Genomic DNA, 64,200 nt, shown 5'->3' on the forward strand with positions numbered 1-64,200 from the left:
GATGGATCTGCAGGAAGAGAGGGGGCATGTGCCCTCAGACCTGTCTCTCCGATTCAGGATTTGGGGTGAAATTTAAGAGGTTAGGGAGAGCAGGCTGGCATGTGGAAACACTGGCAGGGCAGGTTTTGATTGGGGGGTTTCAAGCATTTATGGTAAGGTTCTAAACATTTATGATAAGGTTCTAAATGTTTATGGTAAGGTTCTAAACATTTATGATGAGATTCTAAACATTTACGATGAGGTTCTGAACATTTATGGTAAGGTGGGGAAGGAATTTTAACACTGGATCGTCCTGAATAATGGACCCCTCACTTCTGGTAAGAGTCTGACTTTTAAGTTCTGGCCATGTCCCAGTCTTTTGGTTCCATGGGGAGGAGAATCTTTGGTTCTGTGGTTATTTCAGGTCAAGATTTCTTCTTTTGAACATGATCTGGCTATACGACTTTGTGAATTTTCTGAAAGACAATTTCTTAATTACTTTGCTGATAAGAGATGGGGTCTGTTGGAACTGGCTCCAAATGGATCTGTGGTTACATTATCTGCTGGTTCAGGCATCCAGTGGGAGGTTTCAGAATGCATCCCACAAGCAGATAAGGGGGTGAAACCCAGCACGAAGAGGTTAAAAAATCTTCCCTGGGCTAGAAGAAGAGAGCAAAACCTTTGAGATAAGCTTTACTGACTGCACCTGTGCATATTCACCATAATCAACTCTTTAAAACCAACCAGGTCTTTCTGCCCCTCCTTAGTATATGAGTGAGCTGTCTTTCCCAGGAAATCAAGATTCAGCCTCACAAGGCCAAACACAGACTGAAGAGGAAAACTAACCAGAAAAGTCCAGACAGCCAAGGGAAATAAATTCAGTCTTCAACGCCAAACACAGGCTAGTGGAAAGGTGCCAACCAGCATGGCCACATGCTCCCCCTCCCTTACCTAAAACCCCAGCACACGCTCTCCCTTGTAACCTTGAAAACCCCTTGCCTCCCATCTTTCGGGGAGACGGGACAAATTTGAGAGCTCTCATCTCCCGGCTGACGTCACCTGAAATAAAAACTCTTTCCTTGCTATAAGCTTGGCATTCCAGTTTTTATTTGGCCCCTCTTGTGTGGCAGGTAGAGAACCTGAGTATGTGTCCGGGGGACCACTGCAGAGGTGGTGGTGGGGCACCAGGCAGAGCAGATGGTTTCTGTTTGATGACTATTCTTGGGCAGGAGCATCTGGTGAGAGAATTTGGAGGGTACTTGCTGCACTAAGGGAGAAAGGTAAGGGTAAGCAGAATGATCGAGCTCTAAAAAGAGTCGGGAATGCAGGGGAGGAAAAATGATTTTCCCTCTACTGTCTAGGTTTTTGGCTGAGACACACCCCCAACTCCCCCCCGGGGGGTAATAAAAGATAGATTAACAGGAGAAAAACAAATGGAAGTTTAATAACACATATACCTCCTGTATACATGATACCTAGGCTGAGCAACTCCCAGATATGGCCCAAGCCACCCACCACTTTAGACACCATCTCCAGCTAAAGACAAAAGATGTTGAGGAGGGTAGGGATGGGAGGTTTTCAGGCAAAGCACACTAAACAAGCGTAAGGTTGTAAAGCAGATTTAAGTTGCTGCCTTCTCCATCGATCAGAATTTCTAGAGATTTAGTCATCCTTCTCTTCCTGGTGCCTAGAGGGAGACACCCTTACAAGTGGAGATTTCCCTTATAAATGTAAATATCTCTTACATAAGGGTAGCTTAGTTTTCAGAGCTTGTCCTGTGTCTACTATTTCTCAAAAATAATCAGTCTAAAACAATCCTTACGCTAAAGAGGCATATTTTGGGACGGCAAAATTCTGCTCCCCCTTCAGGGAGGACAGGCTGCAGGAAACAGGCCCAGGGCTGCCAGGGTGCAGTGGGATCTTGTGAATTCCTTCATTTGGCCACCTGGGTGGAAGGAGGGGCAGCAGTGAATTTTCAGAGGGGTCCACCAGGCGCCGGCCCTCAAGTCCTTGTCATTCATTTGCTCATTCACTCAAGCAGGCTTGAAGTGTCTGGAAGCGCGGGGAAGGCAGAAGCGCAGAACCACAGATCCCTGCCTTCAGGAAGCTCACAGCCTAGCGGAGGAGACATAAGTTAATCAACTTTTTGTAAAACTACAATAGTGTACATTTTGAGAAGAAGCTTCTGGGACTATGAGATGTAGAACCGGGGAAGCGATGGGGGCTTGGCGTTGGGATAGGGTTTTTAATTCTCCAGGTACCCGGGCGAGGAGGTGGTGGTCCTCCACCTGGTGGAACGGCGCCTCGGAAAAGCCAGCACCGGGGTGGGGTGGGACCCGCGCCCACACCGGCTCGGGGGCCGGAGGCGGGGCCGGGCGGGCGGCAGCGCGGCCCGAGGCTGAGTGGCTGCGGGCGCTCCAGCCTCGCGCCGGCCCGGCCGTGGGGGGGCGCTGCCTCCTCCCCGGCGGCTGGGGGCGCTGCGGCCGAGCGGCGGGGGGCGCTGCCTCCTCCGGGACGGCGGGGGGCGCTGCGGGCCGGGCGGCGGGGGCGGCCCGGGCCGGCGCGGCGAGCGGCGCGGCGGATGGAGAGTCTGGCCGCGGCCAGCGGCGCCGCCTCCTCGTCGGGCCGGGCACGGCGGGCCGGGGCCTTTGTGTGAGGCGGCGGCGGCGATGGTGCTCGGGCCCCGCGGAGCCGGGTAAGCGCCGCCCGGCCGACGGCTGCCCTGGCCGAGGCCCGACCCCCGGCCCGGCCTTTCTCTCGCTCACGCCGGGCTCCCTCCTGCCGGCTCCCCTCGGCCTGCGCATCCTCCGCGGCCGCGCGCCCACCCCGGCCGGCCGCGCCGCCCATCCCTTTGCCCCCGTCCGGCCCCGCCGCGTCCCCGGTCCCGCCCGGAGTCGCCCCGGGGCACCCCCCGCTGTTTGGGGAGGGACCGAGGTCTCGGGGCCCTGATGGACTGTCCCAGCCCGACTCAACGCCCTTCCCCCGATTCGACCCTCCAGAGGGGAGACTGCGGCGCCACGGGATTGTTGGGGGGCCTCCTCGGAAGTCCCGAATCTGCCCCCCTCCCGTCCCCTCTCAGGCTTCCCAGTGCCCCGACCTGCTGACCGTTGATGGGTGGCCACCAGGGCCCGGGAGATGCTCGGCTGGTACCCAGCAATGCTCACAAGCTTCCTGGGCCCCAGAAAAAGTTGGGAGTTAGTAGAATGTGCTGAGGCGGAGCAGGGGACTGTGTCGCGCAGGGCGAGTCGTGAGACTGAAGGAGAATGCAACTAGCTAGGCTTCCTTAGGCGTGCAGGACTGGAAAGGGGAAAAGTGGTAGAAAGCAAGCCTTTGAGGAGGCTTACCTATGTAATTAGATGCCTTCTTATGGCATCGAGTAAAACTCAGTTCTGGTCACCTTAAGCAGAAAACCCAGAAACGGTGGTAATAAGAAATAAAGCATATTTAAGTAATATTAAATACCACAGTTGTGTTCTACTTTGCTTCTTTGGATTATGAGTGTTTTAACTTGGTCCACAGCATCCAGAGAATGTGGTGGAGCAGTAGCTGAATGGCTCTGGCTTATGAGGAGACAGAGAGAGTAGGCAGGGAGCATAGATAGGGAGAGAGGGGAAGTCAAGAATGAGCAAGAGGTGTATTTAGGGAGTGAAAAGACACTGCAGGGAGAGAAAACTAAAAGATGGAGCATCCTTATCTTTTTCTCAGCAGCTAATGGAGCTGTGATAAATGTGTTCAAGTGTGTAGTATACGACCTTTGGCACTGTAAGGAAGAGAATATACTCCATGAGATAGGGAAACTTGTATTCAAGAGGAGATCAGGAATTAACATGAGAAACGTTGGAGCCAGTTGCTCTGGTAATGAAGTGTAGGGTAGTGTCTGCAAGGATACCTCTAGCTTGGCTCTAAGGCACTTGCTTCTGTTCCAACCAGGCCTACAGCCTCTCTTACTGACTTTTTTTTTTGGTGAAGAAGATTGTCTCCTGAGCTAACATCCGTTGCTGATTTTCCTTTTTTTTTTTTTTAAATGAGTATTTATTTATTTATTTATTTATTTAATTTTTTCTTTTTGTGAGGAAGATCAGCCCTGAGCTAACATCTGATGCCAATCCTCCTCTTTTTGCTGAGGAAGACTGGCCCTGGGCTAACATCCGTGCCCATCTTCCTCCACTTTATATGGGACGCCGCCACAGCATGGCTTGACAAGCAGTGTGTCAGTGTGCCCCCGGGATCCGAACCCGGCCGCCAGCAGCGGAGCGCGTGCACTTAACTGCTATGCCACGGGGCAGCCCCAGTCTTCCTCTTTTTGCTGAGGAAGATGAGCCCTGAGCTAACAGCTGTGTCCATCTTCCTCTATTTTGTATGTGGGATGCTGCCACAGCATGGCTTGATGAGTGGTGTGTAGGTACACGTCCGGTATCCGAACCTGTGAACCCCAGGCCACGGAAGCAGAGCATGTGAACTTAACCACTATGCCACCAGGCTGGCCCCTCTTACTGACTCTTAAAGACCAAGCTATCAGATTTTTTTCAGTATTTTCATATTTTGTTATGACAACTCTGGCTCTAGGAATATGCAGGGAGAGAGGTCATGTCCCCGGCAGAATGGAGCAACTCTCACTCCCGCTCCCCACCTGAGATTGGAAGCACTCACACTGGTGGTGTCTTCTCCTGCAGAGCTCCTCATTTGCAGGAATGTGTTTAGCTATCCATCTTTTCCTTTGCTGTCCACAGGTTAACTGTGCTGGTAAGGAGGCAACTTCACAGGAGCTGCTAAGATGGGCATGAGGATCAAACTGCAAAGCACCAACCACCCCAACAACCTGCTGAAGGAACTCAACAAGTGCCGGCTCTCTGAGACCATGTGCGATGTCACCATCGTGGTGGGCAGCCGCTCCTTCCCGGCCCACAAAGCCGTGCTGGCCTGCGCGGCTGGCTACTTCCAGAACCTATTCTTGAATACTGGGCTTGATGCTGCCAGGACCTATGTGGTGGACTTCATTACCCCCGCCAACTTTGAGAAGATTCTGAGCTTTGTGTACACATCAGAGCTCTTCACGGACCTGATCAACGTTGGGGTCATCTACGAGGTAGCTGAGCGTCTGGGTATGGAGGACCTCCTCCGGGCCTGTCACTCCACCTTTCCTGACCTGGAGAGCACTGCCGTGGCCAAGCCCCTGACTGGCACCAGTGAGAGCCACTCGGGTAGCCTGAGTTGTAGCGCAGCAGAACCCACCCAGCCCCTTGGAGAACTCCGCGGTGGTGGGGAGCACTTTGGTCCTGATAGAAATTATGTGTTACCTAGTGATGCTGGAGGGAGCTATAAAGAGGAAGAGAGAAATCTTACCAGTGACACTAACCATAGCCTGCCTCTGCCACAGCAGCCACTGCCACCAAAGACAGAAGACCACGATGCCCCTGCTTCTTTCTCGTGTGTTCCTAGTATGGTGACGCAGCCAGTCCTAGGTGCTATCAGCATGGGCATCCAGACCAGCACGAGCTCCTGCCAGCCATACAAAGTTCAGAGCAACGGAGACTTCAGTAAAAACAGCTTCTTCACCTCTGACAATGCAATAGACATTACCACTGGGACCAACTCCTGTCTGAGCAATAGTGACCACTCCAAAGACCCAGGCTTTGGGCAGATGGATGAGCTCCAGCTGGAGGACCTGGGGGATGATGACTTGCAGTTTGAAGACCCCACCGAGGACATCGGCACAGCTGAAGAGGTGATTGAGTTGAGTGATGACAGCGAGGAAGAGCTGACTTTTGGAGAGAATGACAACCGAGAGAACAAGGCTATGCCCTGCCAGGTGTGCAAGAAAGTTCTAGAGCCCAACATTCAGCTGATCCGACAGCATGCTCGTGACCACGTTGACCTGCTGACAGGCAACTGCAAGGTCTGTGAGACCCACTTCCAGGACCGAAATTCCCGGGTGACCCACGTTCTGTCCCACATTGGTATTTTCCTCTTCTCCTGCGACATGTGTGAAACTAAGTTCTTTACCCAGTGGCAGCTGACCCTCCACCGGCGGGATGGAATATTTGAGAACAACATCATTGTCCACCCCAATGATCCCCTGCCTGGGAAGTTGGGTCTCTTTTCAGGGACAGCCTCTGCAGAGTTGAAGTGTGCTGCCTGTGGAAAGGCATTGGCCAAAGATTTCCACATAGTCCGGGGCCACATCCTTGACCATCTAAACTTGAAGGGCCAGGCCTGCAGTGTCTGCGACCAGCGCCACCTCAACCTCTGCAGCCTCATGTGGCACACGCTCTCCCATCTTGGCATTTCAGTCTTCTCCTGCTCTGTCTGTGCGAATAGCTTTGTGGACTGGCACCTCCTGGAGAAGCACATGGCTGTGCACCAAAGCTTGGAAGAGGCCCTCTTCCGCTGCCACTTGTGCAGCCAGAGCTTCAAGTCGGAGGCTGCCTATCGCTACCACGTCAGCCAGCACAAATGCAACAGTGGGCTTGACGCACGGCCTGGTTTTGGGCTCCAGTACCCAGCTCTCCAGAAACGGAAGCTCCCGGCAGAGGAGTACCTGGGTGAGGAGCTGGCTCTGCAGGGCCAGTCTGGGAACAGCAAGTACAGCTGCAAGGTCTGTGGCAAAAGGTTTGCCCACACAAGCGAGTTCAACTACCACCGGCGGATCCACACGGGCGAGAAGCCATACCAGTGTAAGGTGTGCCACAAGTTCTTCCGAGGCCGCTCGACCATCAAGTGCCACCTGAAGACACACTCGGGGGCCCTTATGTACCGCTGCACGGTCTGCGGCCACTACAGCTCCACCCTGAACCTCATGAGCAAGCACGTTGGCGTGCACAAGGGCAGCCTCCCGCCCGACTTCACCATCGAGCAGACCTTCATGTACATTATCCATTCCAAAGAGGCCGAGAAGAACCCAGACAGCTGACTGGGTCCCAGCAGAGCCGGGGGAGCTCCCGGGCGGCAGCCGGGACCTTGGTTTTCTAATGGCTGTTGGTCCCACCCCAGCTGAAGTTACAATTTTGCCTTGCTAGGAATTCTGTTCTGTTTTGTGTTTAAAGAAGAAAAAAGAAGAAATAGCACATGAGCTGTTACTGTTTTTGAGAAGCAACGGCCCTATCATGTTTACCTCCTTACCTGTTCTTGCCCATGCAGGGCTGTGTTTTTGATTCTTTTGAGGCTGGTTTGGGGAATCTCGTCAGGCAGGGGGTGTCCACTAGATCCCCTTCTCCAGCCTCTCAAGTTTTAGTTTACTGATAGGTTTTATGCTGCTAAGAACCCAACCAATAGCCTCACTGAATAGAGGAGGTGGAGAGAGGTTTTTACTGTGGGTGTTATACTGCCAGACCTCCAACTGGGACACCTGCGGTGAGAGGGATTTGGGGAATGTGGTCATTCAGAGAAGACTAGTCGGCAGGGCAGCTCACCTCAGGTACCAGTCCCTGCCCCCAGCAGGGAAAAGGCGTCGGGGATGGAGGTGCCTGCTGGTTCCGTGACTCTAATCGGCTGAGTGGACAGTAGAATCTTTTGGCAGCTAGATCCAAACTGGGGACAAAGCTTTCTATTTAGGTCAGGAAGCTTTGGGATGAATCCTCACCAGCCAGAAGAGGTGTCTTGCAGTGCTGCCAGAAGTGGCAGCCTGGACGGACAGGAAGGGAGGTTTCTCTTTTCTCCTTAATTCCAAAGAAACGCAATTTTATGGAGTGATAGCCCAGGACGTCAGGCCTTCCCTGTGGGGCAGAGAGGACGGGGAGCCACTTTGATATAGTCATCTGTCCTCTGGCCACCTCATGGACCTTGAGTTCCCTGGTGGAGAGGTGGGGGTGTTGCTGACAGTAGCAGCCTTGCCTTAATTTATATCCAGTCTCCCACCTAGAAGTCTAGTCTAGGTGAGAAGAGCCCATGAGATGGTGCAGTGGTGGACTGTGAGCCCTTCAGGATTAAAGGGACCCCCTGAGTAGCTGGTGGTGTGTAGCGGGATGTGCGTTCTGTCTGTCCCAGTCAGATAATCTGCTGTTGACTTTGTGTTAACTGGGCAGGAGCTTTGGCAGCTCACCTTTGACCTGCTGGAATTTTTCCTGATCTGTCATTGCATCGCCACCAGGGAGCGCGATTGGATGGCAGCTGGTTCAGGCCTTCCCTAGGTGGCCGGGGAATGAGTCTGCCCAGTCCAGGGGGCTGGTCGGCTCCGTTCTTAGTTGGCTTTTTAGAAGGTCTTGCCCAAAGAAGGCTTGAGGGAGAGGGCCCTGGGCTCTCGCATACTCACAAGGTGGCACCTCAGTCACTCATACTACCTCACCCTGCTCAGGCGAGCTCTGGGAGCCACAGCCTCTGCCCTGACACTGCCCCTGGTGGGACTCAGCAGCCCCCTGGGCTGTTTCACAAACAAGTGGTTTTGATTAACTCGCAAAGCCTTTTTGGACATTAATATTTATTTATTTTTGTTGTTGTATACATATTACTCAGCATCTTGTTTGGATAAGAGACTTTAGGAAAGTGAGTTTCTCCCCAGCAAGTAGCCATATTCCAGGGGGCAGTCCTGGCCAGAGACTTGGGAAACGGGTTAGAACTAGGGGAGACCGTGTCAAGCCTTGAAACAAGCAAATTCTCTTCTTTCTCTCCAGATTTGCTCTTGCAGAATAAACCCAGGGAACTCTTTAGGTAACGGATGTAAGTTCTAGAAAGTTGAGGCTTGTTAAATTCCTAGGCCTTTCATCCCCCTTCCTTCCTGTGATTGAGTAGACTGGGGACCGGGTTGAGGGGATCAGGTCACATGAAGGACCTTTTTGCATGTTTTCTCATCCTTCCTAACCTTGGAAAGCTGTGTTATGACCTACAGGCAGAACAGAGCTCCGCCCCAGTGGGCCTGCTGCCTCTCCCAGCTCAAAATTGGTAAAGCCTCCGAGGGAATGCACGGCTCTCTGGTCGGGTGACCATTACATGAAGGGACTTGTACAAGTGGCTCCCTTTCACCATCTAAACCCAACTTGTGGAATGTTCCCTCGGGACATTCCTGTCAGGAAAGCAGTGCTGAGACTTTCCTGCCCTGACTGGCCCACACTGACCCTTAGAAATTTAAGAAGGAAAATGTGTGGAAGACTATGGTCTGCTAAGCTGTTGAAGCCTGAGTGACCCCTCGCAGACTTGGTGAGGGCTGCCTTTTGAGTGGCTGGGTTTGAGAGAGAACCCAGCCAGGTAGCTGAGAATGGATCAGGATGCTGGAGAAACCCTTTTCCTTAACAGAGGGCCTCAAGGATGCTGGGTAGTCTGTATACTTAACCTGAAACTGTGAAGTTTTCCCTTTTTGCCAGTAAACCAAAAAGCAAATCCTTGAAACTGCCCCTGAAACACTAAACAAGAAACTGCACCCCCTGATCCTCCTGAGGCCAAGGGGTTGGTCAGGGTGGCTGGTTGCAGTCAGACTGTGGCAGGGTCAGTAGCTCATGAGGCTCACTGACTGAACCCTGTTCCTCCGTGTTTCCCTCATGTTCACATGTGGCCCTCCCTCTGTGTGGGGTCAGGTTTGCTGCCTCTGCCTCCAGCTCACCCTTTTCCCAACTTTTACTTGAAACACTGCTGGGGCAAAGGGCCCTCTAGGAGACCTGGTGGAGGGCATTCATTTCGTTTGGAGTTGTTTATTTTCCAGCCTTCTGTTCATTTGATTTTGTTGCCCCTGCGGCCCTGGAGCCCAGTTGAGCAGTCTCCTGCTGTATTGTTCCCAGGTTCTGTTTGACCTTTGATGTCTTTTCTTCTCCTTTTTCTTATTCTGTACTCAGGACTGGCTACACAATATGCAGAGCCCTTTCTTTAAAAATAATTAAGAATTTCAAGATGGCGACTGTAGAGCATTAAACCAAGCACGAGGCCATTCCCTGAGGGAATTGGCCATAACACAGGCCATTCCCTGTGTTTCCTGAGGGAAAAGGGTAATACTTTCTGGCACGCTGGTTTAAACAGCAGAGGCTGCTTGTGGCCAGAGGAGGGAGGCTGTCCCGATGCTCCTGTGACCCATTGATGGCTCACTGATGCCACAGCACTCGCTGCGAAGCTCTGCTCTACGCTAGTATTTGGTCCTAAATTTTAAGACTCGGTTGAGTCTATAGTTCATGGCTAGTTGGGAAGAAAGGAGGTAGGGGTCTAGCCCAGGTGACCCCCAGGAACCAGGTAATGGGTAAAAGTTCTTTTTGACTTTCTTCTCTTCTGATCTATCAGCACCCTTTTGTCTCCACAGCAAGCCTTTGGGCTTAAATACCTTCTCCCCAGTCAGGTTTTGCTACTGATGAATTTTTTTCCTTCTCTGGCCTCCTGCTGTGCCCTATTCCCAAGACTACTCAACTTTGGAAATGAATTTCAATCCCTTTATAGATGGTCACTGACTTTGTTGGCATGGAGTGGGCTGTGTGGAGAAGTCTGCCCCTCTGTGAGGCCCCACACATCCTTTGTCCTAAATCCTGCACTCAATGAGTCAGGAAGCAGGGTACAGCATTCTTTTCAATGTGATACTCATCATAAACTTAACATCAGAATGAAAATGAACCTTTTGATTTCGCTGTTTCTTTAACACCCTTCCCCTGTCCAGTCCACCCTCCCCTCCCACCTCTACTAGCTAAAGTCTCTTATGAAACCAAGAAGAGTTGTTGACGTCTTACTCCTTCCATTAAATTAATGAGTACTGACCTCCTAATATTTAAGTGTTTACTATCTATTGCTGTAAAGTTTTGTATATTTTGTAAACTTTTTTTCCCAAATAGTAGATGTCTAAAATCGTTGTACATCTGATTCTTTTATATTCCATTGTTCGGCACAAAGTGTGGTTTTTATTTAGAATAAAAAAAGGACATTTGAAATGGGAGTATTTTGTTTTTACTGTGATTGTGCTCATCCCTCGAGTTCAGAGTGTCTGGGCCATCCCCTTTCGAGGGGCAGTGTTCTCCCAGCAGATGCCAGAATTCTTTCAGGTAACACATTTTCCTTTCCTGGAGCTGGAATTCCCCGGGGTTAACTTGTTTTTAGTGGGAAATAAGTCAGTGACCCAACCTTTTCAGGGGAGACATCCCTGAGGCAGTCTGTAGGCCCAGAGAGAGCAGTGGGACTCTGCTAGTGTCTAGTGGGACTAGACATCTGGCCACAAATTGTCTTACCAATGCCGTTTAATTGTGACATGGTGTGTTGGACTGGAGAGAAGCAGATTCAAACAGAGAGGAGGTGGATGTTTGACATAATTTCATGAGGTTAATGACAAATGTACCCCCACAGAGAAGGAGACAGACCTCTAGAAATCAGGGTGTGATTTGATCTCTGAGCACATTGCCTGGGCCCAGCCCCCACAGTGCTCAGTCAGTGCTGAGCGAGGCAGTCGTGCTGCAGTCAGCACAGCCAGTTCCCTCTCCTCCCAAGGCCCTAAGGAAGTATCTGTGCCGCCAGAGCGATAACAGGTCGCCAGCGTGAAATCTGTGAGGCGAGCAGGCTCTTGAGGAAGTGGCCTCTGAGGAAACCTGGGATGAGCCAGAGATGTAAAACTGGGTTTCCTTTAGGAAACTTCTGGAGCCCGAGTCAGAGGAGGCAGTGGTAATGGGCTTCAGATCTTGGCTTGGTTTTTAGTTGGGCACAAGGAAGGAAAGTCTTTTTTTTGTGTGTGAGGAAGATCAGCCCTGAGCTAACATCCGTGCTAATCCTCCTCTTTTTGCTGAGGAAGACCGGCTCTGAGCTAACATCTATTGCCAATCCTCCTCCTTTTTTTCCCCAAAGCCCCAGTAGATAGTTGTATGTCGTAGTTGCACATCTTTCTAGTTGCTGTATGTGGGACGTGGCCTCAGCATGGCCGGAGAAGCGGTGCGTTGGTGCGCACCCGGGATCCGAACCCCGGCTGCCAGTAGCAGAGCGCGCGCACTTAACCCCTAAGCCACGGGGCCGGCCCCTGGAAGGAAAGTCTTTTTAATGCATTGTCTGCATTGTTGGTTAAGCCCTTACTGCAACCCCAAGTTAGACCTGGTCTCTCCTGGTTGAAAAGCCCTCATCTCTGTGCCACTGAGCAGCTGTTTGTAGCTTAAGCTCTTTTCAGGTTTGGGCCCAGTGAGCAGGGGGCCTGTAGATACAGATTTCCTCCTTGCTCCTGACAAACAGGTACAGACACAGTTGGAGCACATGTTTAATGCATCTGTGGAATGAATACAGTTCTAGATTCTAAGAGCAGAGGAGACAGCGCCCAGGTCGGTGCGTGGTTACTCCCAAGTTAAACATTCCAGACATACTGAGCCCTTGAGCAGGACAGAGGCCCTCAGTAGCTATGTCCACAAGCCCTTCCCTCTCCACGGGCAGGATTAATTGGCCAAGGACTTGGAACTGCTGGACTGGGACCTGTTCTTGGGCTTTTACTTCAGTCAGGGGTCTTCATGGACATGGTCCTAGTTTCCCAAACATAAATGAGCCTTTTTCAGAAGACCTACTTGTTAACAAGAGGACTTCTTTTCCTATCTATAGGACAAGTGTTAATAGAAGTAAGTTGCTGGACAGGAAAATTATGGAAAGATTTGGCAGGGGAGAAAGAAGTGTAAGGATGAGAGCTGACTTAGTTCTCGCAGGGGTCAGAGCATCTGTCAGTGCCTGCTGCTGGCTGTCCCCAGGTCTCCCAGAATGGATGTCCCTTGATATTTTCCTATGATCTGGGGAGAAAGGGAGGGACAGGGGGTGGATTTCTGATAGCATCTCTTCCTAGAAGTCTGGAAATGTCCTAGATCCAAAGCTGGGAGGAGATGGGCTCTGGGACAGCGCCTCTGCTCTGGGGGGAGGGGAGCAGGGTGGACGAAAGGGAGAATGTCAGGGAGGAAATGGAGCCGTTTCCTGGATGGGGGGTGGGGAACCATCCTACCGACCCAGCTGCAGGGTGCCTGTCTCAGACCTTGGCCTGCTGTCCCCACCCCGTCCATTTATCATATCTCTCGCCAATGCTGGGAAACGTCCAGCTGAGGCCTCCTGGTTCCTTGGCCTCTGGCCTCTTTCCCCACAGCCTGCGTGATGTGTAGGGAGATCAACAAGCACACAGACGTCAAAGGAAAGTTTTGTGAGGTCCCGTGGAGCTTGCTCTTTCTGGCCAGGGCGATTTCTGAAATGAGAGCGTCTAGTTTCTGCTGGGCATCTCTTTAGCCTTAGCTCCCTTCCCGATCCCAGCTGGAAGGGCAGGTTTTTCAGAGATCCAGAGTCATGGCTGTCTCTTTTATTTATTTCACCTTTTTTCCTCTGTGTCTCCCTTAGAGACAATGACTGAGACAAATAGTGCACCCCCAAAGACCTGTTCTCTGTCCCTCCCTGCCCCTGCTCTCCCTCCCCCCCCCCCGATATTTTAAGACATATTCAAAATGGACCACGAGTGCTCTGACCCTCACCCTCCAGATCTCTCACCTACCCCTCCTGCTTTCTAGTTCACTGATGGAGGAGACTGGACTCTGCCTCAGCTGGCTCTAAGAGATGGAGGAGCAGAGATGGGTGAGGTATTCGGTGCCTGGGCATTCAGGCTTGGGTGGCCTGCTGCAGCGGGCTGGATGTCCTCCTTGGTGATGACGATGGAGTGCTGAGTGGAGGAGGAGGAAGAGGAAGCATGTCTGCCCTCCCTGGCCTGGACCTTGGGAAGGTAATGGACCACAGCGTTCAGCAGCCGGCCCCGGAAGCTCGGGCTGAGAAAGTTGTAAAGGATGGGGTTGACGACGCAGTGGAGCATGGAGAAGCAGTCAATGATGTCGTAGAAGAAGTAGAGCAGGTGGGTCAGGTAGCAGTGGAGGGAGACGTGGGTCCCATGCAGGGTGAGCAGCAGCAGGCTCACATGGTAGGGCAGCCAGCAGATGACAAAGACTGCTATGTAGGCAGACACCAGCAGGCAGTGGCGCCGGCCCTCCGGCCATCCTGCCTGCTGAAGCCGGCAGGCCGTCAGCACGTTGAAGACTGCGATGACAGGGAAGGGCAGCAGGAAGCCCAGGATGGTGGTGGACAGGGCCACTGCCAGGGCCCACGTGCTGTATGTTTCAAAGGGCGCCAGGAAGAGGCACATGGGCTCAGAGCTCTCCACCAGCTGGATGTGGACCACCTCGGGCAGTGGGATGATAGCCGAGAGGATCCAGACGCCTGCACACACGGCCCGCCGCACTTTGTGCTGGTGGCGCTGCCAGGAGGGAGAGGCGTTGGTGAGGGTGACGTAGCGGTCGACGCTGAGGCACACCAGGAAGAAGATGCTGCTGTACATGTTGGTAAAGTAGAAGTAGTGAGTGAAGCGGCAGGAGAAGCTGCCCCAGAGCCATGTGTAGTCCAGCATGACCTCCAGCATCCACACGGGCAGAGACAGGACGACGCCCAGGTCCGCTATGGCCATGTTGAGGATGTAGAGGCTCAGCAGCCCCGCCCGGTCCGAGCAGCGCCAGTTGACACATATCACCAGGATGTTCTCCACCAGCCCGACCACGAAGATGGCCAGGTAGAGGACGAAGAGGACCACTTGCTTGGTGTTCTCGTTGAGCTCCATCCGGCACTCCGGCAGAGTGTGGTTGAAGAAGTAGAGCAGGTCGTTCCAGTTGTGGATCTCTTCAGGGTCACTGGTGGGCGCTGCGGTGAAGCCCTCGGAGGGGCCCGGCCCCACGCTGGTCGTGACTGACATCAGGACCAGCAAACTCCTAAAAGGGAGAAGTGAGGGTTGGAAGAGAAAGGAGACCTCGAAAGCAGCCTTATGTCCCCAAGGCAGTGGGCCATGGGGGCCAGGAGGCTTGGGGGAAAGATTCTGGGTCTGAAGAGGCAAGAAAGGGAAGCTTAGCACTCAAACTGTGAATAAATAGTAAACAACTCACTTGTCAACTTTGAACCAAGAGCAGAGTTGCTGTGTTAAGCAGCCTCAGTGATGGGAGAGACCAGAACTATTGGTTCCCACCCAGATTTCTTCCCAGCCTGGCCAGTCCCACTCTATCTCCAGCCCCAGGTGGGCGCCAACCTTCACTCCTCTCCTGCCACTTCACCCCTTGGCCCTTTCACACGGGCGTCCTCAGGGGCTCTTGCTCTGTCTTGCTGTTTGGGCAGTGGATGTGAACACACACACCCCTCTCTATTTCACCCCTGGGGACATCTGTGGAACATGCAGGAAAGGCAGTTGTCTCCAAGCCCCGAGTCCCTTCTTCCCTGAGAGGGAACAACACTCACCTGAGTTTCTGTTGGGAGCACCTCCGGTCCTGGAGGGCCAGTGGGTCCGGACTGTTGGGGAGCTGCGAGGAGGCTGGAGGGACTGGGGCTGTGGGCCCGGCCTGGCTGTGGGCTTCGGGGCCGCCCTTCTCATCCGGGAAGCAGTATCACTGGCTGAGGCTCTGCGGGAGAGGGTCGGGGTTTTTCCTGCCTTCCCCCAATCCAGTTAGAAGGGAAGTCACGGCAAAGGCCCGCTGAGCCGGTCAGGAGTCAGGCTGTGAGCATTGAAACCCAGACTCCTCCCTCTCTAGCTGTGCGAATCTACGTCTTTGAGCCTCAGTTCTCTCCTGTGCAAAATGCAAAATGGGACAGCAATGGTGTTTACTAAAGGGTGTTGTGAGAATGAAATGAGCCATCAAGGTGAAGTCTTAGCACAGGGCCAGCCTCTGGTAAACGCTTCACAGAAGTCTGTGTTTTCCGCCCTCTAAATCTGCCTGGAACCCCACTCTCCCCTGTCCACCTTGATTCCTGCTGAAGCAGAACTGGATGGGGGTGGGAGGGCTAAAATAAATCTGAAAATCAGTCAGACTTGTAACTACTCTGGCCCTTCCCCTGCTGGCTCTGCCATTCTGCCCAGTCTTCATTTTGCGATCTGAGGGGAGGATCTGGGGGGAGAGGAAAGACTCGATGGGGGGTGAAAGGGCACGAAGGGGGCTGTGTCGAGATTCAGGGAGACACCTGGATGGGGAGAGGAGAACTGCATCCCCCCCCCCCCCACCGCTCTGTACTTCTCCTCGTGAAGTGTGGTTGTGAAGTGTGGCCGAGTGGGGCAGAGAGAGAGAGAGAGAGAGAGAGAGAGAGAGTCACCCTGCTGTTCTCTCCCTCCCAGCCATAGGGTGAGGCTCGGAGCCCATGGATTTGTGTTGTTGGTGAATATCCTGTGTCAGCAGACCTTCTTGCTTCTCAGAGCACTTTCACTCAGTTAATCATTTGATCCCCGAGGTCCTCTTGTGAGGAGGAAGGATGGGCTTCCTTATCCTCTGTGAGGCCCAGAGAGGTTGCCTGTCTCACACAAACCACACTGCACAGATGGCAGAGCTCCCTGGAGCTGGGCCCATGTCTTGTGGGCTGTAGGGCTGAAGTTGTGTTGGCTGGAGAGGATAAGGTATATATATTTAATTGAGGTGAACTTCCCGAAACAATATTAACCAGTTTAAAGGGTACAATTCAGTGGCATTTAGTGCATTCACATTGTTGTGCAAGCACTCCCTTTATCTAGCTCTAAAACATTTTCATCACCCCAAAAGGAAACCCCACACCCATTAAGCACTTGCTCCCTATTCCCTTCTTCCTCCAGCCCCTGACAACCATCATTCTGCTTTCTGTCTCTGTGGATTTACTTATTATGGATATTTAATGTAAATGGAATCATACAACGTGTGACCTTTGTGTCTGTTTTTTTTTCACTTGTAATATTTTTGAGGTTCATCTGCAGTGTAGCATGTATCTGTACTTTATTCCTTTTTATGGCTGAGTAATATTCCATTGCATGGATCTACCACATTTTGTTTATCCATTCAAGGAGGAGATTTTTTTTTAAAGTTAGCTAATTAATTTTTTTATTGTGGTAAAATGAACAACAAATTTACCATTTTAGTTATTTTTAAGTATACAGCTCGGTAGCATTAAATACATTCACATTGTTGTGCAACCATCACCACCAACCACCACCATGGGAAGGAATATTTTTAATTTTGCAGTTTTCTTAAAGTCTCCTGTAGAAAAACTGTTTCTCTACTCACAGCATTTCTGAACCCTACATCAAATGTGTAGGGTTTTTTGCCCCCCATACCAACCAATTTTCCAACTCTCTGGACACCAACTGGCTACACTATAATTTAATTCAATTCTGACACCAACCACCTGGAGTTATTAGTGTCAGACTCCACAGGTTTAAGGTCTCAGTTCCTCATTTTATTTTATTTTTTTGGTGTGGAAGATTGGCCCTGAGCTAACATCTGTTGCCAATCTTCCTCCTTTCGCTGAGGAAGATTAGCCCTGAGTTAACATCTGTTCCAATTTCCTTCATTTTGTATGTGGGACGCTGCCACAGCGTGGCTTGATGAACGGTGTGTAGGTCCGTGCCTAGGATCCAAACCTGCAAACCCTGGACTGCCGAAGCGGAGCGTGTGAACTTAACCACTACGCCACCGGGCCAGCCCCTATATTGTCCTCATTTTAGATGCCAGTCACAAGCAGTGGGTCCCCAGGATGCCCGCACTTCTGTCCAACATGGCTACAAATTTGGGGGTTCCCACGACTCCCCCTCAGTTTTGATAATTTGCTGGAATGGCTCACAAAACTCAGGGAAATATTTACTTACCTTTACTGTTTTATTATAAAGGATACAAATGAATAGCCAGATGAAGAAGTACCTACGATGAGATCAGGAAGGGTCCTGAGCTTCTGCCCCAGTTGAGGTGCACCACCCTCCTGGCATGTGGATGCGTTCACCAACCCGGAAGCACTCTGAACCTCATAGTTTAGGGATTTTTATGGAGGCTTCATCATGTAGGCATGCTTGATTATTAATCTCCAGTCCCTCTCCTCTTCCCAGAGGATGTGGGGTGAGGCTGAAAGTTCCAAGCTTCTAATCAAGACTTGGTCTTTCTGGTGATGAGCCTGCATCCCGAAGCTATCCAGGAGCCCACCGAGAGTCACCCCATTAGAACACAAGATGCTTCTTTCACCCAGGAGATTCCAAGGGATTTAGGAGCTCAGCGTAAGATGCTCCTATCACCCCATTACTCAGGAAATTACAAGGGTTTTAGGAACTCTGTGTCAGGAACCTGAGGCAGAGACCAAATATATATTTCCCATTATGTCACAGGTCCACTCACACGTCAGACCACTCCTAGATCAAGAAATCTGTCATGATGAGTTATGACAAGGTAAAATGTAGTTAACTTTGATTTTTCAGACACTTCTATTCTCTCTATCTTTAGGATCTCAGTTGCTATGTCATGGATGTCTTTTTTCAGTAAGCAGCCTTCTGGGAATTTTCGCTTCCTTCTCTATGCCTTTGACTCATGCAGATGGAGGCTCTGCTAGATCAAGCACCCTCCAGGAAGACCCTGGCTCTGGTCTCTGTTGTCTCCACATGGACCACGTATTCTGTTCCATGGCCATTTCCATTCCTCCCAAGACTGCATTTTAGTGGCGCACGTCTCCTGGGTCTCTGAATCTTCCACCCCAGGACCTTTTCCCTCCCATATGGAGATGTCAACCCCTGCAGCCTCACCTGCACCTTCTCCCCACCCCCCAACCCCTCACATCACCCAATGTGTATTTGCAGCAAGAGGAAGTGATGGTAATTGCTTCTGGCAGAGGCGCAGAGGGAAGCTGCTCCCTCAGGAAGAAATAACTGAGAGCTTGGCAGTTTTCATGTGGGGGATTTTCTCTGAAGGGAGGAGGGAGGCAGCTGGAAAGAGAGAGACTGGGAGGAAGGGAAAGAGGGAGGGACAGGGGCTCAGGCTCCTTGCCAACCGGGCAAGAGGAGGGGGGCACACAGCTTTGCTGCAAGCAACGGGAGCAGCAGCAGCAAAACAATTCCTGGAAATTGACTCTTTCTGCTTCCTCCTCCTCCTATTTTTTTTTTTTTTTCAAAAAAGACAGTGTAGATAAGACATTGTAATCAATAATCAGAAAGGAAGGAAGGTACCAGAGAGGAGTTATTAGGAGGCGCAGATAAAGGCAGGCAGCTTCCCGGGGTCTGGTGGGGGTCAAGGGCTTATGCCTGGACCCTGGAGGAGGAAGGGGCGGGCAGGCCGTCCCGAGAAACCACCCACTTGCCTGGCCTGTGTGGCTGAAGACACTATTTTGTGCAGTGAGGGCAGGTGGATTGCAGATAGGTCAGGGATGAAGAGTTTGGCAATAATTGCACTCCTGTCCCCAGCCTGAGCTTCCAGAAGGTCACTGAGTGAGGAAGCCAAGGCCAGCCACAGAAGTCACTCTACCCTCCTGCTATGGCTTCCCCATGCCAGGGAAGCAGCCTTGTCTTCCCAGCAGCACCAGATAAGGGGTTCACCAGGCTCCCCAAAGAAGGATGTGACCCTGTCTTGACCCTGCTCAGCTTTTTCCTGCTCACTCACTTTTCACCAAGACACAATGGAGATGACACTAGTTTGGGGACCAGACCTGGCTTTGACACCTTGCTCCATCACTTAGTGGCTGTGTGATTTGGGCAAGTCACTTTACCTTTCTGAGTCTCACTTTCTTTATAAGTGAATGAGGTTAATGGTGCTCCCTTCACAGGGTTATTGTACAGGATTCATGAGATAATAAATGTGAGGTGCTTGGCATAAGCCCTTTTCCACTTCTTGGGGATGAGGAAGAAGCGACTCCTTCTTGTGGAATTGACCTTGAGTTACCTCTCCCTAGTCCTACCACCACCAGGCATTTCTTTCTCTGAATTGGATCAACACCAATTCCTTCTTTTATTTAGTTGTCTGGCATCATGTTTCTGACATAGAAGGTCAAGACCATCCCCAATGCCTCTATGAATTACCGCGCAACGGATGTAGTAATCCTATCAGCTAACATTTATTGAATACTGACTGTCAGGCATGATTGCAAGGGGCTCTATGTGCATCACCTCAGTTAATCCTCATAACAACCTAACAAGGTGGTTCCTGTCATAGACAAGGAAACTGAGGTGCAGAGAGGTTGAACGACTTGCCTGAGTCACACTGCCAGTAGTTCAGTGAACCCTTATTACAGAGATTCTTTTTTTTTGTTTTTTGTGAGGAAGATCAGCCTTGAGCTAACATCCATGCTAATCCTCTTCTTTTTGCTGAGGCAGACCGGCTCTGAGCTAACGTCTATTGCCAATCCTCCTCCATTTTTTTTCCCCCCAAAGCCCCAGTAGATAGTTGTCTGTCATGGTTGCACATCTTTCTAGTTGCTGTACGTGGGACGCCGCCTCAGCATGGCCGGAGAAGCGGTGCGTTGGTGCGCGCCCAGGATCCAAACCCGGGCGGCCAGTAGCGGAGCGCGCGCACTTAACTGCTAAGCCACGGGGCCGGCCCTACAGGGATTCTTGACCTGGACTCCCGGCACCGAATGGCTTTAAGGACTGAAAAGTATATACAAACTCCCCTCTGTTGTGATTAGTCATTTTTATGGGACTTAGAGCCTTCCTTAGATTCTCAAAGGGGTCCATGATGTCTGAAAGGTTAAAAATGACCACCTGGAAGAGCCTCTCAGCGACAGGGGCTAGGATAGAAAAGTGGGGTAGAGTGGACCCCTCTGTGGAGGTGACTCAGCTCTGGGAATTCTGGGAAATTTCTTGAGTGAGGGAGAAGTCTCCTACATGGAGGCTGAGAGAAGAGAGGGATGATCTGGGGAGGGGTTAGATAAAGGGAAGGTGAATTGTCTTTGCTTCCCTGCCCTCATCCTTCCACAAGATGAAGGACAACTCTGTCCTTTCTATAATTTCCCAAGACTGTGTGTGTGTGTGTGTGTGTGTGTCTTGCAACGTTAGTCTAAGGAAGAGGAAGCTTGGAGAGACTGGTAGAGACTGGAAGGGCCCCAGGTACAATTCCCCAGGGAAACTGGCACCATCCAGCAGCCTCCCAGTGAGCCTCACCTCTTTCTCCTCCTTCAGATTCCTATCTGTCCCCTCACTTCTGTTCCTCCCTCAGATACTCCACCTCCTGATCCCCAGCACCTTCCCCAGTCTCTGTAGAGGTGCCCACAGTGCCTTGCTGAGTCCAGATTTATTCAGTTTCTACTAACTTTTGCTGAGCACATAATGTGTGCTGGACAGAAATCCCCCTTGAATTTTCCAGTGCTTCCTGAGGCACAACTTCCTAAGGTTTTGCCATTTTGATGACAACATGTGGATTCTTAGACTCCATAAGAGGTAGATTTGAGAGGACTCGCTGAAGTCGTCTTGATTCTCCTCCCTCTATAAAGATGAGGGAAATGGAGGCTCTGGGGAATCTCATATTGTCGGACAATGTAAGAAATGCAGGTGAAAGTGCAAGTGAAGCAGGATGTTGCAGTGTCATCTACCTCAACGTTCATTCGTCTTTGTTAGATTCTGGGCACTGCCAGGTGTTGGAAATATAAAAATGATGAGACTCAGTCCGCGCCCTCCAGGGGCTCTGAATCATCGATGCTCTGGTGTTCAGCACACTCAGCCACAGTATGTGTTGCTGCGTTAAGATAAAATCATTGCGGGGCTGGCCCAGTGGTGTAGTGGTTACATTTGCGTGCTCCATTTGGTGGCCCAGGGTTTGCAGGTTCGGATCCTGGCGTGGACCTATGCACCGCTTAACAAGCCATGCTGTGTCAGCATCCCACATATAAAGTAGAGGAAGACAGGCATGCATGTTAGCCCAGGGCCAATCTTCCTCAGCAAAAAAAGGATTGGCAACAGATGTTAGCTCAGGGCTGATCTTCCTCACCAATAAAATAAAATAAAATAAAATAAAATAAAATAAAATGAAATAAAATAAAATAAAATAAAATAAAATAAAAATGTAAAATAAAATAAAGTAAAATAAAATAAAATAGTAAAGTAAAATAAAATAAAATAATTGCTTCAGGCTTAACCTGGAGCTCCTAGATTTCTACCATTTCTCTTCCTCCAAAACAATGATTACTGAGCCATTTTGTAGTCCTGTGGGGAAAGGTGTTCAAGAGGGGTTTGGGCCCACTTCCAGGAGTCCTCTCTAGAGTCTCAGGGTACTGTGGACAGGTTAGGTCTCTGATTTCTACCAGCACTTCCTGAAGGACATGATCCAATGATGGTTGCTGCAGGGCTCCACTCAAGGGCCTTGCCTCAACAGAAAGAGAACCATGTTGACAAAAAGGCCCAATGAAACTCAGCCTCCGAGTCCCTCAGAGCCTCCACATGCCTCACTTCCCTCCCAGGCCTCTTTTCCTGGAGAAGAGGTCTGGTCCAGTTGGGTGGATGTGAGCAGGGACTGGAGCCCAATCCCAACAGAGGCCACTGAGGTGCCATGAGGAAGCTGCTCCACTCACCAGTTCTGTTCTACTGGATCTTCCATCCCCTTTTATGAAATGGTGTCCTCCACTTCACCCTGAAGCTGCTTCAGGGAAAGCTGTTGTGGGGTCTAGTCTCTAGTCCTTTCTTTAGTCTCCTGAAGAGGCAGCTCTGTCCTCCTTGCCATCATCACCTGAGACAAACTGAATTACTACCTTTCCAATTATTGGGGTTTACATCCGCCTCTGCTTGGGTGAGGTTTAGGGCACCCCATCTGTTGGTCCCTGTTCAAGTCAATCTTTTCTGTCTTTGGAGTCTGTGCCTGAGTGGTCTGGGTTGTGGATGTGTGTCTGAGCAGGAGGGACAGAGGGCAATGTAACCAGGCACCCAGGGGACCCCTGGGGACAGGGCCTCTTCACAGAGTGAAAGTGTTACCACACAAAGATGGGGTTCTTCTACCCAACACACATAAAAAGCCAATTATTACGGCATCAGCTTTCAAGAAAAGAAAAAAGGTGTTATCACAAGATTGATCTGCAAGGAGACAGGAAGCATAAGCTCTCAAATCTGTCTTCTTGATTTAGGATTTGGGGCAAAATTTAAGAGGTTACAGAAGACAGGCTGCTACACAGAAATGCTGGTGGAGCAGATTTTGAACAGAGGGATTTAAGCATTTATGGTAAGGTTTAAACATTTATGGTAAGGTGTGGAAGGGGTTTGAACACTGGGTCTTCCTAGACAATGGACCCTTCACCTCTGATGAGAGTCTGACTTTCATGTTCTGGTCATGTCCTGATTCTCCAGTTCTGTAGGGGGAGAATCTTTGGTTCTAGTGGCATTTCAGGTGAAGATTTTCTCTTCTGCACATACTTTGGCTAGGTGACTTTGCAAGTTTTCTGAAAAACAACTCCCAATTACTCTGTTGATAAGATGGAGTCAGTTTGGACTGGTCCTAGAGGGCCTGTGGTTACAAATCCCCCCTTTTTGTTGGTCATTCCTCAATCTTGAGGGACACAGGGTGGTGACCACTCTAGCTTCCTCCTGCTGATAAGGGACATAGGTTGTTCCATCTCATTGAACCAGTCTCTTAGTAAGGTGGTGATACAGAGGGGCTCCCAAAGTTAGGCCTATGTTGTGTAAGCAAGTAACTAGGTAATTAATAAGAAACATTTCTAGAGAAACAAAAACAAAAACAGGTTAATGGTTGGAGCAAATTATAAACAAGTTTCAGTTTGAAATGTCTCTGATGATGTCATTGAGTATTCAGGTATCTTTCTGAGTGGCTTATACAGCAATAGGCATGAATCTCTCTTAAGTTTATCAAGTTGTCTAGCTTTAGTTTGCAGGGCTTCAGGAAAAAGAGTGGTTTCAGTTCTCAGTGATGCCAAATGAAAATGATGGAAAAAATTGAAAATGTTGGTTTGGAGATTTGTAGCCAGATATTTGAGGAGGCTAGGAGAATTCAGATTCCAGTCCAGGAAAATTATCCTTTTAAGAGAGAGAAAACCAAATTCTACTTTTAATATCAGCTTACTTTTGATATTAAAACTTATTCACTTAATTAAATTTATTTTAATCTTAACCAACTTGACCATGGACAAAACTCTTTACTCAGGGTTCCTCTTCCACAGACCTTCTATAACTCTCTTTTTACATTCAAAATTTGTCCCATGCTTTCTTTTTTCCCTCCTAGTACTTTAGGGCAAATTTATCTTTTTTTTTGCTGAGGAAGATTCACCCTGAGCTAACATCCACTGTCAATCTTCCTCTTTTTGTATGTGAGCTGCTGCCACAGCATGGCCACTGACAGATCAGTGGTGTAGGTCAGTTCCTGGGAACCAAACCTGGGCCGCCAAAGTGAAGCATGCCAAACTTAATCACTCAGCTACCAGAGCTGGCCCAAATTTATCTTTCTTAACAAAACAAACAAAAATATTTCCATTCCTTAAATCTTCTTTACTGAAAATATACATCTTACTTTTCTTAATTTTTATATATTGGCAGATCCACAAATACTGTCTAGAAACATATATTTTGTCATAGAAAGTTTCTCAGCATGGCACAAAATATATTTACCAATAAAACCCAAGTATTTTTTCAGTTTCTCTGTAATAAGAAGCCAAAGGTAGATAAATCTATGTTTAGTAATTAATATTTAATATTATATCTTATGTGGAAATGACCTAAATATTTAATAAATTCTATCGTTTAACTCAATTTAGCAAAACTCTAAGGTTTCAAGTTACCAAAAGATTTTGGAGTTAAGTACATCCACCATAACACATAATTATTGTTAAAAATTTCACCCAATACTTTTATTTTTTTCACATCTATTTAGTTTACTTGTTCCCAACAATTATTTAGATTTCCTACAAAACTTCATGAGACATTAGACAAAATTAGCTATCATTCTAAGTTATTACTTTTGCTCACAAGTTTTGTACCAGAGATAACATGTATCATAGCCAATGCTGATAACTCTGAAAACATGTTTATTTTAATCAAATCAACAAACTTAAATAAGCTTTCACTTACCAAAGATTGTTTTATACCATATTAACTTGAAAGACATTTGGGTTAATTTCCATTACATTTATGTAAATGCTTACTTTAAGCCAGTCAAATATGGCTCTCTTAGAAACTATACCATTTGGAAAGGGAAAAAAATCACACACATATACAACATATATATAGACACACATACACAGAGACCACATGACCATTATTTTAAAATTACTGCCATGAATCAGGTACAGTAATACAAAGCTCCCTTTTCCATTATTTTTTGCTTTGGTTTTAGGAGTTGGTGATAGATTAGATAACAGTTCCCCAGAGAGGCCACAAGCTTTTTGAGATAAAGGAAACGGGTGGAATCTGAATTGCCTCTGGAGTTGCATTTCCAGTCTTGCAAAAATTTGTAAATTGAGGACTGTTGCTCTTAATTCCCCAGATTTTTGGGTTGTGACTTAAATGATATTATAGGTTGATCTACCTGTTCAAATACATCATCCTAATTTGCTTCTTTCCCTCTGGGTGCTTAGTTTTATTTTAACTTAGTGAAGAAGACCTAAAAAAATTCTTACCAGGCTCTGAATACCAGCTTTCAGTTTGGCCAAATTTCTGATCATAAGTTGCTAAATCCTTTCAAATATCTTGTCAGGTTTCAGCCTGGACAAACAATAACTATACCTGGCAGTACAGAACCAGTAATCTTGAACATAGCAGTTTCCCAGAAAATCTCTCAGAGTTTTGTTAACTCGGGAAGGGGCTCATAATGGGCCCTCCTTCAAAGGTAGATTATGGGGTGTCTGTAAAGCCATGACTTAATGGGCTTTTCTTTTAGGTACCTTGTATAACTTAATTTTTTCTTTTTGCAACAAAACTTTCAATAAGATTACTTTGGAATTTTGCTTTTAAGTGCACTTTTAAATGATCTTATCTAATTGGAACATTCCTTCTAATGGCCAATGTAATCCCCTGAGGCTGACGGCAGTTTGGTAGGACTCTTAGCCACAAAAGAGGATGCAACCCACATTTCTGTCCAACCACCTCTGACCCCAAAATGAGGTGCAACCACATTTTTGTCCAATCTTATTTTTGGGACCTCCCCCTCCCGCCCCGCAACCTGACGATTATCAAGCCACGCCCTCAGGGTAGCTTCCAGAACCTTTAGGTTTTGAGCAATTGTGCCATAATGGGGCACAATTAAATGTCTTTAAATTTTTAAAAATATTTAAAGATTAAATATTTTCCTTTTTCCTCCGTTTGGAGGCTTGAAAGGAGCCCAAAGTGGCCACTGTAATTTTAAATTATCCTGGGTCATCTTGCCAGCCATTTACAGCTATTTCCATTTTAGGGGACTTTTTCCAAGGTGGCTGCAGCAAACAAGGTCTTTCTAGGGGATAGTGTGTAGAGTCTGATAGTGTGCTTGCGGGAACAGCTCCCGCGAGAATAACCAAAGGCTCGGCTTTCTCCCTTATGTGTTCTGGCACCCACAAAGTTCAGAGACGAGGAAGCCCTGGATGGGCTGCAGCCACCACATGCCTCGCCATGAACAATGGGGGCCCAATAAGATATGTTCTTCAGAAAGGGGTCCCTATGAGGCCATTGCACATCAGACACCCCGACAACTCTGTGAAACCCCCAGTCACCTGGGAATGTCCCGAAGGACCAGAGGGAACAGTGCCTCTTTTTTTCAGAGTCAGAAGACCCTTCTAAGGTTAATCCACAAAGGGAGTTTGTTACTGTCACCGAGAAACCCAGTTCCCAAGCAGCCAATTTTAACAAATAACACAGTCACTCATAGACAACCATGAACAGACACAGAAATCCAATATTCTGGGACTCTATCCTCGAGTATTCTGGGATTTTAATCTAGAGTTTGGTACTCTAACCTAATCCCTTGAGTACGCCAGCGGCTGTAACTTTTTTATATTGTCTCCCTTGTACCCACAATCCTAGCCTTGGGACCTTAACTGGGCAAAAATCTCCCCAGTGGGGACTCTAACTGACAATTCTGATGTGATTATTAGACAATTTAGGAACGGCATGTTTTAATGAGGTCACTCACCCAAAAGACATCTGATTCCAGAGTTGTTTCTTCTCTCAAAAGAAAAAAAAACACCCTGGGGCCTGGAGTGCCACAGTGGGAAATGGGAATTGGATCAGCTGAGCCTCTAGACAAAATTGTCTAAGTAGCCACTTGGAGTTGACAAAAAGAGCCTGCACTCTGCCGGGGGCTCCAGACCCTCCAGCCAGCAGTCCCTTCATGGTAGCCAAAATTGTTACCACACAAAGATGGGGTTCTCCTACCCAATGCCCATAAAAAGCCAATTATTACAGCATCAGCTTTTGAGAAGAGAAAAGGCATTATCATAAGATTGATTTGCAAGGAGACAGGAGGCATAAGCTCTCAGATCTCTCTCCTCAACTCAGGATTTGGGGCAAAATTTAAGATGTTACAGAAGACAGGCTGCTACACGGAAACACTGGTGGAGCAGGTTTTGAAAAGAGGGCTTTAAGCATTTATGGTAAGGTTTTAAACAGTTATGGTGAGGTGTAGAAGGAGTTCTAACACTGGATCTTCCTAGACAATGGACCCCTCACCTCTGATGAGAGTCTGACTTCCATGTTCCGGTCGTGTCCTGGTTCTCCAGTTCTGTAGGGGAGAATCTTTGGTTTCAGTGTCATTTCAGGTCAAGATTTTCTCTTCTATACATACCCTGGTGACGTGACTTTGCAAGTTTTCTGAAAAACAAATCTCAATTACTCTGTTGATAAGATGGGTTCAGTTTGGACTGGTCTTAGAGGGCCTGTGGATAAAAAAGGATTACAACTGTTAGACTTGCTTTGCGTCAGCCCTCCCAGCAATTCGGAGAAGTCTCACTGCTGAGTGTGTCCACCCGACTCCCTCTTCTCCCCTTTCTTTGTCTCTGACCTCAGGCACGCCCTATGCTCTCCTGAACACCTTTCTGCCCCAGAGAATTACTATATTAGGAGGAGACCTATTCCCTAAACTCCTTTGCCTTCTCTGTCTAACCCTAGAGAGGCTGACCGTGAGTTAGATTTCAGAGGAGGGGATTCTGTGTGCTGAGTCTGATGGGGAAACTCAAGCCCAGACAGGGTGTTGATAGTAAATGTTTCTTGAATCAAGTCCACTAAGAACCTTCCTGAGGCCGGGAAGATCAAGCCCAGCATGTCGGCAGACAAGTAGAAACAGTTCTGAACCATGAATCTGGAACAGAGTGGCCTGTGCTGCTCAGTGGGTGACATGTGGACGTGGAGAGCAGATGGAGTAAGAGGCCTGGGGCAGCGCTGCTGACAGTGATGCTTTCCTTCGGGGCAGGATTTGAGTTTTCAAGGGCCTATGTCAGCTCTTGCAAAAGTAGTCCACAGGGCAGATAGGTAGGGAGAGAGAAAAATGTTCCAGAAAGATAGTGATCAGGAGGGCAATTGAAGTCTTTATGCCAGAGAGCCTGGAGACCAGACTGCCAGCACAGCCTTCCTGATTGAGGGGGCCAGACTCTTCTGATCACAGCCTGTCTGTGTCTGTCCCCTGCAAAGCCATGTGGCTGTACCTGGCAGTCCTGGTGGGCCTGTACTACCTCCTGCGCTGGTACCGGGAGAGGCAGGTGGTGAGCCACCTCCGAGACAAGTACGTCTTCATCACGGGCTGTGACTCAGGCTTTGGGAACCAGCTGGCCAGGCAGCTGGACCAGCGAGGATTGAGGGTGCTGGCCGCGTGTCTGACGGAGAAGGGGGCAAGGCAGCTGAGGGACCAGATGTCAGACAGACTGGAGACGGTGATCCTGGATGTCACCAAGACAGAGAGCATCGCTGCAGCCACCCAGTGGGTGAAGGAGCACACGGGGGACAGAGGTATCACCCAGATTTCTCAAGTCTGTTTCCTCTCTGTGAAGGGAGACCCCTTGTCTGTGACCTGGGGAAGATTCCCGATGTGTTTTCCAGGACTTGAAGTCACAGTAGCTTTCTTTACTTCATCCAGCTTACCAGCCGAGCCGCTCCTCTTTCCACTGCCCCCACCTCATGACCTCGGAGCTCTGGAGGTTTGGGGAGAGTTTGCCCTGAGGAGAATCTGCCCTTCCAGAATTCCTGTCTATGGCGTCCCCTCTTTTGTCAGGAGCAGTTCTGGCTTTCTTGATGCTGAGTGCCCCGGGGAGATCAGAGCCCACTCTCTGGAGGAGAAGTGGAGATGTGGGCCCGAAGTCTTGTTGGGTGGCTGGGGCAGCGTTGGAGCCGGGCTCCTGTTCTCAGCACTTTAACATGTTCTTGCTGGGGACCCATAACCCTCCCACCAGGGAGTCACTGTCACCCATTTTCAGATGACAACACTGAGGACTTGCTAAGTAAGGTCAAAACTATTACAGAGTCACTTCTCTCTCTCTCTCTGTTAAACTGCAATTGCACTTGTCTTATTATGGGGGAAGAAAAGAACATTCATTTCTTCTATCTAAGTATCAATGTAAAACATGGGTATTGTGGAAAACACATGAAAGTACAGGATCAAAGCCAAACTCCCCCACAATCTCACCACCAGAGAGAAGTCCTGGTAACATTTTGACATAGATAGTTATGTTTTGCACATAGTTTGTGTCCAATTCTTTTCACTGAAAGAAGACGAGCATTTTATAATGTAATGGAAATTTCTTCAAAACTGTGAATTTTAATGATTGAAAATATTCCATCCCTTTGAGTAGTATGACTTTATTTTATTTATTTATTTTTGTGAGGAAGATCAGCCCTGAGCTAACATCTGCCAATCCTCCTCTTTTTTTTTTTTTTGCTGAGGAAGACTGGCTGTGGGCTAACATTCATGCCCATCTTCCTCCACTTTATATGGGACGCCGCCACAGCATGGCTTGCTAAGCGGTGCGTCGGTGCGCGCCCAGGATCTGAACCTGCGAACCCCGGGCTGCAGCAGTGGAGCACACACACTTGACCCCTTGAGTCACCAGGCCGGCCCCGAGTAGTATGACTTTATAAAACAGTACCTCATGGTATGATATTAAATTGTTGCCTACATTTTATTCATCATATTCAACATAAATCATGTCTTGGTTAACTTCATTTACCCAAATCTCTCCATATAACTACGTATATTGTTTGGGTTCTTAGAAGTAACACGTCTGGTGGGAGGATGTGCATTTCTAGAAGGGCGGGCCTGTTTCTGAGCAGGGGAGGGACTCAACTCTCTGGGTCAATATTTGTGCCACCCGTGCCCCACTCCCCTGAATCCCTGCCCCGCTGTCCCGAGGGCTGATGCTGGAACTCTTTACTTTCTGTCCTGGGAATTGTGTTTTGGAGTCTTGCAGAGAGGTTTCCATGAAGCTGGGTGAACGGTGGGCCAAGGGGGATGGGGCGAGGGTGGCCTCCTGTGTGGGTGGGAGGAGAGGGGGGCATGTTCTGGTGCAGAGGGTGAAGTCTGTGCAGGGAGGGTGGGGGTGAGACAGCATTGCCTCCCCCTCAAAGCCTGCCCCTTGGAATTGTTCCCCTAGATCCTACAGGAACCTTGCTCACTATTGATGCAGGTGTTTCAAGGCCAGTCCCTGAGGTCTCTCCCCACCTGTCCTCACATTCCCCCCAACCTGGGGTTTCAGGTTTGCTTTACACAACCAGCCCCTACCCAGATATTAGCCACCTTTTCTTCGTTTGTCTATTATCTTGTCTTTTCCTTCGTCTCCCTCGCTCTTTCTTATTCTCTCTGCGTGTCTCTCTCCTTCCCCCGTAGATAGTTGTTGAGCACTCACTCAAGAGGCTGTCCAGGAAATCTGACAATGTAGGTGAACATTTATAACATCTGCAGGACAACATTGATGTGTGAAACCCAAAACATTACTGTCTGTGTTCCGGATATGGACACACTAGATTCCTCCACATCAGTCCCTGCCTTCACCAAATGTGGGGGGATGGCCCAGTGTGCACCAGGCAGAGGCTGGGCCTGAAGAATAAATCAGGAGGAAGGCACACTTTCTGTCCTCCAACAGCTTACAGGGTCTGCACCCCCTAGACCCTGCCGGCTGTGTGTTGTTATCTGTTCCACCCACTCCCCACCCAACCTCTCTCAGAATGTCCTCACGTGATTGGAAGGTGAACTGGAACCACAGCTGTGCTCTCACCCACGGGCACAACGCACTATTGTTCTCTCTCCCCTCACTGTCCCCAGGACTGTGGGGCCTGGTGAATAACGCTGGCATCTTCATGCCCACGGCACCCAATGAGTGGCTGACCAAACAGGACTTCATGAAGATCCTCAACGTGAACCTATTGGGGACGATCGAGGTGACCCTGAGCCTGCTGCCGCTAGTGAGGAGGGCACGGGGCCGCGTGGTCAACGTCTCCAGCGTCTTGGGCCGGGTGTCCTTTCTTGGTGGGGGCTACTGTATCTCCAAGTATGGCGTCGAGGCATTCTCAGACTCCCTCAGGTATTGGACTGGGACCCAGGACCTCCCTCAGTCCTCCTCCTTCTGTGCTTCCAGGAAAGCCTTTTCAGAGGCTCTTCCTTCCAGATCCCTCTCTCTTGCTTTGTGCCAAGCATTCATTGGGGAGCACTTTTTTTATGTTCTGGGTGTTGGGATGGACCCCAGGCCTAACAGAGTTTGATTGAACATATTCCTGCCCTGGAGGAGGATCCACAGTCAGAAAGTGTCCGAGGCAGAATTGGACATGGGATAATGTGGCTGCAGTGCCCACGTCCATAACTCCTGTGACATTCAGCTTCAGGGAGCCCTTGAGGTAGGGGTAGAGCATTTGTGTCAATTCAACATATATTTTTGGCACCTCTGAGAGTGCACATTAAATGTGTCTAAGGAGAATGGTATTTGGTCCTTGACTTAACAAGTCTGACCTCTGAGAAAGGGACAAGAGATACAGAAATGTTGTGGCCATCTCTCATGGCGATTGTGACGAAGTAAGCCATAATGGCTGTGGTGGCAGAGAAATGAGGGAAGGAACCTGGAGAGGGGTCTGAGCTGAGGATTGAAGAACTGAACCTGGTAACCTGGCAACCTGACAAATAATGTGGGAAGGCTTCCTGGATGAAGGAATGAGGTCAGACAAGCCCAGGGTGAGTAATGGTTGAGTGCCTATGCTGCAGGGTCCTCCAGGATAAAGGACAAGGTCCAGGATGGCAGGAGGGATGCGGGGCAGGTGGGCATGGGTGGGCTCATGTAGGGTCATGGGCCCTGGACGGGCTGTAGACCTTCATACTGTTGGCAGTGGAGCCCCATGGAAGGGATTTAATCAGGGGAGCTACTATGTCAAATCAGCATCTAGAGAACCCACTGGCTGCAGGGCAGATGATGGCTCTGAATGTGGGGGAGCTGAGACTGCAGGCAGAGAGATACTCCTTAGGGGACAGATGGCCTGGCAGTTGACTAGAGCAGGAGAAGGGAGAGAGAGGATTGAGGAGAGTGGAGGAACTAAGATGGTTAAAGTCTAGAGACGGATTGGATGTGAGGGGACACAGGAGGAGAGAGCATTTAAGTGGTGCCTTGTAGCAGAATAGGCAGGATTTAGAGCTAACAAGCACATGCATGTAAAATACGTGGGAAAATGTACAAACCTTACACAGAGACTATGCCATCATCATAATTTTTCTCCTCCTGGCCGCTGCACTTTGAAACTTCCCAAGCTTTGAATTTATGTCACCCCAAACCTATGTTGGGGTTGTATCATTTCTGTGATCTTGTTTGTTTGTTGTGTTTTGTCTGCCAAGGCCTTTGAAGTCCTTGTCCCTCTGCCTGTCTGCCTTGCAGGAGGGAGCTCTCCCACTTTGGGGTGAAGGTGGCCATTATTGAACCTGGTTACTTCAAGACCAGCATGACCAGGAATGAGAGGTTTTCTCAGGGCTACCAGGAGGTGTGGGATCGAGCCAGCCCAGAGGTCAAGGAGACCTATGGAGAAAAGATGTTGGCATCATGTGAGTGAGCTGTGGACCATGGGGAGTGAAGCAAACCATTGTCTGGAAGCCTGGGTCCATCATTAGTGCCTCCTCAGGTCTCAGGTCCATGCTCCGGGCTCTGACTCACCCACAAAGTGGGGACATTTAGCTCCATCCGTGGTCTCATGTGGTTAACTGGTAACCTAAGGAAAGGATCCTGGCTTGTTAGGCCTGGGCACCATTGTCTCCTCTGAACCCCTCATCGTGAGGAGGAAGCTGAAGCCGAAAGGGAAGACCCCCCTGGACTCATGGCAAGCGGGTGTTAGAGCAGCTGGTTCTCAGGTGCCTAGATTTCCAGTGTTTGTAGAGACCTCCAGTTTATGCAGTGTTCATACAGTCGTGAGTTACCTAACGACGGGGACAGGTTCTGAGAAATGCATCATTAGGCCATTGTATTGTTGTGCGAGCATCATAGAGTGTCCTCACACAGACTTAGATGGTATAGCCTACCACACATCTAGGCTGTATGGTACTAATCTTATGGGACCATTGTAAATGCAGTTCGTTGTGTGACCAGAACATACTTATGCAGTACATCACTGTATTCCCAGGAATAGAGTCAGAACATGGTAGCGCGGAGTGTTCTTGGATAAGTGGTGGGACACACTCCAATGACACCCATGGATTCCATTTGGAGCAATATTTTGGGGGACCCAGGAGCTTTTAGAAACTTTTCTCTAGAGTTGATCTGAAAGTGGGACAATGGGGAAGTGAGAATATATTTGGATGGTGTCTCCTTCTTGACAGTCATGAAATCAACTGAAATTTTGGAGCCAAGTTGGTCTGGGAAACTGTCCTTGGTGACAGACTGCATGGAACATGCCCTGACCTCCTGCCACCCCCGCACCCGATACTCAGCTGGCTGGGATGCCAAGCTCCTCTACCTCCCCATGAGCTACATGCCCTCCCTCCTGGTGGACGCCATGATCTACTGGAGCTCCCCAAGGCCCGCCAAGGCCCTGTAGCCCAAGACTGGGGTTCACGGTAGGGTTAAGTTGGGTACTGTGTGAGGGAGGGATGCCTCAGGGGGAGGGAAATAGACTGGAGAGAGGGCCTCCCATATGAGCAGGGACACCCAGCTCACTGCCTCACTCCCACCCCCTCCCCAGGCTTCTCCTGGGACATCACTCGGGACTCTGGAGATATTAGGAGGAAAATACCAAGTTTTGCAGCTGAGGAACAAGGACCCAATGGCACACATCTGTGCCCCGTTTCTTGAGTGGTCTCTCAAGGCTCTGGGTCTCATGGCCCTTCTGTCACCCTGAAGAATCCATGTTTTTAGGAGGGTGTGGGCAGCTGAGCTCAGGCCCACCTGACCCTACTCTGTCTCTGTCTTCCTCCTCAGGGTATGCCTTAACCCTGGCCAGTCTCCCACTCTCACAAGATGGAAATGACCTGGAGGAGGTGAAGGCCCCTCTCCACTGAATATATCTGTGGACAGAGGTGGAGGTGTGGAGAGCGACCACCAGCCTGACCCATCAGTCTCAGGTGCCAAGTCAGTCGACCTTGCTGTAAGGGGGTGTCCTTAATAGGGTTCCTGATAGAGGAAACAGAAATTAATGTTTGATTTGTCTTGAATCCATGGATTTTCGTTCCTCATTTTTGCCTTAAAATAAAGTTGAAAAGTTTACCCAGTCCCAGTGATTGGATCCGTGGCCTTGGGAAGCGGTGAGTGTGGGTCTATGAGAGGAAGTGTCAGTTGCTTTTGGAGGTCAAGGGATGAGTGGGATGACCTGAGGAGGGATTGGAGAGAGAAGTTAGGTCACTCCCTTCCTTCCACAGAAGTGAGGGGCTAATGGTTCCTTCCCAAGATGTATCAGGTAACCTGGGGTCACAGGATTAGACACCAGGATGGACAAACAAAGAGAGGTGGCTAAGGGACTGGCAGGGCGAGACTCTTACCTGGGGACATCAAGCCTCACCCCTCAGCAGCAACATCTCTCCATCTCTCTCTATCTGTCCCCTCCATCCTCTGCCATGCCCAGGTTCCCCTCCCCACAGCCTCCAGTGGAGGAGAAAAAGAGTCACTTCTGGACCCCAGTCTTTCACTTTCTGCTAAGCATTGTTGAGCCCCACTGTGTGCTAGGCAAGAATTCTCTCAATTGCCCAGTGCTTCTGGAGGCCCCGCCTCTCTCTGTCTCCACTGTTCTGATGTTTTTCTGAATAGGGACTCAACAGAGAAGGTATTTGCAGAAAATGATACAGATCACTGGGCTGAGTACAAATTGGAGTTGAGAGGAACCCTGTCATATGTCTTAGTTTTCCTCCTGTAGTTTTCAGTCGAGGATATGGAGTCTTTAGGGAACCTGATGTTGTAGAACAATGTCAGCACTTTTCATGAATCAGAAAGTGAGGTCGGATAGTGCAGGGTCCCTCATCCTCAAACGTGTAGTGAGCGCTTGGTGTCAGACAAGGGACTGCTGAAGACACAGAGATGATGGAGGCCATCCTCAAGGATCTGCAAGTCCTTCAAAGCTCTGGTGTCAGTCCACTCAAAGTCATTCCATGTCCCCCACAACAATGCAAAGCAAGAGCATCATGCTTGATCTGAAGTCTCCAGATTTTCATAACATTATTTGTATCCAGACACAACAAACAAGTGGAAATAAAATAAAGGATGGCTGATGCACTTTCTAGCCTGGAGGGTATGTGTTCAGGAGGTTTGGACTCACCCCTGGGAGTCCTCTCCAGAGTGTCAGAGAACTGTGAGGATACATACCTCTGGCCCTCCATGCTGGGCTCTTCATGGGGGGCAGGGCTGCACCTAGACGGGTCCCATGGCCCCAAATGTGGATTGTGACTCAAGGACGCCAGCTTTGTCAAGGCAGAAAAACAATGGCCTTGAGAAAGAAGTCCAGTGCAAATGAGCCCGAGTCCTCACCCTGGACCCTCAGCAGAGCCTCACCCTCCTCCTTCCAGGCTTCTTCCCTTGAGGAGGGAGCCAGGTCCAGTCTGATGGAACTGTACAGGTAGTGACACCCAGGCCATGATATTCCATGGGGGTGCCCCAAGGAAGCTGCCCTCACTCCTTTTTCCCTTTGCTGTCCCGACGTTTTCTGAAGAGTACAGGGTCAGTGACTCCCCAGCCCCGAATCTAGTGCAACAGCCAGATCTTTAGCATCCAAAGGCAAGGGTGTGTCTCTACATTTTTGCACCGCCGCTCCATTAGTGGGGCCAAATACCTGTAAGGCTGGAAACAGCTTGCAGAGTTAACCCTCAGTCCCGGCTCTTTCCAGCTCTCCTTTTTGTTAACTACTCCTCCCCCTCTTCTGAAGACCCATACTGGGTGGACAAAGGGGAATAAGTGGGTGATGGATGCCCTAACTCTTGACAGTGGTCTCAGCTGAGGCTCTGGAGGGCGCCGCCAGGGGGCGCCGCCTCCACTCCAGCACCCACATGGCCCACAGGTGCTGACCTGGGACCTGGCCCACTGCCCTTCTCCAGGGCGTGGGAGGCAATCTCAGCGTCGCCACAGTGGTGACACCCAGAGCAAGATCTCAGACCAGAGATTAGCGGCAGTGGGTCTCCATCCTGGGGGTCACCTCTGAAGGATTTCTCATTTGAGCCCTGCAGCCCCCAGGTTTGTGAGTGTCACCCCAGGCTCCCTTTCTCTCTCTTTGCTCTCTCCCGAACATTCTGATTGTTCTGACACGGAATGGACTCTGAAAATCCTGGCATGTCCCTAACACCAAAGGTCATATCACTTTCAGGATTCACAAGAGTGAAGCAGCAGGAGTGAGGGCTCAGAGATGTCGCTACTGCATGGCCCTTTGGGAATTTATGGTTGAAGGAATTTCTGGTCACTGAGAAAAAAGTCTCTAGTTCCTTCCAAGAAACCGTGACCTTATCCCTCAGCAGGGTTTGGTGTCCGGTCAGGATTTGCACAATGTCTTGGCTCCCTGAGAGTTTCCAGGGCTCCTTCCTTCCTCCTTGTCTTCTTCCTCCCCCAGCCTTTGGGAAGCCCTTGGAGGAGGCCCTGGAGTCACTCCAGGAAGCAAGGACAGGCTGATTCCACAGGACCGGCCTTTGCCAGGCTGCTGCCACCTCCCACATTGAGGGACAAGCACTCTCAGGACACAGTCAGCTCCCTGTGCAGAAAGGTTACAACTGAGTGGAATCTTGGCCTTGTGTGTCTTTTTCGCCTGCTGAGGTGGGTCTGGGGGCATTTGAGCCTCTTGTTTCTGTAGGGAAGCCTCTCTTTCGCCCTCCAGGGCCTCTCTCTTTCCTTACTTACCAGTCAGAGCTATGATAAACGTGGACAGTGAGGGAGACGCCCAGAGCAGGGACACTGGCTCCTGTCCCTGCCCCACTCACCAGCTCTGTTCCTCCGGCCGATCCACCCTCTTTTATGAAGTGGTGTCCTCCACCTCACCCTGAAGCCCCTCCAGGGACAGCTATTGTGGGGTCCAGTCTCTAGTCCTTTCTTTAGTCTCCTGATGGGGCAGCTCCCTCCTCCTCTCCATTATCATCTGGGACAAACTGAACAACTGTCTTTCTAATTTTGGGGGTTTACAGCCCTCCCTTTGGGTGAGGATAGGGCAACATGTTGTCACCGAGTAAGAGCTCACCTCCCGATGTGCATAAAGAGCAAATTGTTATGGCTTTGGGAGAAGAAAAGTAGCTCTATTTGGGAGATCTATCTGCCAGGAGACTGAAACATATGCTCTCAGATCTCTCTTCCTCAATCCAGGGCTGGGGGCAAAATTTTTGGAATGAAAGGTAGGGTGGTCTGATGTTTGGAGACAGATGATCAGAGGCTAGGAGAAGTGAGTTAATTGATGATCTGCACAAGCACAATCAAGCTTCATGGCTCTTCATAGGACCCATGTGCACAAAATGGTATTGTTAGCATGATCTGCGAGTGGAGTTTTCAGCCCTTTGACATCAAACAGATCACTTATTCAGCAGTTGCACAGACCCTGTTGATGAGTTGGTGGTGTCAACTGGCCTGAACTGGACAAGGGGTCTCAGTTCCTGAAAAACCACTCTTAATTACTCTGTTGATAAGATGGAGTCAGTTGATCTGGTCCTAGAGGGCCCATGGTTACCAATTCTCCCCTTTTTTTGTTCATCTCTCAATCTTGAGAGAAAGGGAGTGATGACTGCTTTAGCTTCTTCCTGCTCATAAGGGGTGTTTCATCTCATTGAACCAGTCTCTTAGTAAGACGGTGATGCAGATGGGCTCCCAAAGTTAGGCCTATATTGTTTAAATTAATAACCAGGTATTTAATAAGAAGCATTTCTAGAGAAGCAAAAAGAAAATCAAGGTTAATGGCTGGAGCAAATTATAAACCAGTTTCTGAGCCCCAGGAGCAGCCAGTCAAGGAGATTTCTAGATGTCAGGGTTGAAGTATCTTTTGTAGTTTGAAAGTCTCTGATGATGTCATTGGGTGTTCAGGTATCTTTCTGAGTGGCTTACAGAGCAAGAGGCATGAATCTTTCTTAGGTTTATATCAAGTTGTCCAGCTTCAATTTGCAGGGCCTCTGGAGAAAGAGTGTTTCAATTCTCAGTGATTCCAAATGAAAAATGATGGAAAAAATTGAAAATGTTAGGTTGGATATTTATAGCCAGAATTCCGAGGAGACTAGAAGAATTCAGGATCCGGTCCAGTTTACAGATAGAAAACAAACACCTCAAAGACAATTAACAGAACTAGAATCTAAGATCCATGAATGTGTACTATAGTTTTTGTTGAAACATTGTTTTTCTCTCTAAAATCACCCTCATTTTTACCTAAGATAGCCAAATTGAGACTCATTGGTTTGCAAAATAAGTCTAGTTTCAATAAACTTGGCCCAATTACTTACACAAATACAGCAAGAATAGCAATTGATCACATAGGCTCTTTTAAATCTGCTTTGCTGGAACTTTTCATAAGGAGTCTCAGATTGAACTTTAAAGGTCTCTCAAGGCCCAGAAAACCAAGCCAAAGACTCATCATCAGACTCTTCCTGCAATACCTACAGATTTGGGTGAATTCCTCTCTTCTCTTGAGGTTCCCCCAAATATCCTGAGCTTCTTTGCACCTGCCAGGGAAGTGACCTTCTTTATGCACCTGGTAAGTTTGCTGGGAACTGTGTAAGCAAGTCACCAGGCCAATATTTCCCTGTGGCTTTATTCCGTAAAGTCAATCTTTGTTCCTGAAAGCTGTGTGGTCATATCTGAGTCCATGCATGTTTCTCTCAAATATAACATTCCAGTCAAAGCCTTGGTAATATAACCAACGTTTCCAAATGTGTCCTGCTATAAGGAGAACAGATTCTTATTGAACTTATACAAATAACTACTTTGCCATGAAAAAAAAAGAATACTCACACCTCAAGAGTTTCCAAATTCTGGTGAGATCAGGTAGGGAGTAAAAAATAACTGTTTCAATTCTACTTAGAAAGGTATAATTTAACCAAATTGCTCTAAGTCATAGCTTAAGAGAAAAGAGAGAAAGGTTTCCTTAAATCTGGAAAAATAAAACATTAAAGATTGGCAATATCTCAAAGGAAAAGTCAGCAAAATTATAATCATCCTCATCAGTTCATTCAGGCCCATGTGACCCATTCTTGATCTGATCTTCTGTTAGCAGTTTTATGTGGCCATCCATTTCTCTGTTAGAGTTCTGTAATTTCTTACCCAGCCCAGTTTTATAATCTGAAGGTTTATCAGAAACCTGCATTCTAGAGCAAGTTTCAGGGTCCTTTCTATGAGTCTCTCTGAAGATGAAATACATCTGCAAAAATATCAGAGTAACACAACTGTCTGCAAATGACAAAAGACTCAAAAATGTCAATTGACAGAGACACATGGCTATTTCTGTGATATACAACACTTTAAGATAATAACTAGAATTATGGCTGACAACCAGGACAGATCAGAATTTTAGGAATGTTATATAACATTGAAAACACTCATTTAAATAACATTCACCCACACAATATCACTTAAGAAGGTTTATCATCATTTATTTAACAATGCTTCCCATGTAATGTAACATACTAAATAAGCCTAATTAACTTAGTATCTCCCTCTTTATAGAAAGAGAGGACAAATTCTTTGAGAAATCCCATGGCCCCATTGAATTCTGAGGAAGTTTGTCAAAAATATCAAAAGATTTTAAAGCACTTGGTCAAACAGGAAACAACGCTTGCTGTGGAACAATGCCTTGTTAACCAAAGTGACAACAGAAGATGTTAAAGGCAAACATACAGAGTTAAAGAGTGAAAAAATCCCAAACCTTAAATTCTCTTAATAGAGAGATTTCAGCCTTTTAGAATTTAGGAAATTATTTTGACAAAACATAGATTTTCTCACTTTTAGGTAGACTTTTTCAAAGGTAAAGAAAAACCTTTTATAATGTATTCCTCAAGAGCAGACTAAAAGTTCAAGAAAATTATCCTTTTCAGAGAGAGAAAAAAACAAATTCTAATTTTGCACCAGCTTACTTTTGATACAAAACTCATTTACTTAATTAAATTCATTCTGATCTTAGCCAACTGGACCACTCACAAAACTCTTTCCTCAGGGTTCCTCTTCCACAAACCTTCTATGACTTTTTTTTACATTCAGAATTTGTCCCATGCCTTCTTTCTTCCCTCCTAGTACTTTAGGACAAATTTATCTTTCTTAACAAAACAAACAAAAATAATTCCATTCTTTATACCTTCTTTACTGAAAACATGCATCTTACTTTCTTTGAATACAAAGATGTTTTCCTTATTAATTTTTAGTAGCTTTAATCACATATATTAGCTAGAATTCTTAACCCTTTCAGACCTTAATTTTTAGTAAAAACTAAGAAGTAAGCAATTATAAAATGTCTTTTACATTAGCATTCTTTGGCTTGGCAAATTTATAAATACTTTTCATAATTTCTAGAAACATGCTACTTCATAGTGTGATCTTTTCATAAAATACAAGACACGTTTACTAATAGACCCAAACATCTTTTAGTTTCTCTGTAATAAGAAGCCAAAAGTAGATAAACTGAGACAAGTTTAGCAATAATATTTCAGTATTTACTTTTATTTGAAAATGACCTAGATATTCAATGAATTTTTTTTATCATTTAATTTCACCTTGCAAAACTTCAAAGTTTCGAGGTACCAAAGAGATTTTGGGAATTGTTTTAAATACACATGCCATAGCATATAATTACTGTTAAAAAGTTTACCCCAAAACTTTTATCTTGTATCTATTTAGTTTACCTGTTCCTAATAGTATTTAGAGTCCCTACCAAAACTTCATGAGACATTAGACAAAATCAGCTATCATTCTAAGCTATTATTTTTGGTGACAAATTTTGTAACAGTGACAACATAAGCTTATTTGACTAATAAAGGCTATATGTCTATATCATATCCAGTGTTGATAACTCTGAGGACATGTCTATTTCAACCAAACCAACAAACTTAATAAGCTTTCATTTACCAAAGACTAATTTATATCATGTTAACTTGAGAGACATTTGGGTTAGTTGCTACTACATTTAGAAATAATCTATTCAAGCAATTACTTGAAGCAATCAAATAGAGCTCTTTTAGAAATTATATCTTCTGGAGGTAAGATATCATATATATATATATATATATATATCTGATATATATATCACATACATATAGACACACATACACAAAGACTCCACAGCTATTGTCTTAAAATTACCACTATGAATCAGATATGGTATAATAAAGCTCACTAGTTATGAAAGAATAATTGAATCAAAATTTTAAGCTTTTTCTACTAATATTTGTGGATAAGACACCCATGATACTAGTTTTTGGGCAAGGCTGCTCTATAGGCAGTTTTTCATTCCTTCTTTCCTTTTTTTTCTCTTTAGTCTTAGAACTAAATGGGTTAGATAATAGTTCCCAGAGAAGCTTTTTGACATAAAGGAAATGGATGGAATCTGAACTGCCTCTAGAGTTGCATTTCCAGTTTTGCAAGGATTTTTTTTTAAGCACAGTTGCTTTTCCTCAGAAATTGGGTTGTAACTTAAATGACATTATAGGTTGATCTATCTGTTCAACTACATCATTGCTAATTTGCTTCTTTACCTCTGGGTGCTTAGTTTTATTTTAACTTAGGGAAGAAGGCCTACAAAAATTCCTATCAGGTTCTGAATACCAGCTTCCAGTTTGGCCAAATTTCTGAGCGTAAGTTGCTAAATCCTTTCAATGATCTTGTCAGGTTTCAGCCTGGAAAAACAGTAACTATACCTGGCCGTATTGAACAATTCCAGTAATCTTTAACATAGCAGTTTCCCTGAAACTGTCTCAGAGTCTTGTTAACTCTGGAGGGGCTCATATTGGCCCTCCTTCAAAGGTAGATTATGGGGTGTCTGTAAAGCCATGAGCTAGTAGGCTTTTCTTTTAGGTGCCTTTTATAACTTAATTTTTTCTTTTTGCAACAAAACTTTCAATAAGGTTACTTTGGAATTTTGAAGTCTTTGCTTTTAAGTGCACTTTTAAATGATCTTATCTAACTGGAACGTTTCTTCTAATGGCCAATGCAATTCGCCTGAGTCTGTAACCAGTTCGGTAGGACCCTTAGCCATAAAAAGGAGTGCAACCCATGTTTCTGTCTGACCATCTCTGACCACAAAACTGGGTGCAACCACATTTTTGTCCAACATTATTTTTGGGACACCCAGCCTGACGATTATCAAGCCAAGCCCTCAGGACACGAAACAAGCTTGGTAAGATTTTACAGTTCTTTGCAAACACTTACACCTTCTGGAACCTTTAGATTTTGAGCAATTGTGCTGGAAGGTGGAACACCTGACTCTTTAAAGATTAAAGATTTCTTTGTTTCTTGGTTTGAAAGCGCAAAAGGAGCCCAAAGTGGCCACTGTAATTTTAAATTGTCAGCCATTTACAGTTATTTCCATTTGAGGGGGCTCTTTCCAAGGTAGCCACAACAAACAAGGTAATTTCTAAAGGGTGTTTATTACAGTCACCAAGAAACTCAGTCCCCAAAACAGCCAATTCAGTTTAGACAAGCATTCACACATAATACAGTTCTACATATAACACAGACCAGAATACCAGCTACTTTGCCAGGAGTAGCTCAGAACCAGTGCCAGGAGCTATGCAGAAGCAGATTGCCAGGAGCAACTCAGAATCAGTGCCAGGAGCTGCTCAGAACTGGGAGGAGATTGGAATCAGTGCTTTGAGCCACTCAGGAGCAACTTCACAAGTGAGCCATTTATCCTGCCTCTAATTACTTTGTGGGGTTCAGGCCCAAGGTTTGGGACACAGCCCACCAGGATTCCCCAGGATACAAGCCAATCTTATATTTTAAGGGAATCAAACCCTAGAGGCAAGGTAAAGGACAGTCACTTCCTTAAAGTTACTCACCCAGAGCCCAGAGATGTCTTGATCCAGAAACTGTTTCTTCTCCCAAAAGAAAAAAAAAACACCTTGAGGCCTGGTGCACCACAGTGGGAAACAGGAATCTGATCAGCCAAGCCTCTAGACAAAACTGTCTAGGTGGCCGCTTGGTTGACAAAAAGACGCTGTACCTCACTGGGGGTTCTACAGCCTCAGGCAGGCAGTCACAGGACCTTGTCTCTTCTTGGTAGCAAAAATATATTGCAACTGAGCAAGGGCTCACCACCTGATGTGCATAAAGAGCCAATTATTGTGGCAACAACCTTTGGGAAAAGAAAAGTAGCTTTATTTGCGAGATGAATCTGCGAGGAGACAGGAGGCCTATGCTCTCAGTTCTGGCTCCTTGATCCAGGGCTTGGGGCAAAATTTACGGGATGAAAGGCAGGGCAGTCTGAAGTGTGGGGACAGATGACTGGAGGTAAGGAGAATTGAGGTAATTGATGACTTGCACAAGCACGGTCAAGCTTCATGTCTCTTCATAGGATGCATGTTTACAAAATAGTGGTGATAGCATGATCAGAGGGTGCAGTTTTCAGCCCTTTGACGTCAAAAGTGTCATTTATCAGGCATTTGCACAGGCCCAGTTGATGTGTTGGTGGCCTAAACTGGCCTGAACTGGATAAGGGGTCTCAGTTCTTGAAAAACTACTCTTCTTTTTTTTTTTTAATAATTTTATTTATTTATTTTCCCCCCAAAGTCCCAGTAGATAGTTGTATGTCACAGCTGCACATCCTTCTAGTTGCTGTATGTGGGACGCGATCTCAGCATGGCTGGAGAAGCAGTGCGTTGGTGTGTGCCCGGGATCCGAACCCGGGCCGCCAGCAGCGGAGCGCGTGCACTTAACCGCTAAGCCACGGGGCCAGCCCTGAAAAACTACTCTTAATTATTGTGTTGATAAGATGGGGTCAGTGGAATGGGTACCAGAGGGCCCACGGTTACACCATCCGGTGGTCCCTGTTCAAGTCAGTCTTTTCTGCCTTTCCCGTTGTGTCTCAGTGGCCTGGGCTCTGGATGTGTACCTGGCATGGAAGGGGTGGGAGGAGCAGAGGGCAATGTACCCGGGCACCCAGGGGACAGCTGGGGTCAAGGCCTCTGGACTGAGTAAAAGAGTAACAACCCTTAGACCCGCTTTGCGTCAGTCCTTCCATTGAGCCCTTCCAGCAACTCAGTGAAGTCGCACTGCTGTGTGTGCCCACCCCCCTCCCTCTTCTCCTCTTTCTTTACCTCTGAGCTCAGACACTCTTTTGCTCTCCTGGACACGTTTCTGCCCCAGAGAATTACTGTATCAGGAGGAGACCTTTCCTTAAATTCCTTTGCATTCTCCGTCTAACCCTAGAGAGGCTGACAATGACTTAGATTTCGGAGGAGGGGATTCTGGGTGCTGAGTATGATGGGGAAACCCAGGCCCAGAAAGAGTGTTGATTGTAAATGTGTCTTGAATCAAGTGTGGCTTTCCACTAAGAACCTTCCTGATGTCAGGAAGATCAAGCCCAGCATGTTGGCAGACAAGTAGAAACAGTGCTGAACCCTGAAGCTAGACCAGAGTGGCCTATGCTGGTCGGTATGTGACACGTGGACGTGGAGAGCAGATGGAGTGAGAGGCCTGGGGTAGCATTGCTGACAGTGAAGTGATGCTTTCTTTCTGGGCAGGATTTGGATTTTCAAGGGCCTATGTCAGCTCTTGCAAAAGTAGTCCAAAGGGCGGATAGGTAGAGAGAGAATAAAATGTTCCGGAAAAAGAGTGATCAAGAGGGCAGTTGAAGACTTCATGCCAGAGATCCTGGAGGCCAGACTGCCAGCACAGCCTTCCTGATCGAGGAGGCCAGACTCTTCTGATCACAGCCTGTCTGTGTCTGTCCCTGCAAAGCCATGTGGCTGTACCTGGCAGTCCTGGTGGGCCTGTACTACCTCCTGCGCTGGTACCGGGAGAGGCAGGTGGTGAGCCACCTCCGAGACAAGTACGTCTTCATCACGGGCTGTGACTCGGGCTTCGGAAACCTGCTGGCCAGGCAGCTGGACCTGCGAGGCTTGAGGGTGCTGGCCGCGTGTCTGACAGAAAAGGGCGCCGAGCAGCTGAGGGACCAGACGTCAGACATGTTGGAGACGGTGATCCTGGATGTCACCAAGACAGAGAGCATCGCTGCAGCCACCCAGTGGGTGAAGGAGCACACGGGGGACAGAGGTACCACTCAGATTTCTCAAGTCTGTTTCTTTCCTCTCTGTGAAGGGAGACTCCTTGTCTGCCGTGGAGAAGATTCCCGATGTGTTTTCCAGGACTTGAAGTCATAGTAGCTTTCTTTACTTCATCCAGCTTAGCAGCTGAACCTCTCCTCTTTCCACTGCCCCCATCTCCCGACTTGGAACTCTGGAGGTTTTGAAATAGTTTGCCTGATGAGAATTTGCCCTTCCCAAATTCCTGTCTATGGCGTCCCCTCTTCTCTTGGCAGAACTGCTGGCTTTCTTGATGCTGAGTGCCCCAGGGAGATCAGAGCACACTCTCTGGAGGAAGAGTGGAGATGGGGCCCGAAGCCTTGTTGGGTGGCTGGGGCAGGGTTGGAGCCGGGCTCCTGTTCTCAGCACTTTGACATGTTCTTGCTGGGGGCCCATAACCCTCCCACCAGGGAGTCACTGTCACCCATTTTCAGATGACAACACTGAGCTTTCAGGACTTGCTAAGGAAGGTCACATAACTAGCACGAGGTCGCTTTCTGTCTCCCTCTCTCTTTTTTTTTCCAAACTACAAGTGCACTGTCTTATTATGGGGGAAGAAAAGAACATTAATTTCTTTTACCCAAGTACAATTGTAAAACATGACCATTGTGGAAAACACAGAAACGTACAGGATCAAAACCAAACTCATCTACAATCTCACCACCAGGGACAAGTCCTGGGAACCTTTTGACGTAGATGGTATATTTTGCACAGGGTTTGTATCCAATTCTTTTCATTGAGAGAACACAACATTTTACAACATAATGGAAATTTCTCCAAAACCCTAAATTGTAATGATTGTGTATATTCTAACCTTTTGAGTAGCATTACATACTAAAACAGTACCTCATGGTATGATATGAAATTGTATCTTACATTTTTTTTTATCATACTCAACATAAATCGTGTCTTGATAAACTTCTTTTTACCCCAATCACTCCGTATAACCTAGTATATTGATTGGGTTCTTAGAAGTATCATGTCTGGTGTGAGGGTATCCATTCCTAGAAGGGCGGGCCTGTTTCTGAGCAGAGGAGGGACTCAACTCTCTGGGTCAATACTTGTGCTACCCCCTGACCCACTGCCCCGAATCCCTGCTCCTGCTGCCCTGAGGGCTGTTGCTGGAACTTTTTATTTTCCATCCTCAGAATTATGTCCTTGAATCTTGCAGACAGGTTTCCATGAAGCTGCGTGAACTGTGGGCCTAAAGGGATGGGGCGAGGGTGCTCTCCTGTGTGGGTGGGAGGAGAGGGGGGCATGTTCTGGTGCAGAGGGTGAAGTCTGTGCAGGGAGGGTGGGGGTGAGACAGCATTGCCTCCCCTCAAAGCCTGCCCCTTGGAATTGATCCTCCAGATCCTACAGGAACCTTGCTCACTGTTGATGCAGGTGTTTCAAGGCCAGTCCCTGAGGTCTCTCCCCGCCTGTCCTCACATTGCCCCCAACCTGGGGTTTCAGGTTTGCTTTACGCAACCAACCCCTACCCAGATATTAGCCACCTTTTCTTCGTTTGTCTATTATCTTATCTTTTCCTTCCTCTCTCTCGCTCTTCCTCATTCTCTCTGTGTGTCTGTCGCCTTCCCCCGTAGATAGTTGTTGAGCACTCACTCAAGAGGCTGTCCAGGAAATCTGACAATGTAGGTGAACATTTATAACATGTGCAGGACAACATTGATGTGTGAAACCCAAAACATTACTGTCTGTGTTCCGGATATGGACACACTAGATTCCTCCACATCAGTCCCTGCCTTCACCAAACGTGGGGGGATGGCCCAGTGTGCACCAGGCAGTGGCTGGGCCTGAAGAATAAATCAGGAGGAAGGCACACTTTCTGTCCTCCAACAGCTTACAGGGTCTGCACCCTCTAGACCCTGCCGGCTGTGTGTTGTTATCTGTTCCACCCACTCCCCACCCAACCTCTCTCAGAATGTCCTCACGTGATTGGAAGGTGAACTGGAACCACAGCTGTGCTCTCACCCACGGGCACAACGCACTATTGTTCTCTCTCCCCTCACTGTCCCCAGGACTGTGGGGCCTGGTGAATAACGCTGGCATCTTCATGCCCATGGCACCCAACGAGTGGCTGACCAAACAGGACTTCATGAAGATTCTCAACGTGAACCTACTGGGGATGATCGAGGTGACCCTGAGCCTGCTGCCGCTAGTGAGGAGGGCACGGGGCCGCGTGGTCAACGTCTCCAGCATCATGGGCCGGGTGTCCTTTCTTGGTGGGGGCTACTGCATCTCCAAGTATGGCGTCGAGGCATTCTCAGACTCCCTCAGGTATTGGACTGGGACCCAGGACCTCCCTCAGTCCTCCTCCTTCTGTGCTTCCAGGAAAGCCTTTTCAGAGGCTCTTCCTTCCAGATCCCTCTCTCTTGCTTTGTGCCAAGCATTCATTGGGGAGCACTTTTTTTATGTTCTGGGTATTGGGATGGACCCCAGGCCTAACAGAGTTTGATTGAACATATTCCTGCCCTGGAGGAGGATCCACAGTCAGAAAGTGTCCGAGGCAGAATTGGACATGGGATAATGTGGCTGCAGTGCCCACGTCCATAACTCCTGTGACATTCAGCTTCAGGGAGCCCTTGAGGTAGGGGTAGAGCATTTGTGTCAATTCAACATATATTTTTGGCACCTCTGAGAGTGCACATTAAATGTGTCTAAGGAGAATGGTATTTGGTCCTTGACTTAACAAGTCTGACCTCTGAGAAAGGGACAAGAGATACAGAAATGTTGTGGCCATCTCTCATGGCGATTGTGACGAAGTAAGCCATAATGGCTGTGGTGGCAGAGAAATGAGGGAAGGAACCTGGAGAGGGGTCTGAGCTGAGGATTGAAGAACTGAACCTGGTAACCTGGCAACCTGACAAATAATGTGGGAAGGCTTCCTGGATGAAGGCTTCCTGGATGAAGGAAGGCTTCCTGGATGAATGAAGGCTTCCTGGATTACTCACCCTCAGACAAGCCCAGGGGGAGTAATGGTTGAGTGCCTATGCTGCAGGGTCCTCCAGGGTAAAGGACAAGGTCCAGGATGGCAGGAGGGATGCGGGGCAGGTGGGCATGGGTGGGCTCATGTAGGGTCATGGGCCCTGGACGGGCTGTAGACCTTCATACTGTTGGCAGTGGAGCCCCATGGAAGGGATTTAATCAGGGGAGCTACTTTGTCAAATCAGCATCTAGAGAACCCACTGGCTGCAGGGCAGAGGATGGCTCTGAATGTGGGGGAGCTGAGACTGCAGGCAGAGAGATACTCCTTAGGGGACAGATGGCCTGGCAGTTGACTAGAGCAGGAGAGGGTAGAGAGAGGATTGAGGAGGGTGGAGGATGTAGGATGGGCAATGTCTGGAGGTGGATTGGATGTGAGGGGACACCGGAGGAGAGAGCGCTTAAGTGGTGCCTTGTAGCAGAGTAGGTAGGATTTAGAGCTAAGAAGCACATGCATGTGAAATATGTGTAAAAATGTATAAACCTTATGCAGAGACTATGCCATCATCATAATTTTTCTCCTCCTGGCCACTGCCCTTTGAAACCCCCCAAGCTTTTGAGTTTATGTCACCCCAATCCTGTGTTGGACTCATATCATTCCTGTTTGCTTGTTTGTTTGCTGTATTTTGTCTTCCAAGGCCTCTGAAGTCATTGTCCCTCTGTCTGTCTGCCTTGCAGGAGGGAGCTCTGCCACTTTGGGGTGAAGGTGGCTATTATCGAGCCTGGTTCCTTCATGACACCCATGACGATGAATGAGAGGATTTCTCAGGGCTTCCAGGAGGCATGGGATCGAGCCACCCCAGATGTCAAGGAGATCTATGGAGAGAAGTTCCCGGCATCCCGTGAGTGAACTGTGGACCCTGGGGAGAGAAGAAAACCATTGTCTGGAAGCCTGGGTCCAACACTAGCCCCTCCTCAGGTCTCAGGTCCATGCTCCCAGTTCTGACTCAGCCACATAATGGGGACATTTAGCTTCATTCCATGGTCCTGTGAGGTCAACTGGTAACCTGAGGAACAGACCCTGGCTTATTAGACCTGGAGGCCACTGTCTCATCTAAACTCTTCATTATGTTGAGGAGGAAACAGAAGGCAGAGAGGGAAGACACTCATGGCCTCACGGCAAGCCGGCATCAGAGCAGCTGGTTTTCAGGTGCCGAGATTTCTAGTGTTTGTAGAGACCTCCAGTTTGTGTAGTGCACATACAGCCATTAGTCGTTTAATGATGGAGGTAGGTTCTGAGAAATGTGTTGTTAGGCCCTTTTGTTGTTGTGTGAACATAATAGAGTGTACTTACACAATCCTAGATAGTGTAGCCTACTACACACCTAGGCTATATGGTACTAATCTTATGGGACCACTGTCGTAAATGCAGTCCGTTGTTTCACGAGAAGGTGGTTATGCAGAACATGACTGTATTCCCAGGAATAGAGTCAGAGTGGCTTCGTGTGGAGAGTGTGCCTGGGGTAAGAGTTGGGACATGCTCCAACAACGTCCATGGATTCCACTTGGAGCATGCCATTGGGGGCCAGAAATTTTTAGAAACTTTTCTCTTAAACTGATCCCAAAGCAGCTTGATTGGGAATTGAGAATTTATTTGGATGGTGTTTCCTTCTTGACAGTCATCAAATCAACTGAAATTTTGAAGCCAAAGTGGCCTCAGAATGTGTCGTTGGTGACGGACTGCATGGAACATGCCCTGACCTCTTGCCACCCCCGCACCCGATACTCAGCTGGCTGGGACGCCAAGCTCTTCTACCTCCCAATGAGCTACATGCCTTCCCTCCTGGTGGACCTCATGATCTACTGGAGCTGTCCAAGGCCCGCCAAGGCCCTGTAGCCCAAGATTGGGGTGCATGGTAGGGTGGAGTTGGGTACTGTGTGAGGGAGGGATGCCTCAGGGAAAGGGAAATAGAGTGGTGAGAGGGGCTCTCATGTCACCAGGGACACCCATCTCACCTCACTCCTTACCTCCTCCCCAGACTTTTCCTGGGGCATCACTCAGTAATCTGGGGATATTAGGAGGAAGAAAGCAAATTTTTACAGCTGAGGAACAGGGACCCAACAGCACATGTCTTCCCCTGATCCTTGAGAGGCCTCTCAAGGCTCTGAGCCTCATGGCCCTCTGCCACCCTGAGGAACCCACACTTCTGGGAGGGTGTGAGCAGCTGAGCTCATCCCCACCTGAGCCTGCTCTGCCTCTGTCCTCCTCCTCAGTTGGCCCTGGCCAGTCTCCTGCCTACCACAGAGGATGGAAATGACCTGGAGAAGGTGAAGGCCCCTCTCCCCTGAAGATATCTGTGGACAGCAACCACCAGCCTGACCCATCAGTCTCAGGTCCATCTCAGCTGACCTTTACTGGAAGGAGGTGTCCTCAGTAGGGTTCCTGACAGAGGGCACAGAAACCAATGTTTGATTTGTCTTGAATCCATGGATTTCCATTCCTTATTTTTTGCCTTAAAATAAAGTTGAAAAGTTTACCCAGGCCCAGTGTTTGGATCCATGGCTTTGGGGAGCAGTGTGTTTGGGTCTATGAGAGGAAGTGTCAGTTGCTTTTGGAGGTCAAGGGAAGAATGGGATGACCTGAAGAGGGATTGGAGAGAGAAGTTAGGTCACTCCCTTCCTTCCACAGAAGTGAGGGGCTAATGGTTCCTTTCCAGGACATATCAGGTATCGTGGGGTCACAGGATAGACATCAGGATGGACAAACAAAGAGAGGTGGCTAAGGGGCTGGCAGGCCCCCGACTCTTCCCTGGGGACATCAAGCCTCTCCCCTCAGCAGCAATCTCTCTCCATCTGTCCCCTCCTTTAGAGTTACCACTCTCCATCTTCTGCCATGCCCAGGTTCCCCAGCCCAGATCCCCTCCCCACAGCCTCCAGTGGAGGAGAAAAAGAGTCACTTCTGGACCCCAGTCTTTCACTTTCTGCTAAGCATTGTTGAGCCCCACTGTGTGCTGGGCAAGAATTCCCTCTATTGTCCAGTGTTTCCTGAGGCCCCGCCTCTCTCTGTCTCCACTGTTCAGATTATGATCTGAGTAGGGACTCCACAGAGAAGGCATTTGCAGAAATTGATACAGACCTCTGGGCTGAGTACAAATTGGAGTTGTCAGTGTCTTAGTTTTCCTCCTGTAGTTTTCAATCGAGGATATAGAGCCTTTGGGGGTCCCTGATGTTGTAGAACAATGTCAGCACTCTTCATGAATCAGAAAATGAGGTCAGATAGTGCCGGGTCCCTCATCCTCAAATGTGTAGTGAGCACTTGGTGTCAGACAAGGGACTGCTGAAGACCCAACGATGACCAAGAGGATCCGCAAGGATCTTCAAGTCCTTCAAAGCTCTGGTGTCAGTCTACTCAAGGTCATTCCATGTCCCCCACGCCAATGCAAAGCAAGAGCATCATGCTTGATCAGAAGTCTCCAGATTTTCATAACATTATTTGTATCCACATACACCAAACAAACGGAAATAAAATAAGGGATAGCTCATTCACTTTCTAGCCTGGAGGGTATGTGTTCAGGAAGTTTGGACTCACCCCTGGGAGTCCTCTCTGGAGTGTCAGAGAACTGTGAAGATACAAACCTCTGGCCCTCCATGCTGGGCTCTACATGGGGGGCAGGGCTGCCTCCAGAGGAGTCCTATGGCCCAAAGTGAAGTCCAGTGCAAATGAGCCCAAGTCCTCACGCTAGACCCTCAGCAGATCCCCCTCCTACTCCTTCCAGGCTTCTTTCCTTGGGAGGGAACCACGGCCAGTCTGATGGAACTGTACAGGGGGTGACACCCGTGCCATGAGAGTCCACAGGGGTGTCCCAAGGAGGCTGCCCTCCCCAAGGACGCTGCCCTCACTCCTTCTTCATTTGGCTGTCCTGGCCTTTTCTGAGTGGTACAGGGTCAATGACTCCCCACCAGAGACTCTGGCGCCCTCCCACCGCCAGATCTTCAGCATGCGAAGGCAGGGATGTGTCTCTGCATTTTTGGCCCCCCACTCCAGGTGGTCGGGACGGAATACCTGTAAGGCCGGAAACACACTTGCACACCTCACTCTCGGCCCTTTCGTTCTTCCCTTGTTCGTTACCTTCGCCTTCCCATCTTCCGAAGACGCATACTGGGTGGAGAAAGGGGAGTGGGTGGGTGCAGGACGCCCTGACTTTGGACGGCGCTCTCAGCTGAGACTCTGCAGGGCGACACCAGGGGGCGCGCGCCTTCGCTCCGGCGCGCACCTGGCTCACAGGTGCTGTCCTGGGACCGGGCCCAGCCGCCCCTCCCCAGGCCGCGGGAGGCGATCTCAGCATCGCGACATCTCGGGCAGGATCTCAGCGCAGAGATTGGCGGCGGTGAGTCTCCCTCCCAGGGGCGCCTCTGAAGGATTTCTCGTTTGGCGCCTGCAGCTCCCAGGTGAGTGAGTGACACCCAGGCTCCTTTCGTCCCTCTCTGCTCTCTCCTGAACTTCCTGATTGTTCCGACCTGGAATGGACTCTGAAAATCCTGGTTCATCCGCAGTGCCAGGGGTCATCTCACTTGCAGGATGCACAAGAGTGAAGCAGCAGGTGTGAGGGCTCAGGATGTCTCTGCTGCGTGGCCCCTTGTGAGTTTATAGTTGAAGGAATTTCTGGTCACTGAGAAAAAAGTCTCTACCTCCTTCCAAGAAACCGTGACCTTATCCCTTAGCAGGGTTTGGTGCCTGGTTAGGATTTGCATGTCGCCTTGGCCCCCTGAGAGTTTCCAGTGCTCCTTCCTTCCTCCTCGCCTTCATCCTCCCCCAGCCTTTGGGAAGCCCTGGGAAGAGGGTCCTGGTTGTTACCCTAGGAAGCAGGGAAAGGCTGGTTCTGCTGGACCAGCCTTTGCCAGGCTGCTGCCACCTCCCACCTTGAGAGACAAGAACTTTCAGGACGATAGTCAACTCCCTGCACAAAACGGTTACAACTGAAGGTGAATCTGTGCCCTTGTGTGTCTTTTTTGTCTGCAGCGGTGAGTCCAGGGACATTTGAGCCTCTGGCTTCTGCAGGGAAGCTTCTCCTTTGCAGGGAAGCCTCTCCTTTGCCCTCCCAGGGCCTCTCCTCTTTCCTTACTTACCAGTCAGAGCTGTGATAAATGTGGACAGTGAGGGAGACGCCCAGAGCAGGGACACTGATTCCTGTCCCTGCCCCCCTCACCAGCTCCATTCTTCCGGCTTTTCCACCTCCTTTTATGAAATGGTGCTCTTCCCTTCACCGTGAAGCCCCTCCAGAGACAGCTGTTGTGGGGTCCTGTCTCTAGTCCTTTCTTTAGTCTCCTGAGGAGGCAGCTTCCTCCTCCTCTCCATCATCACCTGAGACAAACTGAACAACCTTCTTTCTAGTTTTGGGGGTTTACAGCCCTCCGTTTGGGTGAGGGTAGGGCACCCCGATGTTACCAAGTAAGAGCTCACCTCCCGATGTTACCAAGTAAGAGCTCACCTCCCGATGTTCATAAAGAGCCAATTATTATGGCATCAGCCTTTGGGAAAAGAAAAGTAGCTTTATTTGGGAGATTGATCTGTAAGGAGGCTGGAAACATATGCTCTAAGGTCTGTCTTCTTCGATCCAGAGCTTGGGGCAAAATTTCTGAGATGAAAGGTAGGGTGGTCTGATGTTTGGAGACAGATCATCGGAGGTAGGAAGAAGTAAGTTAATTGATGATCTGTGCAAGCACAGTCAAGCTTCATGGCTCTTCATAGGACCCATGTCCACAAAATAGTCTTGTTAGCATGATCTGACAGTGGAATTTTCACCCACTTGACATCAAATGGTTCACTAACTGGGCATTTGCACAGGCCCTGTTGATGAGTTGGTGGTCTCGACTGGCCTGAACTGGACAAGGGATCTCAGTTCCTGAAAAACCACTCTTAATTACTCTGTTGATAAGATGAGGTCAGTTGAACTGGTTCTAGAGGGCCCATGGTTACCAATTCTCCCTTTTCATTGTTCATTCCTCAATGTTGAGAAAATGGGGTGACAACTGCTATAGTTTCTTCCTGCTGATAAGGGGCATAGGATGTTTCATCTCATTGAACCAGTCTCTTAGTAAGACGGTGATACAGATGGGCTCCCAAAGTTAGGCCTATATTGTTTAAATTAATAACCAGGTATTTAATAAGAAGCATTTCTAGAGAAGCAAAAAGAAAATCAAGGTTAATGGCTGGAGCAAATTATAAACCAGTTTCTGAGCCCCAGGAGCAGCCAGTCAAGGAGATTTCTAGATGTCAGGGTTGAAGTATCTTTTGTAGTTTGAAAGTCTCTGATGATGTCATTGGGTGTTCAGGTATCTTTCTGAGTGGCTTACAGAGCAAGAGGCATGAATCTTTCTTAGGTTTATATCAAGTTGTCCAGCTTCAATTTGCAGGGCCTCTGGAGAAAGAGTGTTTCAATTCTCAGTGATTCCAAATGAAAAATGATGGAAAAAATTGAAAACATTAGTTTGGAGATTTGTAGCCAGAAGTTCTAGGAGACTAGAAGAATTCAGGATCCGGTCCAGTTTACAGATAGAAAACAAACACCTCAAAGACAATTAACAGAACTAGAATCTAAGATCCATGAATGTGTACTATAGTTTTTGTTGAAACATTATTTTTCTCTCTAAAATCACCCTCATTTTTACCTAAGATAGCCAAATTGAGACTCATTGGTTTGCAAAATAAGTCTAGTTTCAGTAAACTTGGCCCAATTATTTATACAAATACAGCAAGAATAGCAATTGATCATATAGATTCTTTTTTTTTCAATTTTTTTGTTTATTGCAGTAACATTGGTTTATAACATTGTATAAATTTCGGGTGTACGTCGTTATACTTCTATTTCTGCATAGATTACATTATGTTCACCACCCAAATAATAATTACAACCCATCACCACACACATGTGCTGAATTATCCCTTTTGCCCTCCTCCCTCCTCCTCTGGTAACCACCAATCCAGTCTCTATCTCTATGAGTTTGTTTGTTGTTGTTGTTATCTACTACTTAATGAGTGAGATCATAAGGTATTTGACCTTCTCCCTCTGACTTATTTCACTTTGCATAATACCCTCAATGTCCATCCATGTTGTCACAAATGGCTGGATTTCATCGTTTCTTATGGCTGAGTAGTATTCCATTGTGTATATATACTACATCTTCTTTATCCATTCGTCCCTTGATGGGCACTTAGGTTGTTTCCAAGTCTTGGCTATTGTGAATAACGCTGCAATGAACACAGGGGTGCATGTATCTTTACGCATTGGTGTTTTCAAGTTCTTTGGATAAATACCCAGCAGTGGAATAGCTGGATCAAATGGTAGTTCTATCCTTGATTTTTTGAGGACTCTCCATAGTGGCTGCACCACTATGAGTGATATCTCATTGTAGTTTTGATTTGCATTTCCCTGATAGCTAATGATGTTGAACATCTTTTCATGTGCCTGTTGGCCATCTGTATATCTTCTTAGGGGAAATGTCTGTTCAGGTCTTTTGTCCATTTTTTAATTGGGTTGGTAGTTTTTTTGTTGTTGAGATGCATGAGTTTTTTATATATTTTGGAGATTAAGCCCTTATCAGATGTATGGTTTGCAAATATCTTCTCCCAATTGTTAGGTTGTCTTTTTGTTTTGTTGATGGTTTCCTTTGTTGTGCAGAAGCTTTTTAGTTTGATGTAGTCCCATTTGTTTATTTTTTGTATTGTTTCTCTTGCCCGGTCAGACATGGTGCTTGAAAATATATTGCTAAGACCGATGTCGAAGAGTGTACTGCCTATGTTTTCTTCTAGAAGTTTCATAGTTTCACGTCTTACATTCAAGTCTTTAATCCATTTGCAGTTAATTTTTGTGTATGGTGTAAGGTAAGGGTCTACTTTCATTTTTTCCATGTGGCTATCCAGTTTTCCCAACACCATTTGTTGAAGAGACTTTCTTTTCTCCATTGTATGTTCTTGGCTCCTTTGTCAAAGATTAGCTGTCCGTAGATGTGTGGGTTTATTTCTGGGCTTTCGATTCTATTCTATTGATCTGTGTGTCTGTTTTTGTGCCAGTACAATGCTGTTTTGGTTACTATAGCTTTGTAGTGTATTTTGAAATCAGGGAGTGTGATACCTCCAGCTTTGTTCTTTTTTCTCAGGATTCCTTTAGCTATTCAGGGTCTTTTGTTGTTCCATATAAATTTTAGGATTCTTTGTTCTATTTCTGTGAAAAATGTTGTTGGAACTTTGATAGAGATTGCACTGAATCTATAGATTGCTTTAGGAAGTATGAACATCTTAACTATGTTAATTCTTCCAGTCCAAGAGCACAGGATATCTTTCCATTTCTTTGTGTCTTCTTCAATTTCTTTCAACAATGTTTTATAGTTTTCGGTGTATAGATCTTTCACCTCTTTGGTTAAGTTTATTCCTAGGTATTTTATTCTTTTTGTTGCAATTGTAAATGGGATTGTATTCTTAATTTCTCTTCTGCTACTTCGTTGTTAGTGTATAGAAATGCAACTAATTTTTGTATGTTGATTTTGTATCCTGCAACTTTACCGTATTCGTTTATTACTTCTAAAAGTTTTTTGGTGGATTCTTTAGGGTTTTCTATATATAAAATCATGTCATCTGCAAATAGTGAGAGTTTCACTTCTTCCTTTCCAATTTGGATCCCTTTTATTTCTTTTTCTTGCCTGATTGCTCTGGCTAGGACTTCCAATACTATGTTAAATAGGAGTGATGAGAGTGGGCGTCCTTGTCTGGTTCCTGCTCTTAGAGGGATAGCTTTCAGTTTTTCACCATTGAGGATGATATTAGCTGTGGGTTTCTCATATATGGCCTTTATTATGTTGAGGTACTTTCTTTCTATACCCATTTTATTCAGAGTTTTTATCATAAATGGATGCTGTATCTTGTCAAATGCTTTCTCTGCATCTATTGAGATGATCATGTGATTTTTATTTTTCATTTTATTAATGTGGTGTATTACGTTGATTGATTTGTGAATGTTGAACCATCCCTGCATACCTGGAATAAATCCCACTTGATCATGGTGTATAATCTTTTTAATGTATTGTTGTATACGATCTGCTAATATTTTGTTGAGGATTTTTGCATCGATGTTCATCAGTGATATTGGCATGTAATTTTCTTTTTGTGTTGTCTTTGTCTGGTTTTGGTATCAGGGTAATGTTGGCTTCATAGAAAGAGTTAGGGAGCTTCCCCATCTCCTCAATTTTTTGCAAGAGTTTGAGAAGGATAGGTATTAAGTCTTCTTTGAATGTTTGGTAGAATTCACCAGGGAAGCCGTCTGGTCCTGGACTTTTATTTTTGGGGAGGTTTTTTATTACCGTTTTGATCTCCTTACTGGTGAATGGTCTGTTCAAATTCTCTATTGCTTCTTGATCCAGTTTTGGAAGGTTGTATGATTCTAAGAATTTATCCATTTCTTCCAGATTGTCGAATTGGTTGGCATATAGCTTTTCATAGTATTCTCTTATAATCTTTTGTATTTCTGAAGTGTCTGTTGTAATTTCTCCTCTTTTATTTCTGATTTTACTTATTTGAGCCTTCTCTCTTTTTTTTCTTGGTGAGTCTAGCTAAAGGTTTGTCAATTGTTTATCTTTTCAAAGAACCAGCTCTTGGTTTTATTAATTTTTTCTATTGTTTTTTTAGTCTTTATTTCTGCTCTGATTTTTATTATTTCCCTTCTTCTACTGATTTTGGGCTTTGTTTGTTCTTCTTTTTTCATTTCCTTTAGGTGCACTGTTAGATTGTTTATTCGAGATTTTTCTTGTTTGTTGAGATGGGCCTGTATTGCTATAAACTTCCCTCTTAGAACCTCTTTTGCTGTATCCCATAAATTCTGGCATGTCGTATTTTCATTTTCATTTGTCTACAGGTATTTTTTGATTTCTTCGTTGACCCAATCTTTGTTCAGTAGCATTTTGTTTAATCTCCATGTATTTGTGGCTTTTCTGAGTTTCTTCCTATAGTTGATTTCTAGTTTCATACCATTGTGGTCAGAAAAGATGCTTGGTATTATTTCAATCTTCTTAAATTTATGGAGACTTGTTTTGTGGCCTAGCATGTGATCAATCCTGGAGAATGTTCCATGTGCATTTGAAAAGAATGTGTGTTCTTCGGTTTTTGGATGGAATGCTCTGTATATATCTACTAGGTCCATCTGTTGTAGTGTGTCGTTTAAGGCCAATGTTTCCTTATTGATCTTCTGTTTGGATGATCTATCCGTTGGTGTAAGTGGAGTGTTAAAGTCCCCTACTATTATTGTGTTACTGTCTATTTCTCTTTTTATGTCTGTTAATAATGGCTTTATATATTTAGGTGCTCCTACATTGGGTGCATAGATATTTACAAGTGTTATATCCTCTTGTTGGATTGTTCCCTTGATCGTTATATAATGCCCTTCTTTGTCTCTTTTTACAATTTTTGTTTTAAAATCTATTTTGTCTGATATGTGTATTGCTACCCCATCTTTGTTTTCATTGCCATTTGCGTGGAGTATGTTTTTCCATCCTTTCACTTTCAGTTTGTGAGTGTCTTTAGGTCTGAAGTGTGTCTCTTGTGTGCAGCATATATATGGGTCATGTTGTTTTATCCAATCAGCCACCCTATGTCTTTTAATTGGAGCATTTAGTCCATTGATGTTTAAAGTAGCTATTGATAAGTATGTACTTAACTGCCATTTTTTAACTTTGTATATCTCAGTGTTTTAGTAGTCCTTCTCTGTTCCTTTCTCCTTCTATACAGAACTGATGGTCTCTTTAGTTTGACCTCTGTCTGAAAGCTCTACTATTTAACTCCCCTCCTCCCTCGTTTTATGTTTTTGATATCATATCTAACCTCTTTTTTGTGCATTTGTATCCATTACCCTCTTATTATGGAAATAGATAATTTTTCCTATTTGTGGTCTTCTTTTTTCCTCTTAAATCAGTCCCTTTAACATTTCTTGTAGCACTGGTTTCTTGGTGACAAACTCCTTTAATTTTTGCTTGTCTGGGAAACTTTTGATCTCTCCTTCCATTTTGAATGATAACCTTGCCGGGTAGAGTATTCTTGGCTGTAAGTTTTTTCCTTTTGGCACTTTAAATATATCGTGCCACTCTCTTCTAGCCTGTAAGGTTTCTGCTGAGAAGTAAGCTGATAGCCTTATGGGGTTTCCTTTGTATGTAACTTGTCTTTCTCTTGTGGCTTTTAGGATTCTCTCTTTATCTTTAATTCTGGACATTTCGATTATGATGTATCTTGGTGTGGGCCTCTTTGGGTTTATCTTGTTTGGTGCTCCCTGTGCTTCCTGTACCTGGATGTCTGTTTCCTTCCTTAGGTTAGGGAAGTTTTCATCTATTATTTCTTCAACTAGATTCTCTGCCCCTTTATCTCACTCTTCTCCTTCTGGGACCCCAATAACACGGATGTTAGTGCACTTGATGTTATCCCAGAGGTCACTTAGACTGTCCTCACTCTTTTTAATTCTTTTTTCTTTTACCTCTTCAGCTTGGGTGATTTCTTCTAGTCTTTCATCCAGGTCACAGTTCCGTTCTTCTGTATCCTCTACTCTGCTTTTGAGTCCCTCTAGTGAATTTTTCATTTCCAGTATTGTATTCTTCATTTCTGATTGGTTCTTTTTTACATCTTCCATTTCTTTGTTGACATTCTCACTGAGTTCATCTATTCTTCTCCCCAGATCAGTGAGCATCCTTAACACTCTCTGTTTGAACTCTCTGTTGGGTAGGTTGCTGATTTCTGTTTCACTTAGTTCCTTTTCTGGGGTTTTGTCCTGTTCCCTTACTTGGAATGTATTCCTTTGCCTCCTCATTTTGCCTCTTCCCCTGTGCTTGTGTCTATGTATTAGGTAGGTCAGCTACGTCTCCTGCATTAGGATAGGAGACCTTATATAAGTGATGCCTTGGGAGGCCTGCAGTGTGCTTCTCTCAGTTCTCAATGTTCCAGGAGTAACCCCTATGTGGGCTACGTGTGTCTTTCTCTTGTGGCCTGTTTGCTCTCCCTGTAGGTGCCCAGGGAGGCTTAGTTATGCTCCTGGCCAGCTGTTGTAAGGCTCAGCTGCTTGTAGTTATTGTGGGCCCTTCCGTCTCTTTATCAGGTGTGGGGAGCCCCAGCACAGTTGGCTGCAAGTTCTAATACCACACTTGTGTTTCAGTATTTCTTTTAAGTGAGTAGGCCCCCAGTGTGGCAGGTTGTTAGGCTCAGGGGCTTAGAAATGCTGTAAGCTTCCAGGCTTTAGATCTCTTGTCAGCTCTCTGAGGATTGTAGCTGGGTGGGGCTGGCCTCAGGCACAGGAACACCCAATTGTTTCAGGCTTTGGAAGGTGGGGCAAACCCCCTATGTGGGTCTTTGAGAAGCACAAGTCTTCTGCAGCTGACAAGCCCTGCTGCCCACAGGTCCACAGACACAGTCAACACAGTCCTGCCCCATGTGCACGCCCCAACCTCCTAAAGTGGACCCAGTCTCTCCACAGCGGGAGCCCCACACACTCCACCACTGCCCCACACTCTCCACCTGCTCGCTGTGCACACCCTGCCCCACTGAAGTGGGCTCAGTTGCCAGGCTGCAGAGAATCCAGTCACCAATCTATGCAGGCCCACAAGTTGCCTGAGGGCTTGTTGTTGGGTGGGGCCAGTCTCTAGGGTGGGCTGCCTGCCCTGGCTGAGCTGGATTAAATTGGTGCTCTAGTGGGTGGGGCAGACCCTGGGCTAGCAGGCCCCAGGGAGAACTCCAATGGTGTCTGTGTCAGCACGCCCACACTAGGCCACAACAATGGCCGCCGCCAATGTCCCAATCCCTGGAGAGGTCTCACCTCTCACTGCAATGCACTCAGAGCCTATCAGGTGAGTCTCTTTTCACCAAAGCACTGTCACCTTTCTTTCTGGTGATTTTAGGTTGCTTTCTGAAATGGGTGAGTTTGCGCGTGGGCCCTTTAAGAGCCGGTTTTAATTTCTTTGTGAGTCAGCTTTTCTGTGGGTACTCCCCAATGTTTTAGTAGCAGGCAAAGACAGATATTCTGCCACTTGTCTCGATTGTGCTGGGTCCACAAAATGCCCACAGTGGGAGCGCTTCCCGGCTCAGGGCCCCACTCCTCTAGGGAGGGCTGTATACCTTTGGGCTGCTCCTGGGCAGCTGTGAAGCGCTGTGGCTTGTGAACGCAGCATTTTTTCTCTCCAGAAGGGAGTTTCTGCCTCTGCCACCTCAATTAGGATCGTCCTTTGTTGCAGGAGTTCCTCTTATCCAGTTTTCAGTTCTCTCTCAGGGGTAATTCTTGGCCTCTCAAGGCCAGGAAAACCAAGCCAAGGACTCGTCATCAGACTCTGCCTGCAATACCTACAGATTTTGTTGAATTCCTCTCCTCTCTTGAGGTTCTCCCAAATATCCTGAGCTTCTTTGCACCTGCCAGGGAAGTGACCTTCTTTACGTGCATGGTAAGTTTGCTGGGAACTGTGTAAGCAAGGTACCAGGCCAATATTTCCAAGTGGCTTTATTCTATAAAGTCAGTCTTTGTTCCTGAAAGGTGTGTGGTCATGTCTGAGTCTATGCATGTTTCTCTCAAATATAACATTCCAGTCAAAGCCTTGGTAATATAACCAATGTTTCCAACTATGTTCTGCTATAAGGAGAACAGATTCTTATTGAACTTATGCAAATAACTATGTTGCCATGAAATAAAGAAAACTCACACCTTAAGAGTTTCCAAATTCTGGCAGGATCAGGTAGGAAGCAAAAATAAATGTTTCAATTCTACTTACGAAGGTATAATTTTACCAAATTGCTCTAAGTCATAGTCAGCTTAAGAGAGAGGAGAGAAAGGTTTCCTTAAATCTGGAAAAATAAAACATTTAAGATCAACAATACTTCAAATAACATATCATCAAAATTATTATCATCCTATCAGTTCATTCAGTCCCATGTGACCCATTCTTGATCTTGATCTTCTGTTAGCAGTTTTATGAGGCCTCTATTTCTCTGTTAGAGTTCTGTAATTTCTTACTGAGCTCAGTTTTATAATCTGAAGTTTTATTAGAAACCTGCATTCTAGAGCAAGTGTCAGAGTCCTTTCTGTGAATCTCTCTGAAGATGAAATACATCTGCAAAAACATCAGAGTAACACAACAACTGTCTGCAAATGACAAAAGACTCAAAAATGGCATTTGACTGAGAAACTCAGCTTTTTGTGTGATATACAACACTCTAAGATAATAACTAGAATTATATCTGACAACCAGCACTGATCAGAATTTTAAGAATGTTATATAATTTTTAAAACACTCATTTTAATAACATTCACCCACACAATATAACCTAAGAAAGTTTATTATCATTTATTTGACAATGCTTCCTGTGTAATTTAACATACTAAATAAACTTAATTAACTTAATATCTCCCTGTTTATAGAAAGAAAGGATTAATTCTTTGAGAAGTCCCATGGCCCCATTGGAAAGTCTCCCAGTTTGAATTCTGAGGAAGTTTGTCAAAAATATCAGAAGATTTTAAAACCCTTAGTCAAATAGGAAACAATGCTCACTGTAGATCGATGCCTAGTTATCCATTTAACCAAAGTGACAACAGAAGATGTTAAAAGCAAACATGCAGAGTTAAATAGTGAAAAAAACCAAAACCCTAAATTCTCTTAGTAGAGAGATTTCAGCCTTTTAGAACATAGGAAATTATTTTGGCAAAACATAGATTTTCTGTCTTTTAGGTAGACTTTCTCAAAGACAAAGAAAAACATTTTATAATCTCTTTCTCAAGAGCAGACTAAAAGTTTCAAAAAATTATCCTTTTAAGAGAGAGAAAACAACAAATTCTAATTTTGCACCAGCTTCTTTTTTTAATTTATTTTTATTTTATTTATTTTATTTTTTTAAAGATTTTATTTATTTATTTTTTCCCCCCAAAGCCCCAGTAGACAGCTGTATGTCATAGCTGCACATCCCTCTAGTTGCTGTATGTGGAACTCGGCCTCAGCATGGCCAGAGAAGCAGTGCGTCGGTGTGCACCTGGGATCCGAACCCGGGCCACCAGCAGCGGAGCGCATGCATTTAATCGCCAAGCCATGGGGCTGGCCACCAGCTTACTTCTGATATCAAAACTCATTTACTCAATTAAATTCATTCTGATCTTAGCCAACTTGACCACTCACAAAACTCTTTCCTCAGGGTTCCTCTTCCACAAACCTTCTATGACTTTTTTTTACATTCAGAATTTGTCCCATGCCTTCTTTCTTCCCTCCTAGTCCTTTAGGACAAATTTATCTTTCTTAACAAAACAAACAAAAATAATTCCATTCTTTATACCTTCTTTACTGAAAAAATACATCTTACTTTCTTTGAATACAAAGATGTTTTCCTTATTAATTTTTAGTAGCTTTAATCACATATATTAGCTAGAATTCTTAACCCTTACAGACCTTAATTTTTCGTGAAAACTAAGAAGTAAGCAATTATAAAATGTCTTTTACATTAGCATTCTTTGGCTTGGCAAATTTATAAATACTTTTCATAATTTCTAGAAACATGCTACTTCATAGTGTGATCTTTTCATAAAATACAAGACATGTTTACTAATAGACCCAAACATCTTTTAGTTTCTTTGTAATAAGAAAGCAAATGTAGATAAACTTAGACATGTTTAGCAATAATATTTCAGTATTTACTCTTATTTGAAAATGACCTAGATCTTCAATGAATTTTTTTATCATTTAATTTCACCTTGCAAAACTTCAAAGTTTCAGGGTACCAACGAGATTTCTGAAGTTGTTTTAAATACACATGCCATAACACATAATCATTGTTAAAAAGTTTACCCAAAACTTTTACTTGCATCTATTTAGTTTACTTGTTCCCCATACTTATTTAGATGCCCTACAAAAAGTTCATGAGACATTAGACAAAATCAGCTATTATTTTTGGTGACAAATTTTGTAACAGTGACAACATAAGCTCATTTGACCAATAAAGGCTACATATCTACATTATATCCAATGTTGATAACTCTGAGGACATGCCTATTTCAATCAAACCAACAAACTTAATAAGCTTTCATTTACCAAAGATTAATTTTTA

General features: G+C 46.9%; 4 protein-coding genes across 6 annotated transcripts; 3 read left to right on the forward strand and 1 right to left on the reverse strand.

Annotated features, from left to right (window-relative positions):
- The first annotated feature begins 2,060 nt into the window (after positions 1 to 2,060).
- On the forward strand, positions 2,061 to 10,808 carry ZBTB39 (zinc finger and BTB domain containing 39). Of its 2 annotated transcripts, none has more exons than XM_087442184.1 (2): positions 2,061 to 2,112; positions 4,710 to 10,808. In XM_087442184.1, exon 2 carries the CDS (start codon positions 4,754 to 4,756, stop codon positions 6,887 to 6,889), a length of 2,136 nt encoding a protein of 711 aa, XP_087298310.1. In that variant the 5' UTR covers positions 2,061 to 2,112; positions 4,710 to 4,753; the 3' UTR covers positions 6,890 to 10,808. The 2 variants fall into 2 exon arrangements, with proteins under 2 accessions (XP_087298310.1, XP_087298309.1); XM_087442183.1 differs by lacking the exon at positions 2,061 to 2,112 and adding an exon at positions 2,558 to 2,674.
- A 2,490-nt stretch (positions 10,809 to 13,298) lies between these two features.
- Positions 13,299 to 15,257, reverse strand: ACKR5 (atypical chemokine receptor 5). Its single transcript, XM_014786632.2, has 2 exons — positions 15,136 to 15,257; positions 13,299 to 14,618 (listed from the first exon to the last, which is right to left on the reverse strand). The coding sequence occupies exon 2, from the start codon at positions 14,600 to 14,602 to the stop codon at positions 13,409 to 13,411; it is 1,194 nt and encodes a 397-aa protein (XP_014642118.1). The 5' UTR covers positions 14,603 to 14,618; positions 15,136 to 15,257; the 3' UTR covers positions 13,299 to 13,408.
- Positions 15,258 to 28,191: 12,934 nt separating this feature from the next.
- LOC147914694 (retinol dehydrogenase 16-like) lies at positions 28,192 to 33,550 on the forward strand. Of its 2 annotated transcripts, XM_087441939.1 has the most exons (5): positions 28,192 to 28,504; positions 30,810 to 31,068; positions 32,401 to 32,564; positions 33,016 to 33,024; positions 33,333 to 33,550. In XM_087441939.1, exons 1-5 carry the CDS (start codon positions 28,192 to 28,194, stop codon positions 33,548 to 33,550), a joined length of 963 nt encoding a protein of 320 aa, XP_087298065.1. The 2 variants fall into 2 exon arrangements, with proteins under 2 accessions (XP_087298065.1, XP_087298066.1); XM_087441940.1 differs by lacking the exon at positions 33,016 to 33,024.
- Positions 33,551 to 44,834: 11,284 nt separating this feature from the next.
- LOC101390128 (retinol dehydrogenase 16) lies at positions 44,835 to 49,998 on the forward strand. The gene is made up of 4 exons (XM_004443867.3): positions 44,835 to 45,147; positions 47,198 to 47,456; positions 48,840 to 49,003; positions 49,781 to 49,998. The coding sequence occupies exons 1-4, from the start codon at positions 44,835 to 44,837 to the stop codon at positions 49,996 to 49,998; spliced, it is 954 nt and encodes a 317-aa protein (XP_004443924.2).
- Positions 49,999 to 64,200: the final 14,202 nt, after the last annotated feature.

The sequence above is a fragment of the Ceratotherium simum genome, chromosome 17 (genome assembly GCF_057802395.1).
Source record: "Ceratotherium simum simum isolate JZ-2026a chromosome 17, ASM5780239v1, whole genome shotgun sequence".
NCBI lineage: Eukaryota > Metazoa > Chordata > Mammalia > Perissodactyla > Rhinocerotidae > Ceratotherium > Ceratotherium simum.

Coding starts and splice junctions, on each gene's coding strand:
- LOC101390128 (XM_004443867.3), top strand. CDS start 44,835: ATGTGGCTGTACCTGGCAGTCCTGGTGGGCCTGTACTACCTCCTGCGC. Junction 47,457..48,839: donor GCATTCTCAGACTCCCTCAG/GTATTGGACTGG, acceptor TCTGCCTTGCAG/GAGGGAGCTCTGCCACTTTG. Junction 49,004..49,780: donor AGAGAAGTTCCCGGCATCCC/GTGAGTGAACTG, acceptor CCTTCTTGACAG/TCATCAAATCAACTGAAATT.
- LOC147914694 (XM_087441939.1), top strand. CDS start 28,192: ATGTGGCTGTACCTGGCAGTCCTGGTGGGCCTGTACTACCTCCTGCGC. Junction 28,505..30,809: donor GGAGCACACGGGGGACAGAG/GTATCACCCAGA, acceptor CACTGTCCCCAG/GACTGTGGGGCCTGGTGAAT. Junction 31,069..32,400: donor GCATTCTCAGACTCCCTCAG/GTATTGGACTGG, acceptor TCTGCCTTGCAG/GAGGGAGCTCTCCCACTTTG.
- ZBTB39 (XM_087442184.1), top strand. CDS start 4,754: ATGGGCATGAGGATCAAACTGCAAAGCACCAACCACCCCAACAACCTG.
- ACKR5 (XM_014786632.2), bottom strand. CDS start 14,602: ATGTCAGTCACGACCAGCGTGGGGCCGGGCCCCTCCGAGGGCTTCACC.